This window comes from Podarcis bocagei, assembly GCF_964188305.1.
Source record: "Podarcis bocagei genome assembly, chromosome: 8".
Taxonomy (NCBI): Eukaryota; Metazoa; Chordata; class Lepidosauria; order Squamata; family Lacertidae; genus Podarcis; species Podarcis bocagei.
The window spans coordinates 1,945,083-2,016,374 of record NC_138133.1 but is presented as its reverse complement, the minus strand read 5'-3'; the positions used below and the strand labels follow the sequence as shown (position 1 = coordinate 2,016,374).

The 71,292-nt window shown below is 46.6% G+C and overlaps 1 protein-coding gene and 4 long non-coding RNA genes across 5 annotated transcripts; 2 read left to right on the top strand and 3 right to left on the bottom strand.

Moving 5' to 3' along the window:
* Nucleotides 1-10,850: 10,850 nt before the first annotated feature.
* LOC308593560 lies at nt 10,851-50,820 on the bottom strand. Its single transcript, XR_014011005.1, has 5 exons — nt 50,748-50,820; nt 22,444-22,503; nt 16,092-16,200; nt 15,552-15,656; nt 10,851-12,562 (listed from the first exon to the last, which is right to left on the bottom strand). It is a non-coding gene; the product is annotated as an uncharacterized lncRNA (long non-coding RNA).
* On the bottom strand, nt 44,657-48,219 carry LOC308592604. The gene is made up of 4 exons (XR_014010576.1): nt 48,087-48,219; nt 47,727-47,865; nt 46,796-47,401; nt 44,657-45,035 (listed from the first exon to the last, which is right to left on the bottom strand). It is a non-coding gene; the product is annotated as an uncharacterized lncRNA (long non-coding RNA).
* A 758-nt stretch (nt 50,821-51,578) lies between the features above and the next one.
* On the top strand, nt 51,579-52,853 carry LOC308593566. The gene is made up of 2 exons (XR_014011011.1): nt 51,579-51,683; nt 52,030-52,853. It is a non-coding gene; the product is annotated as an uncharacterized lncRNA (long non-coding RNA).
* A 5,283-nt stretch (nt 52,854-58,136) lies between these two features.
* Nucleotides 58,137-62,394, bottom strand: FOXA2 (forkhead box A2). The gene is made up of 2 exons (XM_081206002.1): nt 62,190-62,394; nt 58,137-60,279 (listed from the first exon to the last, which is right to left on the bottom strand). Exons 1-2 carry the CDS (start codon nt 62,274-62,276, stop codon nt 58,990-58,992), a joined length of 1,377 nt encoding a protein of 458 aa, XP_081062128.1. The 5' UTR covers nt 62,277-62,394; the 3' UTR covers nt 58,137-58,989.
* Nucleotides 62,395-63,872: 1,478 nt separating this feature from the next.
* LOC308592658 lies at nt 63,873-65,373 on the top strand. The gene is made up of 2 exons (XR_014010605.1): nt 63,873-64,598; nt 64,871-65,373. It is a non-coding gene; the product is annotated as an uncharacterized lncRNA (long non-coding RNA).
* Nucleotides 65,374-71,292: the final 5,919 nt, after the last annotated feature.

Sequence of the window (71,292 nt, the reverse complement as noted above, 5' to 3'; positions counted from 1 at the left end):
CAATGAGGATCAGGACCAGCCTTTCTTTACAGTCCATGATCGCAATGGAAATCTCTCTCACACGTCCACACGTCCTTTGGACCACACCAGCGAGGCGGAGAGGTGGGTCTGGTCATCTGCACAGCCCTGGGCATGCCCACACACTGCCCAGGCTTGTGCCCAGGGAGGTCACTTTGGTGCTGCTAACACAGAAGTTTGACTTCTACCCCAGAGGCCCACTCCATTGTCTCTCAAGATAAACGAATGCCAACAACAAGACTTACAAGCTGCTATTGGGCACAGGATGGAAACTGCCAGTCAGATTAGCAATATTTAGGAAAGAATTAATAGTTTGGATGTATACACCCTTCTAAGCAGGAAAATGGCCAGAAAGACATCTCATTCATGCCCGAATGATTAGTCATTATTCAGGCACAGGGATCTTACAGGGTTCCCACTGTCTGGACATGCATCTGTCCAGCCACTATGTCCCCAGTCAAGACAAGACAAGACAAGACACAAATGGGGAAAAGTAATGCCCACAGTAGTCCTAGGTCAGAGGTCCTCTGTCCTAGGTATGTTGCAAGAGGCTGGCTTATATTTGGATGCTATGGGTGCTGTAAATTCTTGCACTGAGCAAGGATCTGGATTAAAAAACAAAAGATCCCTCCCAACTCTAAAACTTTAAAGGTTGGATGCAGACTAAGTGAGCTTAACTTAGGTCATCATGAAATTAATGGGAGTTAAGTTATGACTAACTTCTTCCAGTGATGTAAGTTTAACTCCTTTGGAACAGAGTTTGGAATAGTATGGTGGTATTCAACTAAGTTTTACTCAGAGTCAGAGGCACCAACTTCTCAAGATGACTGAGGGGGCCCAACATGACGTCCTGACGTCACACGTGTGCTGTCACAAGGAGCCAGGGGCAGATCTGGACACCCTCTGAACACTGAGGGGGCCTGGCCCCCTAAAAAAATCATGGGGGTGGGCAAAAGACACATTTAATTTAATGAACATGACTAAGTTTCAGTAATTTCAATGGGTCTGTTCAGAGCTGGCTTAATCACTAGGCAAACTAGGCAACTGCCTACAGTGGCAAATTTTCAGGGGTGCCAAAAAGGGGCAGTAAAATTCAAAATTTGGCAAGCAATGTGAGGGAGGGGGGCCACTGCCAATCCCAGTCTTTTCCATTAACTGAAATGAGGAGCTGCCACCAGGCTGACTCAAAACAGATTTGGGGGAAGTGAAGTCAATACCCCTCTCTCAGTGCCCAATACAGTCTTGGAGGACCCAGTACTGGCACCTTAGACCTAAAATCGATGGGGCAGGGGAGATGAGGTGGAGTCTGGTGTGGCAGCTCAGGGTGGGGATTTGCATCCCCCCCCCCCAAAGCAATGGTCTCTCCTCCATTTCCAAGTTTGAGCAATTCATGCTATTCCCATGTTCTAAGGGTAGTGGGCAAATTGCTCTAGAATAAACAGAAGAACTATTCATAAGAGAAGAGTGGGGTAGAAACTCAGAGATCACCTAAGGCACTTATGGGAGCACTGGGTCTACTCTGAGTAAAACTGCTGAATATGACCTGGGTAAGTTACACTGGCTCTCTGTAGTCAAGATTGCTCTTATTGCCTGGTTCCAGCTTCATGATTCAGTGCTCATCAGTCAATGACTGCAGCATCAGGTGGTAACTTGCACAGGTGAATGAGCCACCGCAGAGCAAACATCATCTCACATCACACCCAGCTTTTCTATGGAGTCAGATCACACTTTCAAGGGAGAGTCAGCAAATAAGCACTCAAGCAATCCCCCGGGGTTAAGGAGTCCCATTTTCATTTTAAAATTATGGTGGTGTAAAGGCTTATTCTATCTATCACAGTTAATCTGTGGTTCTTCAAGAAGACTCTTTTGTTGTTTTCTCAACAATGGGAGTAATAGAAAGACTCCTTGCAAGTTTTATTTGTGGCAGCCAACCCAAAACTAGAAGATAAAAACATCCATGAGGTGCGCTGCATGTGTGAATAAGCCAACACAGATCATACTTCAAGTAAAGAACAAACTCTGAACAATAATTAGTCTGAAATATGAATATATAAGAGGGGTGTGCATTGATGGGGGGGGGCAAATAGTGAGGTGAATCATGGTGATTCAGATGTCTATCCCCTCCTGAGTCAAAGTGCAAAATGCAATGGTGCTTTTCTGTACCAATAGAGCTCTATGTTTCCCAAAGCTCTGAGCACATGCACTTTGCAAGAAGTGAGGTGATCCAAAATACCACTTGTGGACATTGAAAAGATACTTACCATTTGTTGTGTATTGAGTCAAAGGATTTCATATCTGTATTATTATTGTCTGTATTTGCATTAGGGTAAAGTAACTGCCTTTTGGTTCCAGAGGGTACAGCTACTATTGTTTCATTTAAGCTGCTGTATTTGGATCCTCTGTCTTATTGGTTCCCTCCAAAAGGCAGGACTGTGATTGCCTGATATTGTTCCCTCCAAAATGTATCCTTTCTTGCTAGTCCCCTGTCCCTATAAATGTAGCTTTCCCCTCCCCAGACCTTAGTCTTGTTGCTTTAATAAAGAAGTGTTACTAGAGAACTGTCTCCAGCATGTTATATCAAGAGAGCTGAAATCACAAACCCCACGTCACAACAACTGGCGACGAGGATGGGATTCGGAATGCTGAGGAGCGGTTAAACGCGGCCCTGCCTCAGAGTCCGGATTGCAGCTAAGAACAAGACTCACTGGCCAGCTGAGAAGACGACCCTGCCCACAGGACAATGGAGAGTCCAAGGGTATTGGAGCCCTTCCAGCCATCAGAGCCCCACACGTGGGAAGACTACGTCGAACGCTTCGAGTTCTTCGCAGAGGCTCAAGGGATCACCGATGCCAGCAAAAGAAGGGCCACATTCCTGAGCTACTGTGGGCCTGAGACCTTCAAGCTGGCCAAGGCATTGCTTGCTCCAGCGAAGCTAAGTGAGACATCTCTCAAAGATATTCTCGCCTGTCTAACAAGCCACTTGGCGCCTACTGAGACCAAGATGGCCAGGCGGATGGAGTTTCATAAGAGGCAGCAGCGTACTGGGGAGTCTGTATCTGCATTTCTAGCTGAACTGCGGAAGCTTGCTCAGCACTGCGACTTCCAAAATCTGGAAGAGACTCTCCTGGATCGGTTTGTCGGTGGTCTGAGCAGCAAGAAAGCCAGAAGATGCATCGTGGCTAAAGAAGAGGTTACCCTTGCTTCAGCCTTGAAGGAGGCCACCGCCACGGAGAATTATGAAAGAGAGGAGCTTGATGCCAGTCGCAAGGCCCCTAAGCCACAGATAGAAGTTGTGCATGCCATGGACGAGCTAGAGGCTACTCTGAGCCAGAGCCCAGTCCGTGGGGTCGAGTCAGTGCGTCAGGCCTGCACAGTGCACAAAGATCACCGAGGCAGGTGCCCAGGTTGTGGCGGAAACCATGAGCAGAAGAGTTGTCGTTTCCAGGATGCTATGTGCCGGACGTGCGGGAAGACAGGTCACATCACCAGGGTCTGTAGATCGGTGGTGTTGGGAGCAACAGGAGCACCTAGACTGGAGCATCGCAGACCGCCCACAGCAACCCATTTTCTAAAGGACTGCCACTACGTAACGGAGATCAATGGGAGGGTCGTGCAGTTCCCAGCGCAAGGCAAGGCATACGTCAAGGTGAAGATTGAGGGTCAGCAGTGCGAGGTGGACTCCGGATCTGGATTCACTATCATGTCGGACCAGACCGCGAGGACATTCTTCCCCAGGGGTAAGTTGCCCCCTCTGGAGCCCTTCCCGGCAACCTTGCAGTCATACTCAGCGGGCCGCATCCATGTTATGGGAATGTGTGCCGTGAGAGTACAGTTCCGGGACAAACAGGCTGTACTCAAACTGGTGATTGCGAAGGGCAGTCGCCCCAGTCTCCTGGGCACTGACTGGTTCCCCGCCCTGGGACTGAGTATATCAGGGCTTAATTCAATCCAAACCTGCCCTGAGATGAGCGAGGCATTATGCAAAGAATTTGCTGGTCTCTTTAATGGAAAACTGGGTTGTTATAAAGGGCCCCCAGTTGACTTCGAGTTGGACCCTGGGGTGGCCCCAATCCGACTCAAACCAAGGCGAGTGCCATTTGCACTGCAATCCAAGATCGAAGCAGAGCTGGATAAATTGGTCAAGCAGGGAGTTCTCTCACCCGTGGACTCTGCTAAGTGGGAGACTCCAATCGTCACGCCCCTTAAAGCAAAGTCAGGATCTGTGCAGATTACAAATGCACTATCAATAAGGCACTCAGGGGAAACTCATACCCCATGCCAGTCGTATCACATCTGTTGGCTAAACTGGCTGGGGGCAAGGTGTTCGCCAAAATTGACCTGGCACAAGCTTACCAACAGCTGCCAGTAACCCCACAATCAGCGGAAGCACAGACTATTGTCACACATAAAGGGGCGTTCAGAGTTAACAGATTACAATTTGGAGTTTGTGTGGCCCCAGGGATTTTTCAAGGGCTCATGGAACGCCTGTTAAGAGGTCTGCCGGGGGTCTTGCCATTTTTTGATGACATTTTGATTGCTGGAAAAGACCCACAGGAACTGGTTGCGCGTGTTCGTGCAGTGTTGCTCAAGTTCAAGGAGGTGGGGTTGCAACTGAAAAAGGAAAAATGCAGTTTTGGGGTGCCAACTGTGGATTTCTTGGGGTTTAAAATTGATGCATCAGGCATCCACCCCACAGATGCTAAGATTAAGGCCATCATAGAGGCACCACGACCACAGAACAAGACGGAGTTGCAGTCATTCCTGGGACTTATTAACTTTTATCATTCGTTCTTACCCCAGAAAGCTTCGGTAGCTGAACCATTACATAGACTGTTGCAGAAAAAGAATGTGTGGCGATGGGGGCAGGGGCAGCAGAAGGCTTTTGACTCCTTGCGAGGAATGCTGAGTAGCAGGAGCGTCCTTGCTCATTATGATGAGTCAAAGCCGCTGGTCCTGGCATGTGATGCCTCTCAATACGGCCTGGGGGCTGTGCTGAGTCATAGGGAACCGGATGGGTCGGAAAAGCCCATCTCTTTCTATTCTCATACGTTGTCGCCCACGGAGCGCAACTATGCTCAAATTGACAAAGAGGCGCTTGCAATTGTGGCAGGAACCAAAAAGTTCCATGATTATGTGTACGGTCGCCATTTCTACACTGAAACGGACCACAAGCCACTGTTAGGGTTGTTCAACCCGAACAAACAAACGCCACAAATTCTCTCCCCCAGAATGTTACATTGGTCTATATTCCTGAACGGGTTCCAGTACACCTTGACCCATGTGCCGGGGAAACGGTTGTGCCACGCTGATGCGCTGAGTCGATTGCCCCTTCCTGGCGGGAGCACTGAGGATCCTGCTCCAGCGGAGCACATAATGATGCTGGAAACACTTCCGGGGGCTCCTGTAACAGCTACTGATATAGCTGAGAAAACGAGGAAAGATGCTGTTCTCTCCCGTGTGCTCACTTGGGTGGGGAGGGGGTGGCCAGGTGGTCCGCATGAAGACAAATTCAGGCCTTATGCGACTAGGCAGCACGAGTTGTCCATGCATAAGGGTTGTCTCCTGTGGGGAGATAGGATGATCATCCCAGCACCACTGAGAAACAGGGTTCTTGAGACGCTTCACATGGGACACCCGGGAATGGTCAGGATGAAGTCGCTAGCCCGATGTTATGTGTGGTGGCCTGGAATGGACCAGAACATACAGCAATGGGTACGAACATGCAAGGCATGCCAAGAGGTGCGGCCAGAAGTGGCCAGAGCACCAATCCACTGGTGGGAGCAGTCCAGATCTCCCTGGAGCCGGCTGCACTTAGATTTTGCTGGGCCATTCCAAGGAAAGGTCTTTTTGGTTATCGTTGATGCATATTCCAAATGGTTAGAAGTGGCGATGGTCCCTAGCATGGCATCAGCTGCCGTAATCAAGGTGTTGAGGCAGCTGTTTGCAACCCACGGGTTACCTGAGACCATTGTATCAGATAATGGGGCAGCTTTTGTATCCCAAGAATTCAGGGCATTCTTGGCTGATAACTTCATAAGAGGGGTCACATCCGCGTCCTTTCACCCATCCTCCAATGGGCAGGCTGAGCACATGGTAAGAACAGCCAAAGAATCCATTGCGCGCTTAATGGAGGGTAACTGGTCAGCTCGCATCGCGCGAATGTTATTTTTGCAGCATGCGACGCCGTGTACCGCGACGGGCAAGTCGCCAGCTGAGCTGCTCTTGGGTAGGAGACTGGTAACGGTGCTGGATTATGTCCACCCGGATAAAATGCCAAACCGTAATTCAAGAGCAACCCCCCAGGCTGAGACTGACACAACAAGGTATCTCGCCCCTGAAGATCTGGTCTGGGTGAGGAACTATTCACGAGGTTCGCGGTGGGTGGCTGGTGTGGTCACCCGGGCTAGTGGACCTGTGTCCTATTATGTGACCTTGGAAAATGGGCAAGTGTGGAAGAGACATATAGATCAGCTGAGGCGCCGGGCGCTCAGCAGGGAGGAGCCAGATAATTCATCCCTGGCTAACGACGCAGAGCTGCAAGACCAGAGTGAAAATGGCCCAGAGGTGCAGTCACCAGGGGCTTTAACAAATGAACCAGGGTCTGCTAGTCCTCACGATGACGAGGTACAGATAGGGGACCCTGAGATGTCTGGGACTCCATCTGTTCCTGACGAAACCCCTAGAGCAGCCCCTCTACCACAGGTAACACCCAATCCAGAACCTGCAACACCTGTTGTCAGGAGATCAAGTAGAAGTTGTAGGACCCCACAGTACCTGAGAGATTACGTCTGCTGTGCTCACTAGGGGGGGAGGGGTGTTGTGTATTGAGTCACAGGATTTTATATCTGTATTATTATTGTCTGTATTTGCATTAGGGTAAAGTAACTGCCTTTTGGTTCCAGAGGGTACAGCTATTATTGGTTCATTTAAGCTGCTGTATTTGGATCCTCTGTCTTATTGGTTCCCCCCAAAAGGCAGGACTGTGATTGCCTGATATTGTTCCCTCCAAAATGTATCCTTTCTTGCTAGTCCCCTGTCCCTATAAATGTAGCTTTCCTCTCCCCAGACCTTAGTCTTGTTGCTTTAATAAAGAAGTGTTACTAGAGAACTGTCTCCAGCATGTTATATCAAGAGAGCTGAAATCACAAACCCCACGTCACAACACCATTTCTGCTGAAAATTCATGAGCTGCTATTACAAACCATCTGCCCGCAGGGCACCCAAGAATGAATCCCATCTTTTGAGCTGTGTTACAGCAGGTTCCTGTCTTTGAGTGAAAGCACCATTGAACCCAATGAAACTTACTTCAGACTAAACATGCATAAGAGATTGGGTTTTGAGCCTTTGATTTGGTCTATGATTCTTTGAGGCACCTTCTGTTTTTGCTTTCTCCAGTGTTCCCACCATTTCTTAAAAGAACAGCCTCCTATTCAATATCTCCTCCCCACTTGTTCCTGGTGTAGATCTTCACTCAACCCTTCTTCCCTGGGGGGTGGGGGGTGCTATTGTGTAGTTTGCCACAGGTGCCAGCACTACAAACAATGCTGTATTGTGTTGCTGTTCTAACAAAAGCAGATTTGTCTTTCCATGATCAACAGTAAAATGAACAGAAATCAATTTATAATATTAGCAAATGTTTTTCTTTATTTTAAGCAAAGAAGCTGTGTCTCCTAAAGGGGGGGAGACACTTAATATTGTATTGAAGCCATAGCTATTCATATCGTGTGTGTGTGTGTGTGTGTGTGTGTGTATCTCAAATGCTTCCACCAGCATACAAAGTCATTGTGGACTATTTGAACAGTGATCAAAACATTGTTCAGACCCAATGTGTAAGGTAAAGATTTTCACCAGGAACTCCCAACCTTGCAGCCTGGGCTCAAATCAAACTTGGACACAAGCAAAGACCCTCCCCCAAGGAAGAGGTTGTTATTAAACTGCTGAAACAACCTTGGGGCATGAAATTTTGCACTTTGGGGCTCTGCTTGTTCTGGTCATGAGCACAAAGCAGGTCACCTTTCATGGGCATTCCCATTTAGTTTCTGAAACATCATTCAGTTGCCAGGTCTGTGGTTCAAGTAGCAACTAAGAACAGCAACAAAACCACACTGGGAAATGGAAGGTGAAGGAGCCGCCTTGCAAGTCATGGTTCATGCCTATTGTTGCTTTGGAGGCACCTTGATTCTGCTTTGAAGTCCTTCAGGCAGACGCCTTGCCTACTTTCTACAAAGCCTGAAGGTCATGATTTAGGCACGGAACAAATTGTTCAAAAGCAGTAGAAAGGGTTTGGCAAGTGGGAAGGGAAATTAAATTGCAGAATTTATTGCAAATTGTTTTACAATGGACATTTTCAGTTGTCTTTTATTAACGTATTTGAATTGAAGAAACAATTAGAGCAAAATGGTTGCTGCCTTTGATATCAATGTGGGCTGTTCAACATAAGGTACAGTGTTTCCCAAACATCTGCTAAGTGGGGCACACTTTTTTCTGAGTTAAAATTGGAGGCATGTTTTAGTTGTACTCCTTGAGAGCATTTAAAATATGAGCTCAAATGAGCCCATTTCCACTTGGCTTCCCTATGTGCTGCAAACTGGGCAACCAATGAATCAGAGATGACTGACTGATCCAATATACGCACACCCAGAGCAGTGGCTCATACTTTCTTTGCTTTCCCCTGCTCTTCCACGTGTACTATTTTGTTATTCTGTAAATGACGTTTCTGTAACATAAGTTTCCTACACACCTCAGTATGCAGAGGTATTTGCAATCCCATAAATTAGCAGGTGAAATATGCAGATAAAAGGAACCATCAGCTGCAATCCATGACGCATGTTCCAGGAAGAAACGCCCAATGAACATAACGCAACTTACTTCCAAGTAGACATGACTAGGGTTGCACAGTGAGTTTCTTTCCTTGATGTAACTCTTTATGCCCTGGGAAGTTGAACTGACAGAGAGGCGTGGCATGGCAAAAAAATGAAATGTGAATTTAATCATGGAAAAGAGTACCTCCAGAGAAACAGGCATCATCTATAGCTCCACAAACAGTGAAGCCAGTCTGGACTTTGCATAGCACAGCATTTTGTTATGGATGTACTGTGCCTCTAGGTCTTTTAGTCCCCTTTAATCCCAAAATGTTAATTGACCAGACATTCTCTCCAACCCATCAAAGGCTGGGATAAACCAAGCTTTCTCTTTATATGACAGACATCCCTAGCAGTTCAATTATAGAAGGTAACCTACAGGAGAAAAAATACTGCCAGCATAATTTCCTTGAAAAATGAGGGAGGGCTGGTTATTCATTTTAGATATAAAAACAATGACTTTGAGCTACTTGAAAAGAGGTCACGTGGGGCAGATGCTTCAACAAGCACTCTAATCAGAAATGCCAGATTATCTGACATTTTGGAAGGTAACTATTGCCATTTTTAGACTAGGAATTAAGTCAGACTTATTCTTGGCTGCATATTAGTGGGGTGCGGTTGTTCTGCACCACTGCATTTTTAATGAAGATGCAGAACGGAAGGGAACTGCAGAGTGGTAAGCACAAGAAGAAGATATATTAAAGAGGGTTTGGTGGGGTGGGGAACTGGAAGCGGGGAGGGGAGGAGAGATCAGGAGACATATGCTGGACGCAGAAAAATAAGCGGGGTAGTTGAGAAATGGTGACACAGACAGACCTGTGGAGAATTGGTGGGGTAGAGACTTGGTCCAGAGAGACACAAAGGAAAGAGGGCAAAGGCTGTGAAGCACAGAGAAGAGACCAGGCATTATGGGATGGGAAGAGAAGGAGGGATGACTAAGCAGAAAAGGGGGGCAGGCAAACATTTTGTGAAGTAGTGCAGAGAAGGAATCAAGTGCATGCTTTAGGGTGCAGAAAGATAAAGAGGGGTAGCAGAATGGTTTAAAAGAAAACACAGAGGAAACACTGCATTTTTAAAAAGGCTTTCCAGCACTTAAAATATTTTATTTGTTTCATTCACAAATGTATACCCTGCTTTCTCTCTCCACAAAGGGGTTGCTTCAACCAGTGTACAAATAAAAAGCAGGCATATAAGCTCCAATGATCCAACCAGCCCTCTCAAGTTAGCTCAGGGGTCTGCAACCTTTAAGACAAAAAGAGCCACTTGGGCCCGTTTCCGAAGGGAAAAAAACTGGGAGCCGCAAAACCGGGAAGGTGACGTCGGGACGGTGCGTGACTAATGCACGCACCACCCCCATGCGACGTCACAACCAGTACAGCGCCCGCCACAGTGGGGAGTGCCGGGGTGCACAATGCTCCTCCTCCCCTCGCTAGTATCCGCCCCGGAGCCGCGGCAAAGGTGTAAAAGAGCCACATGCGGCTCCGGAGTCGCGGGTTGCAGACCCCTGAGTTAGCTAAAGTGTGGATGTGACTCTCTGGGTGATCTGAGCTGGGTGCTACTGCAAGTGCAATAAGCCATTCTTATGGCTCCAGAATAGGGGACGCGGGTGGCGCTGTGGGTAAAACCTCAGCGCCTAGGGCTTGCCGATCACATGGTCGGCGGTTTGAATCCCCGCGGCGGGGTGAGCTCCCATCTTTCGGTCCCAGCTCCTGCCCACCTAGCAGTTCGAAAGCACCCCTAAGTGCAAGCAGATAAATAGGTACCGCTTTATAGCGGGAAGGTAAACGGCATTTCCGTGCGCTGCGCTGGCGCTGGCTTGCCAGAGCAGCTTCGTCACGCTGGCCACGTGACCCAGAAGTGTCTCTGGACAGCGCTGGCCCCCGGCCTCTTAAGTGAGATGGGCACACAACCCTAGAGTCGGACACGACTGGCCCGTACGGGCAGGGGTACCTTTACCTTTACCTTTTATGGCTCCAGAATATGCTTGACTATTATTCCTTCCAAGGAGGAGAGCAGGAAGCTGTCACAGAGCAATAATCTGATGATGAAATAGTAGTAGCATGATTCCTTGTGGATCACAAGGACCTTGCGGAAAATCAGCCTTTACCACTCATGAGCCTTGCAGTCTCGCCCACAGTGGAAAAGCCCAGATCTGGCATTATATGGTCAACTGGCAGAAGCCAGAAGAGACTGTCATACACACTCCTAACACATTATCCCTTTGTGTTGAATTATAATTGCAGGGTGGTGCTTTGGGAGCTAATCTGGGCTGAACAGTGCGATTGTAATTTAGGACTACAGCAAACACTTCACAGCTGCCTGAAGATGGCAAATTCAGGGAGCAGCCAGCTTGTTGCCTTGTCCTGGGGTATTAGGAACCCCAAACCAGTTCATGTGATGCAGAGGTGATTTCCTTAGCAGTGAGCTGCAGAAACATCTGCTTTTCTGTTTATTTAACATTTTAATGTGTGGTGGCAGGCTGCTCCTATCTTCACTCCAACACTTTGAAATGAAACCGTGGCCATGTTTCTCCACTCCCCGTTATTTCTGCTTTCCCAGAGGATGTCGTCTGCTGCTAAGGTCATGCATCTCCCTTGCTCTACCTGAACCAGAAAATCAGTTGAGGCCAGCAGCACTTGCAATGGCCACCTACCCCTGTTTTGGAGGAGGGGGAAGTAGAGTCAAAGTTCTGCAGCAAATGCCAGCGCTTTTTAAAGTGCCCCCAACCTAAGTGTTCTCTGTAGAGAAAGTATTTTCAAACTTCCCTTCTTCAGAGAACCCTTTCCATACTGACTTGCCTACTGAAGAACCCCCAACGCACCTGTCCTGTGCTGCCCAGGATTTGGGCTAACATTCTTAAGCATGATTCTTGTGAGATATTGGCCAGGCCTGTTATCCATGATGACTGAAACCTAGAACACACCCCAATCTCCTCCAAAGCTGCAGTTTGTGAGGGCAGATTAGTAGGGGTGGGCAAGCAGTTATTAAGGGAAGATTGTCGTTACAGGTCTTTTGATTTAACAGACCTCTAAAAGCTTACACACTTGATCACAAGATGCAGTGCGCAGGTGCTGGCCCACTCAAATATTTTAATGGGGCACTTGGCCCCAAGGAGTTGGCTCCAATGCCCCTCAAAGACATAGTTTGGAAACCACTGCTTTATTCCACATGCTTTATTCACAAGGCTCTGTACCCCAAAGAGGCAGAAGGATACATGAAGGTATGTCATTTTGCTTACAGTATAAAACAGAATGTCAGCCTCTGTTAAGGAAACCTTTCATGGCTCTAAATGCACAGCCTCATCCACTGGCTCTCTACCATTCTCTTCAAGGCTCACAGTTGAGTTCCTGACCCAGAAAGGGCCACCTTGCCCAACCGTTAAGGCAGGGCAGCCTTCTGCCTGTCAGAGGTAGAAGAGAGTTGCAATGGAGGCTATAAATAACTTGCCTAAGGGTCATGTAAAGGCTTGTGCGCTGGAATTGCACTTGCATCCTCAAAGACAATGGGGCCGTTGCGGTTGATTCCATTGTGCTGGATCAAACCCAAAAGCCTGTGATCACAGACAAGCTTTGAACCTTTTATTTTCTCTGAAGTCCCAGGTGCTTCATCTGGAAGTCACGTGTCTTTTAAGAGATCTGAATGCATTTATTCCATCAACTGTGTTTGTGAATGAGCACCTAGAGCTGGCAAGAAACAGTACAGGTTTGTTTTCATGAAAGCACCAACATTTTCAATTACTTTATTCATTTTCTTCAGTATCATTGCCACCCAGTGTAAGAGGGCAATAAAGTCCACAACACTTTTTTGTTCCTGAGGCTTCAGTAGTGGAGATGGTGTTAATTCTTTTCTTTGCATTCTCATTACAAAGCTTGTCAACAAGCCAACTACCAAAACCACAATTGTGACTGTTTGTTTGTCCCCCAGGTTAATAGAAATGGGTTAAAATGGAGCAAGAAGAATTTTAATCATATTTCAGATCCACAGACTGAAGGATTCTAATGGGACAATAGTGTTGTGTCAGTAGGGGTTGCTTCACTCTCAATTAGCTTAATTCACATTTAAAAAATGAGTGGGGCATAAGAAATGTTTTGAAGGAAGTGTCATTTCCACCTGCTGGATCCAGTTGATCTTTTCCCTCTCACTCTCTGCCCTCCCTCTTGATCCGGCCCTCTCATCCCATTCCCTCCGACCTTTGTCCTTTCAGCCATTCCCTCTCCTGCAGCCCATCTCCCCTTGAGTTTGCCATTCTCTCTCGTTTGGATCCCCATTCCAGCCTTCTCCTTGTTTTGCAGTTTGTGTGGGAAACTCTTTTAGACTGGCCCCAAAACCAGAACATCCAGCTTGTCTTTCTAGGAGCTGCACAAACTTGTTCTATGTTGCACCATCCGAGAGAAACCAAAGATCTTTCCTTCCTGAAGAAGGGGAAGGGATGTAATATGGAAGTGGTATTTGGTGCAGTGGAAAAGAAAAGGAAGATGGCAGGTCTTTCTGGTGATTCCTCTTCCCAGGCTGCACATAAATCTGTGCATTGACTAGGTAAAAGGTAAAGGTAAAGGACTCCTGGATAGTTAAGTCCGTCAAACTTGACTATGGGGCTGCAGCGCTCATCTCACTTCAGGCCAAGGAAGCCGGCGTTTGTCCACAGACAGATCCGGGTCATGTGGCCAGCAGGACTAAACCACTTCTGGTAGAATGGAACACCATGATGGAAGCCATGGAAATGCTGTTTACCTTCCCATTACAGCAGCACCTATTTATCTACTCGCACTGATATGCTTTCGAACTGCTACGTTGGCAGGAACTGGAACAGAACAACGGGAGCTCACCCCGTCACGGGGATTCGAACCCTTCTAAAACATACATAAGAGATTTGGGCTGTTCAGTGTCACAGGAGGTTTTAAGAAGGAATCACACCACTAGACATTTTGAGCATGAATTTGATGTAAAGATAGAGTAGAATTTAAAAAATAATAATATAAATAAGAAGCTTACTCTCCTCATGCCTCAGTAAATAAGCAAGTTTTGCCTTGTCATCAACTAGCTCTTTAGAATGATACGGCTGACATACCGGTCACATGATTCATGGCTTTATTTTCTACCTAACCCTCTATCAAAAATATAAATGTGCTGATACAGGTATCCTTCCTTATATTCAGGGCTTATAAATAAGCATGATCTTGTCATGACAGGATTAGAAGGCACACAGACTTCTCATAACTTTTTACATAAGTATCTATAAGGGCTGAGGCAGAGGGGACAAGTTCTATATTCCATCACAGGGTTGAAAGGCAGCTCTCCTTTCAGTGATTTCTTGACGTTTACTGTGAAAGGGCAGATAAGTATTCACTTATTCCAATGATATCAGCATGGAGCAAAATATGATTGGTTATGTTGCTCTGTTTCATCATCATCTTCACCATGTGATCTCTCCTTTTCTAGAATGGTGACCTGAGAAATGTCAGGTGAGAATTCAACCTATGTGTTACCACCAAACTCTGACTACAGAAATGAAGAAACTGCAAGAAGACTAGCCATATCAGCCAAGGAAAATCTCCTGCATAAACAGGCCTCAGCTGGTCAGGTGATACTTCCTAACTATTAAAAAACAGCTTCCAAATCAGATTGCCCCTCCAGCCTGAGCGGAGGTGCCAACTCTAAGAGGCCCCCAATGTTGAGAGCAATCCGTTGCAGAGGAGGCCTATCGCAGAGCCAAGTACAAGAGGGAGAGCCTGGAAGGGAAGGAGGGGAGAAGCAGCCCTGGGCTGGTGGTGGTGGCAGGAGGAGGAGGAGGAAACTGAGCACCAGAGAAGACAAGCTGCCAACCACTGAAGCCATACTGCCCCCTGGCTTCTCCAGCACCTCTGCGTCCCTGCACCATGTGTGTGTCATTGCGCACACGCATGCCCCCCATCTTTTTCTCAAGTTGGCATTTGTGAATTTGAGACACTAGACAAAGGGAGCCCCTTTTCAGTTTGCAACATGGAAAACAAGGGAGCCGGCCATGGAGGAAGATCACTCTTTTCTTCCATGGGAAATTTGCTGTGCTTCTGTGCTATGCGCTGAGAAAGGGGTACCTCTATAATCAGGCAGCATTAAAGTCAAATATGTGTATGCATGAGAGAGAATGTGATGTGTCTATGTATATGTTAACAGGGGGTGTAAATTGAACATTTAATAGTCATAGCAATGAGCCATTGTATGAATTCACCAAGCCTCATGGGGAATGTGCACTTAGTCTGCCCATGAACAGGGAATCGTGCACATTTCCTGGTCAATATACATAAAGTGTTGTGGAATGTGCATAGCTTGACTGAATTTTGTACATGCTCTGGGTAATGTAGAGTGTCCATTCAGTATGTATGGTCTCAAAGAAACATGACTTTTTTCTAGCTATAGTTCAGAATTGTGCTTTCTAGAGCAATGTGGGTTCCATCTTCAAGTTAGATATACATTTTCTCACAACCACTGTGACATTTCTCATGTGTAAGGAATGCAGGTAAAGCCCTCTACGGCACATGGTGCATCATCTAAAACCAAAGTCTTGCTTCAGGACTATTGTTTTTACTCATATGCAATGGTGGAAATATAACTGAGCATTCCATCAGCAAAGCCGCATTTGATTACAGTGTGCTGCAAACGTTCTCTCTCAGAAATCACATTGACGTTGCATACCTTTGCTAAGTTCAAAAGTCAGGTGTGCTAAGAATGGTACTCAAGACTTGGCCTCTTGCTGCAGTCCTTGACTGTGGAGCCAGCAATGCCACTTCAGCTTACTTCCTAAAACAGAAAAGGCACATTATATCATAAGAAAGTACAGGGGAACCCTTTTTTGGCAGTACATTTGAAGAAATTGAAAGTATAAATGCCCCATTAAAAAAGCAAAGAGACCCCCCCACACACACACACACCCCAATCAGGAGTTTAATCTGCTAGCTGATGGAGGCGTGGTATTGGTAATGAAGCCTCTGGCAGTAGCTGATTGGCTGAACTTCTCCAATCCTTAGATGATCAGAGTAGAGAGAAAGCTCTAAGGGAAAAGAGGTACAGGAGTGCCAACCTGGCCCCACAACTGTGGGTGCCTGGGGCCATGGGTGCCCAGCCTCTTCATGGGGAACTTTGTGGGTGCTCAGGCACACAGGCCCTCAGGGAGCTGGCACCTATGAAGGGGTAGAAGAAGTCAGTACCTTATTTCAGATGTAACACTTCACTCACCCCTTCTTTCCTGGCCAGGGAAGGGGGCACCATTTTGTGGTTTGCCCCAGGTGCCAAAACGTCTTCAGCCAGCCCTGGGCAACAGTATCATGAGCTGCGGCAGGAACATCTTATGGAGTGAAGAAAGGAGACAGAAGAACATTTGCTTCTCTAAGCTTCTAATACCCCTTAACCATTAAGGGAAGGGAGCTAGGAGCGTTGCAGTTGATACAGCCTGAGTATGGGTTTTCTCATTAGCAGCACCTGGTAATCTGAAGAAGGTTGTTAAAGAGGCTGCTCATCTCCCTGGCTGCAAGAATCCTCCCGTGTCAGGATATGTTTCATGGGATTTGTCAATCTATGTCGTTACCCACATTTAACTCTGATCTTATTATTGAATGATATAGATTGTGTGGTATACAGATATTGTAAAATTAAATGCATATAAAACATCCACACCATAGTTTAAAGCCCATGGCTTCCCCCCAAGAATCCTGTGAACTGTTGCTTGCTCCCCTCCACAGTGCTGCAGCACCCTTGACAAACTACAGTTCCCATTATCCTTTGGGCGAAACTACATACTTCAAAGGTGCGGTGTGGATAGCCATGGATTCTGTGCCCAGTCCTGCCTATGCTAGCATGGAGCTGAAGCCAGCATTCCAGAGGCCAGTCTGGCATGTTGACTATGCAGGGTGAGGCTGCTTTATATCTTCAGGAAGTGAGGGGGGCGAGGCGAGTTTCCTGCCTAACCTGTTGATGTCCTTTCTATTAGGAGGGTTTCTTCCAGCCCCGCGCTCCAATCCTTTTAGAGCTTATATGGGTTTTATCTAGTTTAACCCAAGTGGAAATCCGGATTAAAACTTTATCCTGATCATGTTTATTAAACATACACTTGGAGTAAGTGTCACCCCTAATTTAAACGCTGCATAACTGTATTTGCTCCTTTAATTCAATCATTAGGGACTCAGCAGTCTCTCATTGCCTCCTGTTTTGGAAATTAGCATCATAAGTAACTACCTATAAAGATCATCCAGCAATCATTATGTCTGGTTAATTAAATGCCAGAAGATAGTTCTGCTTATTCTTCCTGAGAAAGTTCAGCAGCCTTTCTGAAGCTGATTTGCTTCTGAGGAGGAAAGAGTCGGTTTTTTAAAAAACTGCAAAAATTAATATTAGATGCTGCCATTGGTTCATCACTACGGTTAGTATTTTAACTTGCAAAATACTATCGCAATACACACCACAGAATCATAGCATTGTAGAGTTGGGAAATACGCCCAAGGGTCATGGTACCAAGCATCCATGGTAGATGGCCATCCGACCTCATTTTGTTAGTTTTGGCCCAGTTCTCCAATCTGTTAATAACATCTTGAATCCTGATTCTGCCTCTTTGGCATTGTTACTTCTCCCCCCAGTTTGGTGTCATCTGCAAATTTGATGCGCATCCCCTCAATTCCTTCATCCAAGTCATTTATAAAGACGTTGAACAGCAACACCCAGGAAAAGAATCCTACATCACCCCACTTGCCACTTTTCCCCAGGATAACGAGGAACCTTAGTGAGTCCTCTTTGGGGGTCAGTCAGTCAACCAGCTACAAACCCACCTGACAGTGACCTGGTCCAACCCACATTTTACCAGCTTCTCTTCAAGGTTATCATGGGGGACTTTGTCAAAAGCCTTAGTGAAATCAAGATATACTACATCCACAGCCTTCCCCTGATCCACCAAGCTTGTAACTCTAGTTTTCAAAAAGAAATAAGATTTGTCCGGCATGACCATCATGGCAGGTAACCTCTATGCTGCAGGGATGTGGGAGCATACATGTGGGGCAGTATATATTGCACTCCATGGAGTGTCTCTCAATGAATGCTGGACCTTGCATTATCAGCTATCCATATCCCTAGAGAGCATGACCTCAGACTGATTGAGGGATTGCATATTGTTATGAATTGGGGGGGGGGGGTTAAGGCTATATGCTTGAGTTCTCTTCTTGGATTCAGCACAGATTCAGTTCCAGAATAGCCAGGCTACTTTCCTGGTGAGGTAACATCCCTCTAAGTATGGGCCATTAAGGTAACAAAGGAAGTGGCTCTGTGCCAAACAACACATGAGTGGGCCTCCCTCAACTCGCTGGTAGTTAGCAAGAAAAAGGCCAGAGTTGAGTTACAGTATTTGTGCTAGAAGTTAGGAGCTGGCAGGCTGCAGGCTGGGCAGCTGGAGACAGAACCATGCCTGATTTCTGATGGAATCCAAGGCTGCAGCTATGAGAGAAGCAAGACCCACTTCAGGTGTTGATGTTGTGAGCTCCTCCATCGCAGGTTGCACTATTGTGTAAATAAACTATATATCATAAAGACACCGCAGTCTCTGCTGTCCCTCATTCTCAAGAAAACCAAACATTTATAGTACAATTCAAAATTGCAAACATAATTTGGACATAATGCCACCAAATCAGACCATTAGTCTATCTAGCCTGGTGCTGTCTACGCGGGCTGAGGCCCCTCCACACGTCCGTTTGTCCTGTGATTTCAAGTGATTTCAAGTCATGGGGCTGAGGGGGTTTGCTTTTTGTTAAAACATGTATATGCAACCCTTCATCCTATTTGGATTTCAGAGTGGTGTACAGTGTAGATAAATACAATAAAACAGAATTCTTGGAAGCAAATGAAGATTTGCACAGATAAAAATGCCTAGTCAAATAAAAATGCCTTTGGCTGGCACCAAAGAGATTATTGTGATGCTGGTGCTGAATAAGCACACACTCTCTACTGGGAGAAGGTATAATTATTCAAAATAATATATAAAGAGAGACACAGCAAGATAATGGATATGCAATATATGCCGCTGTTTGTTGGTGTTTTTTGCTGGTAAAATCAATTTAATCTTCTTGTTTTTGGAAATAATGCCCAATCCCATGTACTTCCACTACACTTGATTAAATAAAATTAAAATAAAATAAAAAATTCCTTCCAGTAGCACCTTAGAGACCAACTAAGTTTGTCATTGGCATGAGCTTTCGTGTGCATGCACACTTCTTCAGCTGAATTTTGTTTGTTTGTTTGTTTCGACTATGGCAGACCAACACGGCTACCTAGAATCATAGAATCATAGAATCATAGAGTTGGAAGAGACCACAAGGGCCATCGAGTCCAACCCCCTGCCAAGCAGGAAACAGCATCAGAGCACTCCTGACATATGGTTGTCAAGCCTCTGCTTAAAGACCTCCAAAGTAGGAGACTCCACCACACTCCTTGGCAGCAAATTCCACTGTCAAACAGCTCTTACTGTCAGGAAGTTCTTCCTAATGTTTAGGTGGAATCTAAAGGTTGTTTTCTGCTGCTCCAGAGAAGCGGACACGGAGCAATGGATCCAAACTACAAGAAAGAAGATTCCACCTAAACATTAAGCTCTCCTCCTTTCCCAGATAAGCGGCACATGTTAAGGTTTTGTTATTATTTCAGATATCCCCGGTCCCCACCAGCAGCAGTTATGATGTGGAGGGGGAGGGGGAAACGGTACCTTGCAGTGACATCACATGAATGATCTGCTATATTGGAGGGAGAGAAATCACATTGAAATCCCCCCCGCCATAGCAGCCTCATGTTTTGCATAATGTGAAATTCTGTCCTTTAGTGAGAGAAGCAAAGGAACTGACTAACAAGTTTCTACATGTGGATCCCCTTGATGAATGAAACCCCCTGCTCAGACTGGAGGTGTCTTCAGGACTACTCAGGATGTGGTGACAGAGACAGAGTGGGCAAAGATTTCCAGCCACATTGGAAGTGAGCATCCTGAAACAATGTCTTGATCAGTGTATGACTATATCTGGGTCAGGGCTGATGTGGGGGTTTTCAAAGCACTTTTAGAGATACTCTCCCCGCCCCCTGCCAGCCAAGGACCCTATCTCTGTGGGGGTAGCTTGGTGCTCATAGAAGCAGGGGATAATTGGAGATAAACAGGTGCTTTCTTCTTTTTAGAGGCACGTGAGGTCAGCTGTTAAGACACAGCAGAGGACAATAGGAGTTCTTTTGCCTTTCAGCCTTGCCTCCTGACCACCCAGTAGAGGAAAAATCCCTGCAGTTTCAGAGGTTTCGCACTGGAAAAAGTGGTGCGCAAACATTGTGTTTCCTGTGAGGTTACACATTGACTGAGAATGTTCAATTTGTTCACAGTAAATCACTCTCTCGTGTTGCTTTTAAAAAATGACTTTCTACCTCATTCTACACTCATTCAAGTTTAATTAATCTTCTAACAAGCTATCTGGGATTTACATTTGGAGGAAGAAGAGTCCTATGTTTTTCACTGATGTTATGCTGTAAAGCACTGTACATTGGCGATACTATAGAAGTACAGCTTTAAGGTCAAGACATGGAAACCTATACAAAAATCAGCACAAATGCTTCTTATGTTGGTTTACATGAAAGGCAATTTCCCTGTTTTTCATTCCACATAACAGATCATTAGTAGCTTTAGTATTTAAGCACTCCATGCAGATCTGACCAGAAATCAGATACTCAGTGAACTGGAAGATCTGGACCAAATATAAAAAGCTAACACAGAAGTCAGACCACTTGCACAAGTCCACTAGTGCAAACAGTTCACATGTTACATTTTAAACTGTGATTAAGAAAATACCAGAAAGAAAATAGCAAAATATGGTAACAACTATCATAATACTCACATGTAACCATTTACATAAATGTAAATGGTTGGGTTTCCCCAATTGTGGGTGGTGTACAGATACTTTCATTACTGTTGGTTCTTCATTATTGTGGAAGAATGTGCCCATATCACACTGCAGTGGCATTTTTCATGAAAAACAGCATATAAATCTTTTAACGTAGGAAAAATATGTAAATGCACACATACCATTCATTCACAAACAGGTGGCACTGTATGTGTACTTGGGACATTTACATTTTTAATACCCCAAAATCAATTCAGTTTTCTATATGTGAACCCTGTGTTTTTTATATAACCCTGTGTCCTCATGTATATGTATCTGTGATAAGTTATTTTGCATATGTGGAAGCATTATATGTGAGGGATCTATAAAAGTCTGTGTGCATATATAAGCTATCGTGTGGGTGTCTTTTATGTGCTGGCAATTACTGAGCAGGAGGGGGGTCCATTTGACACCCTACACTGCATGTTTCACACCACATATGATTATTATTCCTCAGGAGAATTTTATAACCACCTCCGAAATCTCTTCACTTTTTCAATGAAGCACGAAATAGGGCACTGCTGAAAACCCATTACATTCCTATTCAGTATGGTAGACTGGCATTGAAAGTGTTTTCCATCCTACAGACATTTTTTTAGCACTAAACAAAGAAAAATTAACCGGAATCTTGAGGACTTAAACCTGCCGTCTTATGCACATTTCATGAAATGTTCTGCAGAATGGGCCTCATCCAGCCCCAGGTAAACACTGTAAATGGCGGAGACTGTGTACTACTCACTCAAAATCAACAAAATTGATATTGCTTAATTTTGGCTGGAACACTAACTTAGCAATTTTAGTGGGGGATCTGGTTAAAACCTCTCTGTGACTCTTTCCATCTCTCTAAGAAAGCAAAGGAAATGGGAAGTAGCACAAATACGACAAGAAGCTGCAACTTTATTTATTTATTTTTCTTTTACAGAATATAGTTCTCATTTCAGAGTGGGAAAATGAAACCTACATTTCAAAAAAAATAGGACAGGAACTTATGCAGCAAATATATACAGTAAACATGAATGGAGACTTCTGTGAATAAAGCCAGGCCCAAAGTTAGCTGGACTCTCTGCAGCTGTGTTCTTATCTGGCCGAAGGAAGTAGAAGAAGAACAAAGAGGCTAAGAAGCCCTGGCTGATGCAGGGGAAAGCCATTGGCCGGCAATTGTGGCTGCCCTTCTGCTGAGCAAATAGTTCAAACTGTTCACTCCCATCTCCCATTCTCTCCCTGGGACATTGTTTGTGTCCTTGCATTTCATTCTGCAAGGAAGATTGCTCTCTGGGCCTATAAGCAAACAGTCCAGAAAAAGAGCCAGCTAGCCGCCTCTTTTCCCTGGAGAACTAGCATTTTTGGTCCCAGCTCCAAGCTGTCAATGAGCTAGAGAGTTAATGTCAGTATCCTGAATTAATTGCTTTAAGCTGCAGCAGCCAAAATGTGTGCCACCAAATGTCCAGAAAATGTTTTTTAATAATGTTTCCTTTCATTTCTGTTTGGGGTTTCTATTGTTGTTTTTGCTCCAAGCATACAGGCCCTCCCTCTCCACTGGAATTGCCTCCCCAACTATAGGTTACGCTGGCTAAAAGCAAAGCACTTATGGTGAATTACAGTGAACGGCTCGCAAGGTATCATCAAATGGAGAGAGCAACACTTACGTGTTCTGGGCTTGCAGCTGCCGTTGTCATCCTATCAGATATTTCACATTAGAGCCTTGACTATAGAAAGAAGGTGATGGATGAGAGAGTTAGGAATAAACAAGAGCATGTTTACATGTAAATATCTTTTAAAATTAACTTCCCAAAATGGTGTGGAAATTACAAAGGGAAAAAGGCGTATGAATGGTAAATCAATTTATGTTTAAACATGCTATATTTTAAAGTGCTCCCCTGTGCGAATGGCCCTCTTTAAGAGAATGAAATAATAAACCAATTTATATACCAATAGAGAGCTGAGATCCTGAGTGCCGTTGTGTAAATTTTCCCCCTTGACTTTTCATTATCTACCTGTGCAAAATCAATCTATATGTATGGGATCAACATACAATTGGAGAGATAAAAGGCGAAATAAAATGTGCTTTGCATATCCCCAAGATAACAGGCACGGTTCCTCATTCTCCTTTGGTTTCCAGGCAGATGCTCCCCCCCACACACACACACACTTTTTTTTAAAAAAAAAAATCAGGTTGTAAAGGTAAAGGAAAATGAGGGGGCTGTGTGGTAAGTGTTTACTTCTTCCCCAGAAATATTGATTCTGTTAAATGAACTATGATTAATAAGTAACCAAGGAAATACCAGGTTAATTTTGCACATAATTTATTGTACTTCAGGAGAGTGAAAGGTATCTCGTATTTTAATTTTACAGGGTATGCTGCATGTGTTTTAAAGGAAATTTCGATAAAACACAAAGCAAGGGAATAAATCACTACTACAAGAGCCCCACCTACTGCAACAAGAGAAGTTCGGCACATGCTTAAGTCGCTACGCCTGAAATAGATTTGACATAAATCTGCACAAATATAAGATGGAGAACACCTGGCTTGCCCATAGTACATGTAAAAAGGATCTAGGGGTCTTGATGGACCACAAGCTTAACATGTGTGATACAGCAGCAAAAAAAGCTAATACTATTCTAGGCTGCATCAACAGAAGTCTAGTGTCTTGATCAATGGAAGTAATAGTACCACTCTAGTCTGCCTTGATCAAACCACACCTAAAATACTGTGTCCAGTTCTGGGTGCATAATTTAAGAAGGACATTAACAAGCTGGAGCGTGTGCAGAGGAGGACAACTAAGACGATCAAGGGTCTGGAAACCAAGCCTTATGAGGAACAGTTGAGTGAGTTGGGTATGTTCCAACTAAACAACAGGAATAACTTTATGACAGTAAGAGCTGTTCGACAGCAGAATGACTTTTAAACAGAAATTGGATGGCCATCTGTCATGGATGCTTCAGTTGAGATTCCTGCACTGCAGGGGGTTGGACTAGATGACCCTCCAGGGTCCCTTCCAGCTCTACAATTCTGTGATTCTATTCTGCTAGATTCTGTCCTCTGTTACCTACGCACTCACAGCAATGCTGTGTTCTCAGAGGATGGGGAAACACCATAGGTCCATTGTGTTCAGGCTCCTAAATTTCTTGGCCACTTTTGAAGGTCCATTGGGCATTGGGAACAGGAAACACTTATAATCAGTTCTCACGTATATGTTCATGTTTGGTAGTACTGTAGTTGTTGTGTAAAAGAGCATTCACAGATCGAGCACCAGAAAGGAGTGAGTTAAGCTGCAAGGCAGCAAGCATGCAGTGGCTAAAAGAAACATCAAGAGGTATATAAGCATTTGTGAACTATATCATTATTTGCCCCTTAGAGTGTGTATGAAAATAATTGATCATGAATTAATTACCTAGTTAACACTCTAGAGTGTGTTTTTAACACGCCCATTCTTACAGATCACTGCTGGGAGAAAGCGGGATCCTCTCTTTCACAATTCCACAGCACTGAGGTCTGCATCTAGATATGAAGCCTTAAAGTGGAGTCAGTCATCTTGGTCCTTCCCACTCAAACACCATCTTCCCTCTCAGCAGGACAGCATTTCAGAAAGACATGTGCAGCTGGTGGCTCCAGTATTGCAATGTACTCTGGCAATACTATATCACAATACTACATCACTGCTGGGATGTATGAATCAGGCGTAGTACAATCAGAGTGGTTAAAGCATGTTAAAAAGAGAGAGAGAGACCTTTCAGTTAAGAGGTAGGAATTGTTACATTTGTGTTAAGATGCAAAGGTGAGACCTCATGCATGTAGCCAAAGCTCCACACTCGTGCACCTAAAAATATTAGGAGACACAAACTCACACAGGAAATTATAAATATTTCAATAAAATAAATAATATAAAATAGAGTTGTGCCATTTATGAAGCTCCACGAGCCAGAAGCTGCCCCTACATACCGGTAGTTTGAAGTCTGCAAATCTTTCCATTTAATTCTAATGGGCCTGAGATCTTTCTTTTCAGTGGTTTCAGATTCCTCCTACACTGGGCTTTAAAACTAGAACACTACACGCATCACCCAGTAATTGAGCATTTCTGAAACTCCTTCCATCTTTCTTATTTGCTTCTTTAGTCTGCAAACCCGCTTTGTGTCAGTCTGGGGTGTGTGGACTGGCTCCCTGCAAACTTCCATCAGCCATCATCACTTCTTGGGCTTGGAGTTTCTCATTCCACCTGCTGAATGTGTGGGTGCAACTACAAAAATCTCTGAAGTGGGACATGGTGGGGAATGACTGAGCCAGCCTCGCTGTCATCACTTGGCAACATCAGTCTTCATTTGGGTCCTATTGATGTGCCAACTCCAGGATGGGCCAGCTATTTGCCTGCCCACTTACCTTCTGCCCTGGCCGACATGAGTGATGGGGCTGCAGGCGTAGTAATTTCTCCACCGGTCTGCCATGCCCCACCACTGCAAGGCCACGGCTTGGAGTGTCCGGTTTCCTACTGAGGGTGGAATCCAACATAGTGCTAAGGCAATCATTCTATCAGGTGTATTAAGGAATAAGCTTTCATGGGCTACAGCTCAGCATCTGGTGAGGTGGGCTCTAGTCCGCAAAAGCTTCTGCCAAAATAAATCCAGATGAAGTTGTGCTGGCCCAATTGTGTGTGCCCTCCACAGCCTGGGATGCACACATGTATTTAATGCATTTATTCATTCATGAAATTCATCTCCCACCCTTCCTCCCAAGGGAGCCCAGGGCAACATGGAGCCTTGTCAGACAATTGGCAATTGTGCTGATCAGCTGGCTGGTGGAGAAGTGGGGCAAGTGGGGCAAAATCCACAGCTAGGCAAATGACTGCTGGTTGGGGAAATATGAGTGCAGCCGGAGCATCTGTGTTGTTTTTTTTAATAAAATTTTTTATTGGTTTTTCACAATTTATATAAACACAAACAATACACAATACAAACAAACAAACACATAAACAAACATGTATAATTTCAAATCCTTTTTTCTTAAACCTTACTTCACCAACTTCCCCGTACCTCCCCTTTCTGCATCCCAATTTTCAAATTTGTTTCAGCAAATCCTCCCCCTTAAGTTTATCTAATTCTCCCTTGTTATTTTCTTTTACTTAATCTTTTACAGCAGTAGTCCCCTTTCTTCTATAACCTCAACATTTTAACACTCATTAATTTTACAATATTTCTTAAGATAAATTTTAAATTTCTTCCAATCTTCTTCCACCGTCTCTTTCCCCTGGTCTCGGACTCTGCCAGTCATTTCAGTCAGTCCCATATAGTGTATCACCTTCATCTGCCATTCTCCCAGAGTGGGTAGCAGCCGGAGCATCTGGGTGGGGATTTGGGGTGAACTACGCAGGCAAAACCAGTTTGCATATAAAGTTCCTTTTCCAACAAGGGATAAGCATGTCAAAAGCCTGCCTCACATGATCTGAAACTCAGGCAACCACTTTTACTTTCTTTCTTTTTTTACTGAGAGACTTACATGGGGGATGTGCTTCTCAGCTCTGCCCCTCAGGTGAATTTAAAAGTGTCAGACTTTGCTCATTGTTCTATTCATGTCTATTTAGAAAGCAGACCTGTTTATAAATTTAATGATGAGAAGCTGAGGCTGTAGAATTTTGAACCACACCATCTCAGTCTGCAAGTGAAGGTCACATTTCTGAATGCTTCTTCCCTCTGTAAAATGCCTCTTGCCTTGACTAGCACACCAAGGAGACACCTAGACGAAGCCCTGCCTCCTAATTTTCTACATGCAGCGAGGTTTCATTTTTAAAAGTTCAGTTCTGTATCTGTGGTCTGAAGTGGAATACTCCAGAATTCAACTACCTTATTCTGTATAAACAGTGGATATGGCTCTATGAGTAAATGGGCATAGAACCGCAGCTTCAAAGGTCAAACCCTGCACTTTTAGATTCTCTACATAAAATAAAGGTTACCTAGATACTCACCTTCAATACCTGCCCCCCAAGCAGCCACCTGCCACATTATGGATCGGATGAAATTTTTAAACCCGTTTTCAAGAGCTGGCCCATTTTAGATGTTTCTTAAAATCTTATGCATCCTCCCTAAATGACAGTGACTGAAAATCACCATGCCTTTATTGTAGTGCAGACCTGATTAAATTCATTCCTTTATTTATTTGATCTATTTATAGAATTCATTTAAGGGTTCAAACCTGTCTTTAAATTGTTGTATTGAAAGGTTACATAAATTGGGGCAAGGGAGGGAAAGATAATTAGTTCTGGAATGGAAGGAGTTTTGCAGCTTCACAAATCAGACTGACGGGTTTGTACCATTTGAGAAATATTCCCATTCCAATCCAAAGCCTCAAAGGCAATAAACACAATATTCTCCTTCCATTCGACATCCTCTTTTGTGGTTATTTCTCCACATGATCATGTGTATTACTGTGCAATTATGATCCTATTATGATCAAGCCTTCAGTTTTGTGATTTCAGAGTTGACACCCTAAAAATAAAAAGCCTAATCCAGCGCTGCAATTTAACTTTTGGAAATGTGGCATTATCACCTGTCCAAAGTGCTATAACAAGGGTTTGGGTTTTTTGGTTTAGGTTCTTTTTTGGCAGTAATTCAAAGCTGAGAAGCTTTCAGTGTGAAATATTATTCCAAAAAAAATCAAACAGAAATGCTTTAGACTTGATTGCATCCCTTTGTTTGTTTGATTTTGGCTGCTCCCAGTTAAGTCCTGACAAACCCCAAATGCTTGCATGTCAGATTTCAAATGCTGCCAGTTACATACAACTAGTGTATATTAACTATCAGATCTGGTCAAAATACTACATGTCATATCAGGTATGGAATGTAGTTAGATGCTTGGTGCTATTGCACGTCAGCTATCAAACACGGGCAAGTGCTAAATAGGTAGTTAATGACGAGGCTGGAGATTTTTGAACTGCACCATCTCTAGGGTCATGGTGGTTTAATGGCCTGACTCTGCAGAATGTCAATCAATGAGTTGTAGTTTCTTTTACCATTTACTTGCAACAGAGAAGATTACACTCTCATGGTTTTGCTTGTTTGCCCAATTCAGCTGAGTGGATGTGATCCTCTTCCTCTGTCAACCCAGCTACTAAAGCAGAATCAAATGCATCTTATCTGCTGTTAACTCAGGCTGTGTTTGCAATATCTGGAGCCACACATCCAAGACATGGGAGGGAGAATCAAGATACAGCAGGTGGGATTGCAGCCCAGAGACACAGCTAAATCCTACCCTGTAAGTTGCAGGAGGGCAAGTTGTTCTCTAGCCAACAGTGGGAAAGCCCTGGCTGTACAGTTGCATGAGTGCAGCCTATAATGCCTTCTTCACGCAGGGCTCGGCCACACTTCTCCTGTGATTTCTTCGGTTTATTCCATAATTTCTAGGCACAGGTTCAAGAAGTTTTCTTTTGTCCCACCACTTTCCCCAGGAAAGCCCACTCCTTACTGCTGAAACAGAACATACGTCAATCCTCAAAAACCTGATTGTCATTTGTTCCAATTCAGCAGTAAACAGCAGGCTTTTCCTGGGGAAAGTGGCAGGACAAAAGGAATACCTGTGCCTGGAAATCATGAAACAAACAAACAAACAAATTATTATTATTATTATTATTATTATTATTATTATTATTATTATTATTATTATAATATAGAAGTGTGGGTGAGCCCTCAGTATACATTTTTTAACACTTTCCCAGTTTATTTAATTGTATTGTGATCCCAGTCTGGAACTCTTGTGATTCAGTAATGGGGTGTGGGATCTGTAACAATCAAAACCTTGGACTGCCTGAGCCCTTACCTCCCTGCCCGATCTCGTAAGATTTTTAGGGGAATCTCTGTTGGTGGTCTGCCATGCGTCAGAGGCATGCCATGCGGGGGGCCTGAGATTAGACAGGCCCCCTCTTTGCTGAACTTCAGGCACATGGCAAATATTTCAGCAGGCATTTTCAGACAGTATTCAGGTTTCTCTTTAGTTTTATGAAAAAAAAACCGTTGTTTTATTCTCTGTACGGCTTATTTTTATGTACTCCACTTAGAAATGCTAAGTGGTCTATAAATGCCTTAGCTAAATTAAAATAAACTGTTTTTCACAAAATTGCAGTTCCTAGGGCTTAGGTGGGAGCCAGCTGGTCTCAGACCAAAATCTGTGTCATAAGAGCTTGAATTTCTACCAAGAATTTTCAGCACCTTCAGAAAAACCACAATTTTCACTCTTCTTGAAAAGGCGTCTGTGACAGTTACACTGGTTTCAAATGAGTTTTACAATGTAAGCTCTTACTCTTAAATGAGAAGAGGACAATTTGTTAGTGAAGCTATAACAAATGCTAACCCTGCTTGTTGGTTTTCCAGTATTTGCATCCCACCTTCAAAACAAACAAGCAAAGAAGTAAATAAATACCATGGCTGATTACGAGGCATCATAAGCACACAGCACACAGATGAGCTGAGCCATTGAGCAGGATTTATGCCTCCGCAAGCACAGCCCAAGTCTGCAAGGGCACTTGCTGACAAGAAGGTCAGGCGAAAATGGGACACTTTTGATTAAGCAGCAGGTTCCAAAGTCAAATGGCTGATACCCCCTCCTCAAAGAGATGAAATAACAGCAGCTTGCTGGGCATATAATTCAAATCAGAAAGAAACCCCGGTCAGCACCTTGTTTTAAAATGGGGGAGGAATGTGCTGATACAAATGTAGGGCTATGCACTGTGGCATCACCTCAGTAGTGTAACAGGGTGGCAAATATGTGGTGAACTGCCCTGTGATCATCAGATGAAGGGCAGAAATATATATGTAATTGATTAATTAATTAATTAATTAATTAATAACTTGCCAGGGCTGCAGGCCTTGAAGTTTCCTTCCTTCTTTAACCACAAGCATTGAACGCCACTCTTTCCCCCTCTCTGGCCATGCGTCTTGAGGAAACGTGTCATCATAATATTATATAATATAGGGTAGTACCTTGGAGCAAGTACAGAGTGCCTATCCTTCACACTCGTAACAGAGGAGCAAAGCTTCCTTTCAGAGGTAGCAAGGCTCCCAAGAGGTCCTGTAACATCTCTCTTATTTAAAATGGAAAACTCCACTTGGTAGCCTTCTGCAAACACTGCCCAGATATTGCAACTTTGGCTGCTGCTCTCATAGCACTGCTAAACATCATGTTGTTGCTCCATACCACAAGACTTGCCAGGGAAGGCATGGACCGCAGGCAACTCACCTCTGTGGAACAGCCCCTCTCTGACATGACTAAAAGCAATTTATTTATTTAAAAATATAAAAACACAATACATGCCATAAAGGTAAAGGAACCCCTGACCATTAGGTCCAGTCGTGACCGACTCTGGGGTTGCGGTGCTCATCTCGCTTTACTGGCTGAGGGAGCCGGCGTACAACTTCCGGGTCATGTGGCCAGCATGACTAAGCCATGAGCCAGAGCAGCGCACAGAAACGCTGTTTACCTTCCCGCCACAGCGGTACCTGTTTATCTACTTGCACTTTGATGTGCTTTCGAACTGCTAGGTTGGCAGGAGCAGGGACAGAGCAACGGGAGCTCACCCCGTCACGGGATTCAAACTGCCGACCTTCTGATCGTCAAGTCCTAGGCTCTGTGGTTTAACCCACAACACCACCCGTGTCCCTCAATACACACCATAGTAACAAACAAAAACAATAAGGGGGGGAGCAGAGTTAAAATGGCTCAGGACGACAATACCTCAAAGATCACTTCTTCCATGAAAGGCCCAAAGGGTGGCAACATGAGATTAGGGCCTTTTCTGCATTGGCTCCCTGTTTGTGGAACGCTCTCCCCAGGGAGGCTTGCCTGGCAACCTCGGAGCAACATGCTGCAGCCCCCAGAGCAGAGAACAGGCATAGGCGTGGCTGGCGCGCATCCCAGGGGCATGGTGTGTCGCCTGCGGGGGCAGTCATGGTGGCACCCTTTCCCCAAATGGTTCCCAGTGCAGGTTGCTGCCCCGCCCCCTTCGTATGCCAGTGTTGCCTGGCACCTTTGTTACACAACTTTTGGCTAATTAAATAAGCTATGACCTTTATCGTTGTTGTTGTTAAAATTTGTATCCAGCCCTTCATCCATAGATCTCAGGGCAGTTCACGGCATAAAAATACAAGATAAAAATATAAAATATATAGTAAGAACAAGAACAAAACAATAACACCCCCCCCAAAAAAAAAAACATCCTACAAACACATTTAAAGGGTATAAGATGTTAATCAGCCCAAGGCCTGGCTGAAGTGGAACATTTTTACCTGGTACCTAAAGGTATACAATGAAGGCATCAGCTGAACCTCTCTGGGGATTGTAGAATGAAGTGAGAATTTGCATGCTTTAAAGCTTTTGGGTGGGGACCACCATGGGAGGGGAAAGAGGAAATACAAGGTCTGGCTTACCTGGTAAACCCATGCCTAGGGTGTAACTACTTTCCCATTTCTGGGAATCTACTTCAGGCTACACACACACACACACACACACACACACACACATATATATATATATATATATATACACCTGCACATAAAAATTAGCTTTGGCTTACTTGCTAGTTCTCTAAACAGAGCTGGGGGTTTTATGGAGGAGTATTTATTTGTGTGAGACCTACCTGTAGTAAAAAAAAAGTAAAGGTAAAGGACCCCTGGGTGGTTAAGTCCAGTCAAAGGCAACTATGGAGTTGTGGCGCTCATCTCGCTTTCAGGCTGAGGGAGCCACCGTTTGTCCACAGACAGCTTTCTGGGTCACGTGGCCAGCAGGACTAAACTGCTTCTGGTGCAACGGGACACCATGACGGAAACCAGAGCGCATGGAAACACCGTTTACCTTCCTGTCACAGCAGTACCTATTTATCTACTTGTACTGGTGTGCTTTTGAACTGCTAGGTTGGCAGAAGCTGGGACAGAGCAACGGGAGCTCGCTCCATTGTTGGGATTTGAACTGCTGACCTTCTGATCGGCAAGCCCTAGGCTCTGTGGTTTAGACCATAGCGCCACCCACATCCCCTTCTACCTGTAGTATGAAGTGATGACCCAGGCAAAACCACAGTAAGAACTAGGCCTAAGCTGAACCTTTCTCCCCAGCCTGCATTCCACAAAACCTCTCTGGAGAAGCACTATAACCATGTGATGCTGCCTGAAAAGGGATTTCGCTGCTTGAATTCAACCACGCAGCCTGATTCTTTTGACCATGTGTAGCCCCCCCTGTCCCCTGGTCTCTGGGCAAATCAAGTCTCACACTAAAAAGAGATGCAAAGGGACTGCATAGAAAGGGAGGGGCATGAAGGCAGTGCTGATCCTGGTGGCCTATTTGAAAATGATTGGGGTGCTGTAGCTCACTTGATAATGGAAAGCACTTTTATATTCCATTTTTATTTTTTAAACTCTGGTGGTTAGCCATAGTGAAACTCCTGAAGCAGCTATCCTAGGCGTAGCTTATTTCAAAATAAAGGACTTAAGCAGTTTCCTGCTAGCCTTAAGGGGAATTCAGAGACTGTATTTTACCATAACAAACTTCAGACATGGACAAACGGCACAGAAGGGTAGGGACCATCTCCAGCAGACCATCTACAACCAGGTAAGATTTATTGCCAAGAGCACTGTCCTCTCAGGTCTTCCTACACCTTAAGCAAGAAAACACACTAAGGAACACTTTAGCACAGATTAGCGAGGCCTTAATTGCTTTTGCTTTGTAAAATTTAAGCACCTGGGTAGACAAGGAGGTTTCCAGTTTAAAATAAAATAAAGTAAACCTGGCAAGACTGAAATCACACCACCCCTAGAGTAGACCATAAACCTGCTACACTGAAGGCACACCCCTAGGCATATTTACTAGGATGCACGTCCCCTTGGATTCAGTGGGGCTCCCCCCCCCCCAAAGAAGTCTGCATAGGATTGCAGCTTTAAACAGGTATTGTCTTTCTTTTCTTTTTCTAAAAAACAACAACAGGGATCGAAGGGTCTGCGTGAAAACTATTTAAGCCCGTGCTTAAGTTTTCGCTCGTGTCATCCTTGGTGGAGCACGTTCGCGGATGTCAAGTCAGTTACTAATGAGCTAAACAATTGTGCCCAGCAATTAGCCTCTCGGTAATTAAATCGCGTTTATGGGATTAACGCCCCGCGGTTCGAAACAAAGCCGAGACATGATAGGGAAATGCGTGCGTCCCGAAGCCTCGGCTGGATCCGAATCGCCTCTTGTTTGCTTTGAAATCAGACAAAGGATGCGGACAAGAATGTCAATTTCCCGAGACGCTTCTCCTTTAAATGCCGCGCCGTTTCCAGCGAGGCCAAGCGCCGCTTTCGCCTCCTTCTCCTGCGACCAGATACCGGAGGCGACGGGGGGCAATAAACCGGGAGATCTCTGTTTTGCAGGCTACTTATTACTTCTTCTGGCTGATAAAAACTTCTACTTTCCACTAATTTCACGGCGGGGACCGCGAGGGAGGCTGCGGGGGGAGGAGGCAAGAAATGTCAACACAGAACTTCCCGGGAAGACGCGAAAGTTGATTCAAACGGAAAACGAGGAAGTTGGGATTGCGAGAAAGAAAACGGTTCCGCTGTAGGAGGAAGAGCGATAAGGAAAGGAGAATTAATAGCGGCTGCTTCTCCGGGGAGACAGAGCTTCTTTCCGATGGACTTCTTGCCCAGTATCTCCAACGATCTCCGCGAGGGTGGAAGCAATCATTTAAAGCAAACGACTCTTCTGGCTGAGAAATGAAGGGTACGATCCAGCCATGGCTGGGCATTTTCAATTGCCGAGGCGTTCAGTGGTAGAGAGAAACAAGCGTCTCCGTGCCTCCCACCGAAATCCGCTGAGACGCGCAACCCGATCCTATGCGTGTCTCTTCAAGCAAATCTCGCCGGATTCCACGCAGGTCGCTCCCAAGTTAGGGTGACAGGACGTGGAAAGTGTTGACTTGCGCCCCAAAAGGCATTGCGATTAAAACACCATAGAACTCTGATAACAAAATGGTGCGGAAATCTAGACGTCATTAAACCGTTTTCAATTCAGCCGAGATGTTAGGTTTGGTAGTGAACTTTGAGCGCTGTGGAGGCCCGTGTCAAAGGAGAGCACAAGCTTCCATAAGAGATGCATGGATCGGGAAACAGCAGGCCGGAAGGAGGGCTTTGGCACTTCCTCGCCCTTTCCCGGCGCAGGTCACGAAGACAGATGGAGCCAAAGCGTGGTTACTCGGTTGCGCGAGCGCGAGCGCTGCAGAATGCGGATTCATTGACCTCTGCACACCTGGGCCTTTACCCGCGCGGCCTTGGCTCGTCTCTGAGTTGCGGGGCTGGTTTTCAAAAAGGGAATTTGGAGGATAGGTTTATGGTCAGTTACAAGTCACAGTGGTGAGTAAAGGGACCCTGCCACAGGCAGAGGCAGAGCCATCCTGAGGCAAATGGCAGGCTTGCCCGCTCTTGGGGGGCAGCTGATGAGCCCCCGTTGGAAGAGCCAGCAAAGCCGCCCCTCTTCTGCTCCCAGGGTTAAAGGAGGAATAAAGGACGGCCTTCCCCCCCCCCCGCGTTCCAACACCTTCGTCTGAGTGCATTCTAATCCGCGTGGAAGACTGATTCACACAACTCGGGGTGGGCATAAAACCGATTAATTACATCGCAGGAAGAGAGAAATCACCTCCTAAATGCCTCTTCCTGGGGCGACATTATGCGTGTAAAGCAGTCTTCCTTTAAAACTATATTAAGGCAATACCTTCATGGCTATGTCAGCTATGTCAGCTCTCTTTGATAGTGCTCTCCAAGGCTTAGCAGCTGGAGACGTGTGTGGAATAAAGGGCAGGTCTGTAACAGTTTGCCAGTCCTGATAGAACCTCCCTGTACCCCTGAGCAGGGGACCCTGGGGACACAGAAAGGGTGGGCTTTTACCTCCATGCAACCCTTGTAGGCTTCCTAGAGACATCTGTCCTCCTTTGAAAACAGAATCGCTGCTTGGGTGGCCCTTGGCTCTGACTCAAGTGCTTCCGTTCATATGTAAACTGCCAGAGATCCACTGACAGTCAACTGATGTCCTTCAGCCATGTGGTCCCCACTGCCAACACAGAGCTTAAGGTCCACAGGATTATGAAAAGCCTCATCCTGCAAAGCAACTACAGATGAGGCAGTCGACCTCTACTTCGAACCTTACAGGATGGAATGTCTCCTTCCTTGGCAGATGCAGAACTAGTATATCTGGTCAGAAGTCTCCCTGACATGCTTATTTTCTACCTACAGGGAGTGGCTTTCCAACACAAGTGCCTCACCTGCAGTCTGAAGTGGTATAGCCCTGGCAGGGGTTGCCAACACTCCCCACCCCCAATCTCCTAGTTGTGAGAACAGGGAGATAAAATCCAACCTGTAGAAGTAAATCTAAAAGATTAACACTGTCGCTCAATCTAATTTGACAAGCAAATTGAATTAAAGTGGACTGTGATTCACTGTCGCCAGTTAACAGGCTTGGGATGGCAAGAGAATTGTTGCTCTCCGGAGGGCAGTGAAGGAAAATCAGGAAGAACCTAATGAGGAGAAAGACACCATAGAAGAACTTCTTCATCTAGGCGATTCCCCACCCCCTTTTCCCTGCGTATATTACTATTTCCAGAATATTCATACCCTACGAGATACTTAAAATTCCTTATTCATTTAAACATGAAAGGGATCTTCTTATTCCAGATGCCAGAATATCTCCCATTTGTTGTAATTTCATCAGGAGATCCTAAAACAGTTGTATATCATCCTTCATTGTTTGGGGGATTATATCAAGGTGGTATACAATCAATAATCATAATAAAAATCAATAATAAAACAATTAACTACAGCCTCCTTGATATCTGTAAATCAATAATAAAACAATAACCACAGCCAATCAAAACCAGCCTAGAACAAAAGAAGGTGCCTGCATCAAGGAAAACTGGTGCTGGAGGGATTAAGTGGCCCTTATTGGACTAATACCCCCACTTTCTTCTGTGGAGCTTAAGGTGACATACATGGTTTTCTCTCCACCAGTTTATCCTCACCACAACCCTGTGAAGTAGGTTAAGCTGAGAGTCAGTGGCTGGTCTGTGTAACCCAGCAGACTTTTTTATGGCTGGATGAGGACTTGGACCCCATCTTGCGATTACATGGCAGCTCTTGAAGGGGTGGTCCTAAACTGGGGTGCCACGCCTGAGAAAGCATCCTCTTTTGTTGTGGGGCACTGTTTCCTTTCCGATAAAGGAGGTACCCAAAGCAAAGCTGCAACAGAAGATCTCAAAAGCGTGTCAGACAAACCAGAAGAAACATGCAGCTCCAAGCTATGCAAGGCCCTTTTTGTTCAATGCAGCTTATTTCAAAGTGTGGGTAGGATTGCAGCTGTAGGGAAAGGAGCTGTTTGATTACTCCTTTCCATCAATGGTACTCATTGAGCATTGGGCTACCTTGGAGACAGCATGAGACTCTTAATCTCAGGATTGTGGGTTCAAGCCCCATGTTGGACAGCCCTGCGTTACAGGGAGTTGGACTAGATGACTTTCACAGTCCTTTTCAACTCTACAATTCTGTGAAAGGCTCCTCCCACCCCGTTACTGATTAGAGAAAATGATTTCAGAACATCTTCTAGCCATTTCCCAGCCTTATATTACAGATTAGAGTGAAAAAACAATAGTAATGAGCTGCTAACTTCTCCTGGGTGAACATGGCTTTCAACTATGAGATTTGAATTGTGGTTGATCCTCTTTTTGAACAGAAAGTGGGGAAGAACCATTTGTTTTATTAATCATTACATTTATATCCCATCCTTTTCTCTATGGAGCTCAAGATGGCATACATGATTCTCAAGACGATTTTCCCTATGGGCTTGCTTCGCAAGACGGAAACGTCTTGCAAGTTTGTTTCCTTTTTCTTAACACCGTTAATACAGTTGCGACTTGACTTCGAGGAGCAACTCATAGAACGCGGTGTGGTAGCCTTTTTTGAGGTTTTTAAAGACTTTGGTGATTTTTGAAGCTTTTCCAAAACTTTCCCGACACCGTGCTTCACAAGACAAAAAAAATCGCAAGACGACAAAACTCGCGGAACGAATTAATTTCGTCTTGCAAGCTACCACTGTACACAGTAAGTCCAATTGGGAATGAAGTCGAAGCAGACTTAGGGTTCCATTGTTAGTTGCTCTCTTTTCTCCCACGTGCTTAATGGAAGATGTACATTCATGAGAAACTTTAACACACAGGTGCAAAAATAATGTTGGAGGGCATGTCAAGTGTTAATTCACCCTAAGGTTGAGGAGCTGTCTCTGTGGTCCATCAGAGGTGCTTGGACTGCAGCTCCCAAGATCCTGAACCCTGGCCACTGGAGCTAAGGGATCCTGGAGTCTGACAATCTCTGGAGGACCATGTTAGCTATTCCTCACTAAGGGCAGGGCTGGCCCACCCATGAGGCAAGGTGAGGCAACCACCTCAGGCAGCAGGATCCACAGGGACAATAGTTCCCACTGAATATCATAGAATCATAGAATTGTAAAGTTGGAAGGGACTCTGAGGATCTTCTAGTCTAACACCTGGCAATGCAGTTGTCCCATAAGGGGACTGAACCTGCAACCTTGGCATTATCGCCACCATGCTCTAACCAACTGAGCTATCTTCATTCTCCCTTTGTTTGATGTGATCTGCATTCCGTCTTTCTTCCCTGGAGGGGAGGCACCATTTGGTGGTTCACCACAGCTGCCAAAATGTCTTGAGTAGGCCCTGCCGAAGGGATTGGCCTGGAGGCTTTCGGGAGCAAATGCCCTGGAGATATTGGTAGCCTGTAAGTGAGCTAACATTTTCAGAAACATCACTCAAGCCCCCAACCCAACCCTTGCTGGTCGCTCTCCCAAGGGAGACTATAAAGGAGGCAGCTCCGCTTTTTAAGAAACTGAGATCCTGTGCACAGGATCCTGTGTTTCTTTTGCAAACCATGGAAGTTAACTGGTTATTTGCAAGTAACTTCCTTATGACTGTTGATCTCAACTACCTGTTTCTCGATAGACTTCCAGAACCTGGCTTATGGTCACAATGAGCAAGAGGTTAAAAGTCTGTCCAAGGGAGTTAAATTAGCTTCGTTTGGCCTGGATCATCCCATGCTTAGTTTTAAATAGACTTTTCAGTGCTACCATTTAACATTTAACTTACTCTTGGGGTCGGCGCTTCTCAAACCTCATGAGCAAAATGTCAACGTTATGTTTCCTTTCTCGCGAGAGCTCCGCTAGGTTGCTACACCTCTAACTGGGTCCTCCCTCTGCGGCTTCAATTGGATTTGCATTTGTTAAATGAAATGGTTAACATTCAATTTCATGCTTGATTTCTACTGTAAATACTGAGCCCCATCTTCGCTCCCCCTCCGTGCTCACTGGGCCTGAACAAGCCGAAAAATGCTTTTCGGAAAATCACGTTTCGGAGTCTGCAAACGCTGCTATCAGCAGACTCCACCTGAAAAATAGTTTTGCAAGACGGAGCACATCCCCAAAGACATAGTCCTCCTCTCGAGCGTGGCTGCGCGCGGCACTTCTGCGCAAAGCACTTGGCCGGCGGGGGCCGGGGGGGGGGTGTCGGGATCGCTCTTTTTAACCCTTCGGTAGTCTACGGCTGGGATGAGTCCGGCCCAACCAGTGGCTGCAAATAAACCTGGATCGCTCCCTCTTGCCAGCTCTTGTCTACGAAAAACCGAGATTTTAAGGTTGAGTTTGCTTGGAAGGAAGGCCCGGGCGGGGACACCACGAGAACCTTACCTCCAAGAAAGCTTAGGAGCGCCCACGTGAAGCTGGTGAGACTTCATTGGCAGCAGGGGTGCCAACTTGAATAAATTAGCGGGGGCAGGTAAGCTCCATCCCGCATAATTGATCACATAATTATGCACACGCACACCATTTGAATGGCAATGCCAATCAACTGGGGGGAGCGGACCCCTCAAATATTTTATTGGGGGGGCTGGGTCTTCATGGGAATTGGCTCCTATTCTGCGCAGTAAACAGCACTGCCCGCTCGTCGAACCTTTCCACCTGGCACAGGCGAGGCCTTCGCCACGGTCAGCGCCAGCCTTTGCCCGGGGCACTTCCGTCAGCTCTAACTGAACGAGCCAGCTAACCATGCACGGTGGCAGGATCCCCGCTGCAAACCATGCGGAGAGGAACATTCTGGAAAGGAAGGAGAGGACCTGCAGTGGGCAAGCGTCGAAACTGACGAGACTGTGCCTGCGCTTTAGGGGGGGGGACCCGCCTTTGGAGAAGAGTAATAGGACGTGGATAGGATGGCAATTTCTGTGCCTGCCATTAGTAGTTTTGGAGGAGAGGGCGTTTGGGCAGGGACGACCTATCTGCTCCTCAGCAAGTTGCGGTGGTGGTTGGTGTTATTTATGCCCTTTCTAGACAGACCGTCGATCCTCAGATTCCTCTGGGAGGGGCTCCAGAAGTCGATAAACCACACAGATCGAATCGATGAAACAGTGTGGAAATGTGAATGTTCAAAGCGAAAAGAGCCCTCAAGTCCAGACGAACCTTTTTCTACTGACTACGAAATGCGTTTCGAAGCCTGAGCGCCGCAATTCATCCCTTGAATGGAAGGGGTTTCAGAGCTGGCCCTTTCCACCCACCAGCGAGAGCTCCTGTAGTAACAGGCCACGGAGTACCCCGCCCTCCAGAAAGGACTCTGCAGCAAGTTCTCTCTGAAGGGGTTGGAGAGCTAGCGGGGACCAGTGATGCAGCTGGAGCTACGCTGGGCATTCCAGGCCGCCCTCAGGCAAATGACCTCCCAGCACTTGAGCTGGCCATGCCGGGCTGACATGATTCCTGCAGCACCTTTTCTTCTTCCTTTTTAAAAACGCTTCCTTTTTCAGTGGGCAGCAGACAGGGCAAGTCCACATAGGTAGAGATGTCCCTCTTATTATGTTTGCTTTAAATATACATTTCCTCCTGCTTTTCTCCAGCAAAATGGTGATTCTTCCCAATAACGAAAACCACCAGTATGGCCCTTCAGCCCTTGTGGCAACCCCCGCCAGCACCGCCTTCTGTGGGTGTTGCTTCAGTAGAACCGAACAACTCCTTTTTCAGTCCGTTGAAGACTGGCGGAGAACGAAATGAGCCCCCGAGAGCGAAGAAGCAGCTCGGCCTGAGAACGCAGATGTTAAGTCCCACCGACTTCCATGCAGGGTCTTCGCCTCCCATAACGCCCACCGTCAAGACTGGATTCTAAACCATTGTTCATTTATTAAATTTGTATACCGCTCTTCATCTGGAGGTCTTAGGGCGGTTCGCAGCACAAAAGTACAATATAAAAAGACAAAATACATAATACAGTAAAAACAAAACCATCACCCCCCCCCCACGGATGCTTTGGTTAGTTGTCATCGGTCTGTCTCGGGAGACAATGGAAGAAAAGCGCGCCTTCCGGGGTGAAGTCAAACTGTTGGTTAGGGCACTTTAATGGGTCGATTAATCAGCTAAATGTCCTGATTAATCGGAGGAAGCCAACCGGCCAGGACGAATTTTAATCCCTGGCTCTCGGAATGAAGCGCATACCTCTGATGATCCCTAGATTCTGTTGTGTTACTTGTGAAAGGGAGTGAAAAAGAAGACACTAAAATGATTTTTAAGCTTTTCCCTGATAAACAACAAGCTCACCCACGCGTGGCTTAATATGCCTAAGGCACCTATATTTTATTTAAAATGTTTGCATACCTTTTCTATTTGAACCTTTTAAAGCTGTATTGATTAATGGGATTTGGGCAATATGCTGATATAAAAAAGAAAGAAAAAAACAAGCAATTATTATATTGCTTTAACAAACCGTAAAGTATTTAGTTGTTAAGAGCCCTGGACACTTTGACGCCTTCACAACCCAGATAACCTCCCCACACAAAAAGTTCCACATAAGTGAGTACCCAAAATGCTTCAACTATTTGTTATCATCCTCATCCTCATCCTCATCACCCTGCTACAGTGGGTTTGGTTCATCCTGACTATTACAGCTCCCTCCCTGGCTTAGCAAGACCCGTTGGGATTCAACATACGTAACAGGGCTGCAGAATTCTCCGCTTCTCTGGCATCAGCACGCGCGCGTAAAACACGCGGAGGACCCCTCATTTTTGCTTTTTTTCTTGGCTGCAAACGCTCCTTTTGCAAACCTGCGGCCCCCCCCCCCAGCCTTTGGAAGTAAGCTGGAGACCCCATGAACGTAACACCTGCCAGTCAGGTGTCAGAGCACCCGCAGCAGCTCTAAATGCCCACCTGCTGGATCTCTCTCACACACACGCACATCCATGCACCCCTCTTTGTCCTTAGGAATTCGTCGCGAGACGTTTTAAGAGGCAGCGACCTCTCGGATGAGGGGAGATGTCGCTCGCTGCAAGTGGCTCGGTTGGGGGGGGGGGGACGAGGCCAGCTCCTTGGCGATGTTTACCCAGAGAGGGTGGAATCTAAAGGACGCTCTCGACAATCAATGGAGCCTTGTCTCAGGTTACCGAGCTGAGCTCCCCTAAATGAGTCCAGCAGGCTGATAACCGCAGGTTAAAGGCACCTGAGATAAACGGCTTCCAGTGGCTTGATGTCAGAGAAGATAAGCAGGGGCGGGGGGATGTGCTTTTTATCTGCTGGAACTAGAGCAGGTTTCATTCACCGAGTCGCGATTAGAGAAGGATGAGAGTCTTTTGTAAGGTTGCATAGGACGGAGTCCAAGGAAGGATAGCATCGCAATTCTCCCTTCTTCTTGGGGCTCCATGGAAGTGAGGTGCTGGAAAGAGTGGGGCTTTCCTCCTGAACTACCCCCCCCCACTCCCTGCCTACTCCTAGGGGCCGAGGTCCCTTGCTCCCCCAATAGGCGACAGTCCCATGGGAAGACCCTGGAAAGCGCCTGCCGGTGGTGCGAATAAGTGAACTCGATCAACCCTTGGTATAAGACAGGTTCATACGTTCATGATCTTTCCGAAAACCATGCTATGGAGCGCTTGGAAGGAAGGAGATGAATCTCTTGAATCACTCCCATGAAGTGTTCAGACCTGCTCCAACTAGCCTAAGGGTGTCACACTTTTAGATCTCGCAACGACCTGCTTCAGCGTTCAGCAAACAGTACCTGCGTGCAATCCTATGCATGTTTACTCAGTGATTAATCTCATTGGCTTTGATTGGGTAACCCTTACCCAATCAAAGCCAATGAGATTAAGAACCCTTACCCCAAAAAGTTGTGGGGTTTTTTGCCTTCTGCTCAGGGTTGCAGATGGCTGGCTACTGAACCGGCTAGCGCCTGCCATTTACTCCGAAGCAGACGAATTGACTTTGGATCAGACGTCACTTTGAAATGAATAACTTTGCGCGTCGGCGCTTAGCAGACCCTCTATTAAAGTTACGCAGACTTACATTACTTTAAAAGATTAAATCAAAACATTTATTTCCTCAATAAATATCTGAACTACAATAACGGTAGTAATTATAATAGCCCACCAAATATAAGAATTGTTAAGGCTATAATACTATGCACGCTTACTTGAGAGTACATCCCAATTGATCTCACTGGAGTTTACCTTCCAGTAACCATGCGTGTCCAGTTTATTATAACCTTGTTGTGTCCAACTCTTATATAATTGTATCAAGTAGACTTAAGATGCTTGTTTTGGGGTGGGATGTGGCCTTCAGCATCTAAACTGCAATCCTGTGCACACAAACCTGAGGTTAAACGTCATGGGACTCTGTGATGCTTACTTCCGAGTAGACTGTTGGTCATAATCTGGTTTGTCCTGCGAGGCAAACTCACTTGGCTTCAGGAATTTGTGTCAGATCCACATTGGTGGATTATCTTCTCCCCACCACCCGAATTTCGAATTCTAGTGAAAGTCTAGGGACGCGGGTGGCGCTGTGGGTAAAACCTCAGCGCCTAGGACTTGCAGATCGCATGGTCGGCGGCGGTTCGAATCCCCGCGGCGGGGTGAGCTCCCGTCTTTCGGTCCCAGCTCCTGCCCACCTAGCAGTTCGAAAGCACGTCAATGTGCAAGTAGATAAATAGGTACCGCTTTATAGCGGGAAGGTAAACGGCGTTTCCGTGTGCTGCGTTGGCTCGCCAGATGCAGCTTGTCACGCTGGCCACGTGACCCGGAAGTGTCCTCAGACAGCGCTGGCCCCCGGCCTCTTAAGCGAGATGGGCGTGCAACCCTAGAGTCTGTCAAGACTGGCCCGTCCGGGCAGGAGTACCTTTACCTTAGTGAAAGTCAGCCAGATAGGGGCTGATGTTTTTTTCGGAAACAAATCCCGCTGAGATCCATAAAATTCACCTACAAGTCTATAGGATTGCTGCCGGTATTGTTTGCATATACCAAATATGGTATGAAACCTACAGAAAGATGGAATGGGTTTCACACACCTAGGAGCTAAAGCATAACTTCGAAGCGATCCATTGATTTCCACGAAACATGCTTCCCTATTAACTTGCTTAAAGTCTCCCAGAAAGGCGAAGGCCCCGCGCGGGTGGAAGAGAAAGTGAGGGACCGCAGAGCCGAAGCTGGATCTAGAACGCAAATGAATGAGTGGATTATTCATTCTGAACGGCATTGTTAATTAAGGCTTCCAACTTAAACATACTTTACCAGAAATTAAGTCCCACTGAACGGCTCCTGCATGCGGCTCAGTCCACAAATCTGGACTGATGCTGCGGCCACAGACTACATAATATTACATCGTAATCGTGTGTGAGGATGCCAACTCTTCAGCGGGCATCTGTACCTGCACTTTTAACAGCAGTTCCGTCTGCAGCAAATTGAGATGCATTCCTCTCACCTCCACGAAAGAGGGTTGCAGATCAAGCCGCTGTTAGAGGCACAGCAACCAGATCTGATTGCAAAGTTGGCTGCCATTTATATATGAGATTAATTTTGCTCTAAATAATTCTTGTTCTTTGGGTGCTTGTTTGGCAAGGCCTCTTCCCTGCTGGTAGGAGAATTGCTTCCCTTCTGAATTTTAACTTTTCAAAGATTTGGGGAAAGCAGTTAGAATGAAAAAGTCAGGACAGACAATCATGGCTTTGAGTGCAAATTAACCCAGCGCCTCCACCTTTAAAAATGGTATCAAATTGCACATGGCCCTTGATTTATTGTCTCTAGCATGGGGTTTTTAATGCATAGCTTACTATGGTTTAATTTTGCACCTGTTTGTTTGGGGGTCTGGAAGACTTAATGCTGGAATGCAAACTTTTTCTTTTCTTTTCTTTTCGTCTTCTATCATACCAAACTGACAAAGCGAACTGGCTAGAAGTATCAGTGAAATGAAATTGCTTTTTTGGTATTGATAAGGATTAAGCAATTGGAGGGAGCGAATAGGTATTTTAATTATTTACTTTCTAAAATATATGAATTTTTATGTTTTTATTGCCAATTTTGCTAAAAATAGTAAAAAAAAATCCTTTTTAAAAAATCCTCGTAGCGAGTTCAGTATCATGTAGGCATGTAAAGTATAACTGCTGAAACCAGTTGGCCTTACTTCCGAGTAAGAGTAGGAAGGAGCAGACTTCAAAGCTAGCTGACCACTTGCTTCAGTGGGATATGAAGGATTCCTAAACCTGGACTGGATAGCAGGGTGCGAACCTACATACACTTTCCAAACAGTAAGTCAATGCGGCTTACTTGCAAGTAGACGTCGGTAGGATCGCACTATTGCAATACACTCGTATTCATATCTACTGAGAAGTAAAGGAGAATTAAGTTCAATTAGACTTACTCTCAGGTATATGCGTATAAAACCAACTTTACAACGCAGCTCTATTTATCTGTTCAAAAGAAGGGCCGATTTAGCCGGCCAAATAAGTCTGCTTACACCAATTGCCATGTACACTAACTCAGGAGTCAGTCTCACTTTGTTCAAGGGCGCGTATCCATTTATTTTACTAATTAGATACATCCAAATGAATTATTATATTTTCACTACACACACGCGCGCGCACACACACACATTAGTAGCAAACTGCTCAAACCCTTCTCAAATTGACAGAACAAGAATAAGGCTATCAAAAGAAAAATTCTCGCTTCGTTCATATAATAAAATAACAGAGCAAGGGACCATAAATCACCGAACGACATATCTCCCCGTTTAATTTTTACTTTTTCGAAGGTTAGACGTTGCCGAGGTAGTTAAACTGGTTTTCTTTCCGCCCACCCAACCCACAATTATCCGGCTTCCTTCTATGAAGTTTCTAGATTAATATCGGTGGAGCGAAAGGCGAGAGAATTCCCCGCTTGAACGGCAGGATTAGGAATATTTCTAGAAGAAAGAAGAGGGTGTGAATTGACTTTAGCCTGCAATCGTCTAAAGCGGAATTACAGCTTGTAAAATAGGTCTCCATCAGTCTCCCGGGAGACGGGCTCAGTTCGACTTGGGTGTTCCAGCTCCTTCTTACCCCTCGCAATAATTAGCTCCATCTCGGTCCCAAGCGTGTGTCTTCCCCACCCCCACACCAGTGTTTCCTTATCCCCAATAAATGTTGTTGCTGTTTTGCTCGGCCCCCAAGTCCAACAAACTTCTGGGGCACCCAAGGGACTTGCCCTGTTTACGAAAGGGTGGCGGCAAAAGATGCAAGATGCGAAAAAGAAGAAGGTTTTGGGTGCCCAACTCAGAGCTTGCGGCCGCCCTTGGGGGCTGGTGGGTTTGCCTTTAAGAAAGGAGAGAAGGGAGGGGGCGAAAGTGAGGAGTGTGACTTTCTTATCAAAGTGCGGGAAATGTCATTTTCTTTGTGCTTTGATGTCTGGTTGTCTTTCAGCCCATCCTTGCATGTCATTACCAGACTCCCAACAGAGAAAGAGGTGTGGGGCTTTTTTTGGTTTGGTTTTGTTTTGATGGGAAGTAAAGAAAAGAGTTGGTGGGGGGAGGAGAAGACGAGGATAAAATAGGGATGCACAATTAGATGATTTCTGCCCTTCTATTACAGCGGTGAATGGCAGAATTCTTGACAGAGTAGCGAACCGGCGGGTCTATTCTTAACTGGTTGAGTTAACATATACGGGTGTAAAGCGCCAGGGGCGGGCGGGCGGGTGAGGTTTCTTGTTATTCCCCCCCCCCCTCAGGTCTTTTTCCTTTAGAAAAAGTCGACTTCTGAAGCAATTTCATCCGTTAAAAAAAGGAAAGGAAAGGGGAAATAGTCTGTTAGTTCAATATTGAAGCAATGTTGCATGAAACCAAGTCAGGATTAGTCCAGGGAGCCACGTTGTTTCTGTGGGTCCAATTCAGCCACCCCCAAATCCCAAAATATTGCTAGTCTCGCAGATTTCCAAAGAACTAAATCCCCTCCAGTTGGGTGCAAGTTTACCCGATCAAAACCGTGATGAATTTCAGTTCAGATCAGTGGAGCTGACTCCTCAGTTAGGACACTTGCTTGGGAGTAAACTCGGTTGAGCATATGGAGCCTACGTCTGCGCAAGCATGCATAGTTTGGAGCTGCAAAGCTGCAGTCCTTCTTCACCCACTAACCTGCGACTACTGAACTCAAGAGGCATTGCATTTTTGAGTCCATATGCTTACCTGGGGCTAAGCCCAGTTCCACGGGGTTTCCTCCTGAGTAAACACGCATCAGTGGAGGCTGCGTGTCAGTTCGACTTCTCTTTCCAGAAAAGGTTTTAAATGTTCGAGACTGCAAAGCTGCCTGGCTAATCCCCTGACAGCCGAGCTTTCTGTATACATGGCATTAAAACACATTGGCGCGGCGCAGCCGCAACGCTCTTTTCTCCTTCAGGATTAATAGGTGTTCTGGACACTTGGACTTAGGGTGAGATGTGTTGAAAAGGAAATAACTCATAAACCTCTATGAAAGTTTGAATCGCTGGATAATGAAGAGAACAGGACTCCTGCACCTTCCGTTGCTCCACAGAAAAGGGAAATTTACTAACTATAGGTTGCATGATAAACCATAGCAGCTGAAATGTCCTCTCTCATGCAGCAACTAAAGGGGCACCAGCGCTGTCTTCTTGGTTCACCTGACCATTCTTATTACTAGGGAAGTGCATCCCATTGAAATCCATCTAACTTGCCTCGAAAAAACTGCGTTTCCCATCTGGGGTGCGTCTTTTGTGATTCAGGGAACTCCTTCTTTGCCAAAGTCTTCCGCCACCTTACGGTGCCGCGCCGGGTCCCCAAAAGGAGATTCCTGGGTGTGGGTGTGTGCTGTGGGGGGTTGGGGTTACTCTGAACGGTTCATCGAGGAAAGTCTCCAGGCAGTTAAAGAGGGTCAAACGCTGCTTACACTTGTGCCACCTAAACAGAGAAGAGCAGGAGGCCGAGGGGCATCGGCCGGGAGATGGACAAGGAGGGGAGTTCTGAGGACGGAATGGACTAAACTGCCCTAAGGAGGGAGGCGGTGGCTTTCCGCTGTATAGACAATGCTAGACACGGTTGCCATAGCGGCGAGGACGCCTCAGCGTATGTATGCTTCTTAACGCAGCAACGAGGGCGCAGGGGGGCACCGAGGAGGAGCGGGGCCGGGGACGCAGAGGGGAGTCGGGGGGCCTCGTCCTCCTATCCCATCTACGGTTAGCTAGACGAAAAAAAGGCGCAGCGCGCTTTCTGGGTCTTGGTTGATCCACGTCGCCTTTGCAACTAAGCGCCCTCCGCCTCTGGAATGCAGCGCCGGATTGTTCCTTTGGTGGATGGAATGGAAATGTTTCTTTACAATCAGCCTAGACGTTCCCACCCCCTTCCTCGTTCTGCCCCCCTTGCAAAATGCTGCCTTGCGAGCTCTTAACCCTCATTGTATGTCTCCTGTGCCTGCCTTGCGCCTCTCGCCTCTAAATTTAGGACAGGGTTCAACTAAAGATAGGCTCCCGGATCCATCTTCTACCACAGCAGGAGATATTTGGGAGATCTGGTTCTCTTTGGCTTGAATGGGGCAGAGGCGCAGCATCCGGTACTTGTAGGCCCCCTGACTATCTCTGCCGCCCCCCACCAAAAATGCTCTAAACTGACCTCTTGGAAGCCTCCGGGCTTACAAGTGCTTAACTTTGGCTTGGAAGTAAAATTGGAGGGAGGGGAATTAAATTTAGATGGTAAACTCCTTGGGGCGGGGACCTAATCCCTTTTACTTATGTGACTCTCCGCTATGTGACTCTTGGTCGCCATCACATTATGACGTAAGGGTTAAAAGGACGTGGGGGGGGGGTCGAACCACAGTTTGCTTTAGTTCCCTCCAGAACTAGAGGGGATTTCTAAAATGAATAGCTCTGTGGTGTCTTCTGCCTTGACAGCTCTGCCTACTCCACCTCACGCCCCAATCCTCGGTATGCTAGATGCTGGTTGTGATTATTCAGTTCCTAGAAAAAACAGCACTCTGAACATACTCAGAAGTGATGTGAGCATGTTCCAGAGCGCAGCCGTCAGACTGGGCCCAAATTCAATAATTCGCTGAATTGTCCGAATTCCATTTTATTAATCATCATTAAAAAGGCCGGCGGGGGGGGGGTGTTGCCAGCCCTGCTGCTGTGCTTTTAAACTGTAGCCTGGCGCAGTGAATTTTAGCGAAGTTTCTTGGTCTGGCTGCACAGGAGCAGTAAAAGAAAATGTTGGCAATTTGCTTCGAAGGGGAGATTGGTTTCTGCCTAGACGAAGTGTGTTTACTATTTATGCACTCATTTTCCTTTTTAAAAAAACCTTGCCAAAAGAAGGATAAGGATCGGAAACACAAAATTGCCCATTTGGCAGATTAAATCTATTTCCAAGCGTCGGCTCCTGGCGCTTTCTGCAAGCCTCTCGCCCGACTCTGAAGAAGCTGCACCTTGCCTGCCTGACCGCCTATCACAAACACTGAGCGCCTCTCCCAGCTGAGATCAGGCTGCCTGAGCTTCTTGGAGACGAGGCTGGAGGTGATTTTCTTCCCTCAGCCCTCTATCGAAAGACCCGAAGGGAAGGACGTGGATAGACACTCATTTAATGACAAGTAATTGACAAATCCGAGAGGCCGCATTACGAGTGGTCTAGGGGAGTATTAATTATTGAAAAACCATTAGCCTCTGTGTGTGTCCTGCAGAGATCCCATCTTGTTCGGGAAATATAAGCTGTCACGTCAGTTTAGATGGAGGGGAAATCAGATGAGGAACTCCTCCCCCCTCCCTCTCTCCGCTGCAAGCCCCAGCCGGAGGGAATCGGAGGCCGCGCCGCCAGCACACAGGCTTCCTACCGAGAAGAAGACCTCTCGCTTTCTTTCCCGAAGTAACTCCTCTGGATGTGCTCGCCTTTCCCCCGACACTGCTCCCCAACAGTTGTCGTGGCCTGGGATGGCGTTAAAGAGGGAGGGGGAAAGGCCTTGCAAGTCAAGGTCACCGAGGCAAGGAGAGTCAAATCCACTGAGGAGATATGGCGTGTCCCTCCACTTTTTCCTAAAATGACGCCCCCCCAATAGAGATTACGATACAGAAAACAGCTTATCCCCTCTACATCTGATGTTCTGAGGGGCAGAGATTGGTCGACCAATTTAAAAGCTACTGAAAGACGTGGGTCCTAGCTGAGGTTTTTGGGGAGATTACGACTTCACTTCAGTTTTGTATCTGTAAAATGGGGGGGAGGGGTCTTTAATAAAGATATATGATAAATGGGCAAAGGGAGCAAAAGACGAAGTTAATCTCCTTCAAGTCAAGGTTGCCTGAATATGCTTGGCTGGGCTGGACTGAATCTCGCCCTTGTTGTCCGAGCTTTCCCTCCGTGCTCAAAGCTCTTTACCACTCATCTCTCCGTTACTACACAACGTGCGACCTTCCGGTGGTGTTGTGGGGCAGAAATAATTCCAAAGCACTTTTCACACACGCACACAAATTGAAAAATACGCATTTAACTCTCTTTTTTAACCAGAGCTACTTCGCAAAGTGGTGTAGAAAATTTGGAAATGCAACCGCCCTGCCCAGGGATCGTGGCGGCTTCGCGCCAAAGCTTCGCTTCTCTGTACTGTATAAGAAAGAGCACGATCCAGCGGGAAGTTCTGAGCAAACCGAATCGGAAGGAATGAGAAATGGGCAAAGGTAGCGCAGACAGGAGGACTTCTCGGTGCGCAGCTGAGAGTCACAGTGCATTGCAGACTACGCATTGCCCCAAAGGCCCACGTGTCCTGGGGTTGCGACCTCAGGCTTCCGCGGCCACACAACTGTCCCATGAGCCGCCTCCATCCCGTTCAAGTCCTTTGCAGTCTTGGGAATTTCGGTTTAAAAAACCCAATTTTTAAGAAGTGTTATAACTCTTTTCAAGCCATTTCCCTGCCGTGTGATCCTATGCCGGCTTACTTGGAAGAATGTCCTCATCTGGGCTCACTCCCAGGTAAGCCTGCACAGCGTGGCGTCCTGCTGCTTCTGAAGCCTCAAGGAAGGAAGGAAGGAGTCGGCCGAGGGCGGGTGGCTGGCGCAGAAGCCGAGAAGAAGAGCACAGCTGTTAAGACCCGCCAGCTGCTCCGAAAAAGGGAGAGGCGAGGCGGGTAAAAAAGCTCGCCTCTCCCAAGCAAAAGAAAAACCTGCTGGATCAGGCCCAACGGCCCGCCAGAAAGCCCACTGAGCTCAGTGGCACTTGCTTCCGAGTAAGCCTGCATACTCATGCTGCATGATAAGCCAGCACCTCTCTCTCATCCACTTTTTCTGTTCCGCACCCACTCCTTCCCACAACTCCAGCCAGTAAAACTTAAACAGCCCAGGAGGCCGCTTGAGAATCAGGTCGCCAGGACCTTTAGGGGACGATCCCGGCTTCCTGATGACTATGGGGCAGCCCCCAGCTCACATTCCTCCGCTGGGGAGGAAGGTTTCTCGTAGCCACGGGGAACCTAACGCACATTTTAAACCTGCGGTTCTGGGGTCGGGGGAGATGACCGCTCCCCCCCTCCTCTAGGCCTGATTCTGACCGGCGATCGGCAGCAGGTAGGAATCAGGCAAGACTCTCAGCTACCTCTCCCGCCCGCTGCCAGCAGCGCAAACCACAACGACGCCCACCAGCACCACCAAGCTTAAAAGTCCCTACCTGATGCCCTGGAGCTGCCGGTGGCAGAAGCGACGGTGACGAGCCCAGGCGCCCCGCTGACTGCAGCTCGGCGGCAAGGCATCGCGGCATTTATTGGAGCGACTGTTGACTTTAGCACAAAGCAAAGATTTCACTGCCCGCTAGTTTAAAAATGAATATTTTACCAAGATATCGATCAGCGTTATAAAATTCAGTTAAGCACAATGGCTCGAAAGGAGCAGAGAAAACACACGCACACGCATGCACGCACACGTACACACAGGCAGAAGCATTCCTAATATCTGTGTAAATTTGCTGAAGAATGACGTGCTGCGTGAAGTTTCCCTCCTGGAATTTGGCGTTAAATATTTAGTTATTTATTTTGTTGTTGTTGTTGTTGTTGTTAGTTTACTGGTTTTGCCTATTCGCAGATGGCGGGGACTTAAATCACCAGCGGTTGTTCAAAAAAAATAACGGGAGGTGGGGTTGAATGAGGAAGGCAGACCGTGTGGTCCTTTGCAAAGCGACCCCGATCTAACGCGTGAAGAGGATGTGAAAGGAGGCCGAAGAGGAAAGAAGAGACCTCGACTCTAAACGACATCTACACGCGCGCACACATTCCTCCCTCTCTTTTTTCCTTTTTAAAAAGGTCTTTTGGCAGAGGTATATATCTTATCGCTCGGGATCAACGGATTGGGAGACAGCTAAGTAGTTTAAAACGACCGCAGGCGCGATGGGACCGGCCAGGTTAGAGCATCACATTCGCGTCCCATTGTCCGCGCAATCGCTGCCATTCCATTCCTCCATTCTTCTGCGCGACGGGAGCCTTTTATGTGGTAATGAACACACATTTTCCGCTTTGCTTCACAACGTGTGTGTCCTCGCGGGACACAGGCGGGCGGCGGGGAAGCGCGGCCGAATGGGGTCCTCTCCACGCACAGGCCTGTTTTTTAAAAGGTGCCTTTTGGGGGCCCCCAGTCTTCCCGAAAAAACAATGAGGGGGATTTGAGAGGGATTCGCAAGTTTAGATCACTTCTTAAATCTATAAACGTTGTGCGGGGGGGGGGGGCGAGGAGCGGACAGACTGTTGTCCGGAGCGAAAGCAGCTGATATTTTATTTAAATAAATACATATTTATTCATTTAAATAAATAAATAAATATCCAAATAAAGCTGCTTCGACGATGCAGCCTGAATTAATAAAATTAGAATGTGGGAATAAGGTTGGCCGACGGGCCAGCTTTCTATGCCCTAGAGAAAAATACTGGCGATCACATTTTAATTTATTTTTGGATTTCATAAAGCAATCGCGTCGCCTCCTGCAGATTGAATCTGAGGCCTGTAGAGGGAAGAGTCGAGAGAGGTGTGATCACTAAGGTGCAGATGACCAAAGTTTTGATATGATATGAGGGATAGACAGGCAAATATTAGGGCAGAAGAGAAATTTACTAGTAGTCTTCAGTCTGAATGTTCCCTTCATTCCTTTCATGGTAAAAGAGCATTAACCAGATTGTTGGAGTAAATGTAAAAAAAAAAAGTATATTTCTCACATTTCAGGCTAGGCCTTCTACAGTCCTAAGACATTCTGCTGAACATCAGGATTAACCATATTTCTAACAGTTACCTTAAATGTACCCACATCTATAGATCAATATCTATAAATTTGGGCAAACTACTACACAGGTGGAAATACAAAACTTCCCCAACTAGCATCCAGGTAAGAGTGGCACTTTCCTGACAAGGTGTGGCTTGTTGCAGCCATCCAGATAGGCCTGGGAAGGCTACATTTATGAGGGCCGGGTGTGGTTTTATGGGCCGGTTTTTGTTTTGTTTAAATGCAGCTGTGTTACAGTATTTCTCAAGTTTGGGTTCATGGTGTCAAGTCATTTACACCTGCTTTGCATTTAGTCAAAAATTCCAGCAGTAAAACTGAAGTACTCAAATGTCAAATCTTCCCCAAAACAGGGAACCTGTGCACCAACTGGGTTAAGCCACTGAAAGTCTGCCAAATTCTCCTTTACAGTCAGCTTTCCTGCAGAGTTACTTAGAAGAAGTTGGTCATCACCTCACTGGAAATAATCTGTTCAACCAGGCCTTGGGCTGATCAACACTCTATGGTTTTTTAAAATGTGTTTGTGGGAGGGGGCGCTTATTTGTTCTTGTTTGTTTTATTGTGTATTGTGTATTTTCATGTTGTGAACTGCCCTGTGATCTTTGGAAGCAGAGGAGTATACAAATTTGATTAATGATGAGGATGATGTCAATTAAAACAAGTAGGGGCATACTCCCCAGAAAGTTTACTGGCAGATATATGTATATTGTTCTGTCTGCATTGGAAGGTGAAAACAAACAACTATTACAGGTTATTATTTGTCTATTTATGCCAGGGTGGCTCATAATAATTTAGGGGGGTTAGAGCAAATGAAAATTTGACTCCACACAAGTTAAAAAGTGATGGCGGTGGAAATCTGTAAATTACTTGATTCTGTATGTTGGAGATGTACACTAGAACAACCTGGATCCATGTGGTGCTGTCACATTTGGTGGTACTGCAAAAGTGTGAGCAGTCTTTGGATTGGAGTAAGAGTTACTCCCAATGGCATTTTCTAGAAGAGGGTCATAATCCTCCACAGGCTAAGAGCAGACTTTATGCATAGTCGACTTGAAGACTATGGAAGACTACTGGAACACCAGCCACTGGCGAGTCTCGACTGGCACCATAGAGGTACATTTCCAGGGGTTAGGAAAGTTAAACCTGTGGTGTTTGATTTGCAGAGGTTCGCAAATATGAAGCTGTCCTCCCCACTTTCTGACGAAGAAGACGATTATTTCCAAAAGGCGATCTTATTAAATTCCGTGAGAATTACTTCCAAGTAGAGATGTAGCTTCCAAGTCCTGGGAAAGAGATGCTTTTTCTGAAATAGTTCTATGCACCAAGTCTACTACTGTTCGTTCTCTCGTGTGCGCCACACATCACTGTCTCGTCCCAAAGTCGAGCTATGATTGGCATGGGGAAATCCGACGCCCACATATTTGTCAGGGAAGGATTTCACCTGCAAGTGAGTGTTGTATATGAAACAACCTTTAGCGAGAACGCAATCGGATACTGATCTTTCAGAATGCACTCCGGAGGAAGCTGGAAGGCTGCTATAGAGCTCTCATTTGCTTCCCATCCATTTATTCGTGCAGCAAATGACCCCCTGCGAAACGAGTTTCCGGATCCTAAACATATCCAGTTTAAAAGCCACATGTTCTGTTTATACATCCCACTTTAACCAACCACATTTAGACTCCCAGCCCTATAATTACCGGTACCTACCTGGAAGACCCATTGAACTCAGTGGGATTTGACATATGTAGGATTGGAATGCAAACGTTCAGCAGAACTGCATTGTGCGAAGCGCTCTCTTTAATGAATTTACGCGGCGCCCTAAGCCTAAATACTCGGAGGACGACTCATTTCCTTTAAAAACTGAAATTCTATGCATGTTTCTTCTGATGGCGTTCAGACTAACTTCTGAACAAACATGCAAAGGGCAGGATGGGCTGCAATCCTAGCAAGACTTTCTGGTAAGTACCAATGAACTCCACGAATGGGGTCGGGCTGTTCTGTGGGAAGGGGATAAACGTTGCCAATTTTGTATTAAAATAGCACCTTGTCCTAAATCGTATTTATTCACGTGAAGAACGTTTCACCAAATTCAGGAGAGGGGTTCTTCTTTCTCTCTCTCTTAAAATAAGTTTGCAACTCTAAAGACTGCAGGGACCAAGGCTTCAAAAACTCACCTACTGATCTGGGAGCAAGTCCCACTGATTTAAAGGACACTTATTTGTAGACGATTATATTTAGTGGTGCTCTCTTTGAGTAACTGTGCTTAGAACCTTTGTTCATCTGAGCTCCAGTCAGGGAGCATTGGAAGAAGATCTCAACTGGGTTCACGCAAGCGCTTGCCTGAATACATGTAATGGAATCCTTGAGGTGGTAAGAAAGAGTTGCTGTGGTCCGAGTGGAGGCCACAGTCCGCACATGCAAGTCGTCACATGATGAACGGAATCAAAGCCAATCCTTCACTTCTAAGTAGACGTCTGAGTAAAGGTTTCCGTACGCTCTGTGCATCCATCCATTAGGCTGCCCGATTTTGCATTTTCCTCCTTTTGTTCGCGCTCCAAGTGAAATGTCTCAGAACATCAGTCTCGCGCCCTACAGATGTGGCAGAGGCAGAGCACAGTGGCTAGCAAAAAAGAAAAAGAAACAAAAAAACCCCTCAACCAATACGTGTTTATTCGGTAGCGAATTGCCTGGCATTCAGTGGACCTTACTCCCCGGTAAGTGCTCATATCCGAGCAACCTGAGGTAGGGATGAGGACCTCCCCTCTTATTTCTGCCCTGAATTCCTTAAGTGGCAACTTGTGATGTTAGGATAATACTGAGCTACCTTGCCAAGCTGGTGTGAGGATTACAAGACAGAGTATTATGTGAACTGCTTTAGAAACACTAAAGTTCTGCTAGAGGGCTGGGGTTAAACTATTGAGTTATGCGCCACCGGCGGTTTCTGCCGTTTGGGGTCCGGAGTGTGAGTGCCTTGGACGAAGCCTGGGAGACCAGGGCCGGAGTCCTCGCTGGGTGACCTTGGGCCAGCCACTCCCACTCAGCCTAACCTGCCTCACAGGGTTGTTGTGTGGCTAAGGGGGGGGGGGAGCCTTGCTCACCACCTTGAGCTCCTTGGAGGACGAGGTGGCATATGAATGTAGTAAATAATAATAAATAAGAAACGAAGTTTTGTTTGACTTCCGCTGGCCAGGTAATCTTCTCTACCTGAGTCTAGTTGGAAACCTTGGGATTCAACCGAGGTTAGTTCCCATGAACTGACCATGAACCCTACACCTGCTTCGTGGGAAGGATGCCCCGTTTATTCCAAGTGGATCGATTCCCCATCCAGTGAGCCTTCGCTGGAAGCCGCCTTCCTCCTAACCAGGCTCAGTGCTGCGTCTTTGAGATCCTGCTAAGCTATGCTCTCGAAAGGCCAACACAAAAACCCCCTTCCTAGGGGGGAACTAGCATCAAATGTCTTCCTTCCGGATGAGCCTTCTGAGCAATGGCCCTGCAGCCCGGCTAGAGGTTCGGCACAACGCGTAGCGCGCGTACTCAGAAGTAAGTCCTCCGCAATTCAATAGGTCTTACTTCCAAGTAAGTATCATAAGATATTCAAAAGCCATTGAAGACCTTACTCCTGAGTAAAATATGCATAAGGTGACGCGCATCAGTTTCACTGAAAATCAATTAAATTCTTACAATACTCCGAAGTTAAACTTACCGTTTTCAACTGTTTTCAGGATCGGTGTGAAAGGGAAGACTATAGTTGGCTGCCTTTGAAGAACTGGTTCGAGATCCACCACGGGACTGGGCGAGAGGGCTTGGAGTCAGTCGACTGAGTTTCATTTGGACTCGGCAAGCGAAAGGAAGCTCGTAACTCCCCTTCGCCTTCTGACCAGCTCCTGCCACAGGCAAGGCCTCTCGTGTGTATGTGCTGTCACTGTTGCGCGTGTGTTGTGCGCAGATTTCTGCATGAGCAAGATGGGGACTGACTGGAATGCCATTTACTCATCCCGTCGCTAAGAGTCTCCAAAGAGGAGCCCCGAAGTTTATCCAAAGACGACTTAGAGGAAGAATACGGCTCTGGAGGGCGGACAGAAGAGGAGGAATATAGGAGCACCGAGCTTTCAAACAACTTCCGAATTGCCCAGCATTAGGTTAAAACCGTCCTTCTTGCTAACTGCATTTCAAGTAAGCTAGAACCCAAATCTTTAAAGAAAAAGAAGCTAGAATTCGAGTCCATCTAACCAATTTGTTTTAAAAGTCCCGAAACTCTTAACCCAACCAGGCGTGTTTTGGTTTCCACTAGGCACTTGAGGCTTCACGCGCTTTCTCTGATGCAGAGAAAGGTGCTAGCAAGCCACACTCAGTTCATTCTGAAAGGCAAGAGTAGTCTCGGTGGGTGATAGTCAACGTTCCTCGTACTCAAGAGTAGACCCACTGAAACCAATGATTTATGCTTTTCAAGCCGCCACCTCCCGCGTGGAGTATGATAATGTGGCTTTAATAGTAGTTGTACTTCAGGATTGCTATATTGGCTGCGATTGTGTGGAACGCGAGGCTGAATATCAGGTACAGTCAAAGATGAAGCACTTTTAAGGCCGGAGATTGAATGAGATATGCGGTTAACATTATAAGTGAAATCAATGAGTCATAAAAATACTTTGGCTGAATACTGTGCTATTATGTAAATCATTCCACTATTATCATGATGCCCAGATGTCGAGAATACCCTTTTTAACAGAGGTTGCAATCCTAGTCGTGGACGGGAATCAGCAGGGATGTCTAGGCAAGTATAACTCGTGGGAGCCTTCCCGATTGCAAATGTGTAAGGTAACCGATGGGTTTTCCTATCAAGTAATGTTCACAGGATCAAATAAACAAAGCAATATTTAAAGTCAAGTAGGCAAAGCAATAATATACATAATAGAATAGGCAGCATTGTTAGGCTCTCGACTGAGTCACAGAATCATAGCATTGTAGAGTTGGAAGGGACCACGTGGGTCATCTACAAGGCTGGAGTATTTTTTTTGTCCAACCTCTGCCGACAAGAAAGCCCCTATTTTCAGTCCGACTTGCCCTAGGACTTCCATGGGCTGCAACTCAGGGAGCTGGCAGATTTTAGGCTTTTCTGATCTATTTTGCTTTTTACTAGAATCGCAAGATCTACCAACCAGATTCTAGTGCCTCTGAGCCCATTCTGGGCCTAGGAGTTGGTCTGCAGTATCAGAACTGAGCTGAGCTCCCAGTCCTTTCGCACAACCCCAAAACAACCCCCTTCATTTCAGCAGTTTACTTTGGACGAAGCAGGAAGTAATTTTGCTAAACAGTTGGGAGTCTGAAACCAAACTGCTTGTGAATCTAGTGCATATCAGGCAAAGATTTACCATAGATTCAGCTCTGTCTTTACTTGAGAATAAAGTGTATATTTGAGAGTAAGGTTGCAGTCCTATTCACAGTTTAGACGTGGAATGGTAAGCGTGCCAACAAGATTTGATGATGTATGAAACATGATACTCCAGCTTCATATGTGCATTTTAAATACGCATGTTATTCATACAGGCCATCTTTGAGGGGGCCTACTCTGAGCACAGTAAGCCCACTGGCAAGCAATATCAAGAGCTAAAATTAGTTCGTTATCTTTCCCGCATCTCTTTGCATTATACTAGAAAATAACAGACAGGTATTATTGTTTAAGTTAAGAAAGGGGGAAAAAAATCTCCAACAGCAATTTAATATATGGTTTGTGAGAATTTGGTCGGTCCTTACCAGAATACACATCTATAAACCATAAATAAAGCGTACAAAAACGATAAATTAATTCGATCGGAGTCGTTTACTCTCCCGGTAACATCAAAACTTCCTGTGTCAAATTACAATCTAAAGTCCATTTTTGGGTACCCCCCTCCCCCGAGTTCACAACGCTACAGTCTTTTTGATCCTCAGTTTTGAAATCTAACACCGGTTCACACACACACTTATTTCTGTGTCACTTTCACACCCAAAAATAGATATATTTATAACTCCCCGCAACAAACAAAATAAAGAAACAGACAAGGAGACTCCTAAAAGGAAACCTCCAACTCATATAAAATTTAAATCGGTGTCTGAAGAAAAGTGACGGTGGTCAAGAGCCCGCGGAACTGGATGTTTTCCACGCCCCACGGTTGTTGGAGATCAATCCTGTTTTCCCGACGCCGGCGAGAAAAGAGTAGAAGAAAAAGGAGCTTTAAATTACACAACAGCAAACGTCGATTAAATATTACGGGAGCCTTTTCTAAACTAGGAGCGGGGCGCGAAGTCCAGGATTCTTTGCCAAAAGTGGTGCGCGGGAGAGGTGGGGTCAGTGCGCTCCTCATAGAAAGTTGTCTTTTTCATTTAAAAAATAGGGCTAGAGAATCTTTAGTTGATACAAAGGCGCCGGAGCTCCCAGGTAGTGGGTGGAGGCCATCGGATTGTTTGAGTCCGATGGGCTTTGGATATGGATTGGGATCGGGAGGCGACGCCGTGGAATAAACTGACCTGGCTTTGGGCACCGTTTGGATTCTTTCCAAAGTCTACATCATATCTCAAATCTCCTCCTGCCCAGAGAAGTCTCGGGTTTGTCCTGGGGAGAGAAAGAGGGCATTGGCCCTTCGGGGGTGGGCAGAGCCGAAGGGTGGGGTGCCCTTTAGGAAGAGTTCATGATGGGCCTGGAGTAGACCCCTTGGTAATAGGAGGCGTCTCCGGCCAAGGGCGAGGTCTCCAGGGCGCTTTTGTTCGTGACGGAGCCCATGGCCAGGCTGCCGGGCACCGGCGAGCCGTAGCTGCTGTAGTGCATCACCTGCTCGTAGGCTTTGAGGTCCATTTTGTGGTGCGGGTGGTGCGGGTGGTGCGGGTGGGGGTGGTGCTGGTGCGGATGGTGCGGATGGTGGGGGTGCTGCTGCTGCTGCTCTGTGGAGGACATCAGGTTGGTGATGGAGAAGGGGTGGTTGAAGGCGTAATGGTGCTCCGCCTTGAGGTGCGCCTCGTGGGAGAGCCCCGCGTGGGCGTGATGCTGCGCCAGCAGGTGCTGCTGCTGCTGCTGCTGCTGCGCCGGCGACGGGGCGGGCTCCGGGTGGCCCTTCAGGTCGGCCAGGGCGCGCTTGTGCTCTTGGCAAGGGGAGGCGCTGGAGTGCGGCGATTCCGGAGCCCCGTTGGGCAGGTCGCGCTCCTGCGGCGCCTGCGAGGCCGCCTTCTTCCCTTGCGACGGGGCTCCCGCGGACGAGGCAGGCGAGGCGCCCTGATGCTGCTGCTGCTGCTGCTGTTTGGAGCCCGGCGGCTTGTCGCACTTGAAGCGCTTCTGGCGCCGCAGGTAGCAGCCGTTCTCGAACATGTTGCCCGAGTCCGGGTGCAGAGTCCAGAAGGAGCCTTTGCCCGGCTTGTCCGGCGAGCGCGGCACCTTGAGGAAGCAGTCGTTGAAGGAGAGCGAGTGGCGTATGGAGTTCTGCCAGCGCTGCTGGTTCTGCCGGTAGAAAGGGAAGAGGTCCATGATCCACTGGTAGATCTCGCTCAGCGTCAGCATCTTGTTGGGCGACTGCTGGATGGCCATGGTGATGAGGGAGATGTACGAGTAAGGCGGCTTGGCGTGCGTGTAGCTCCGGCGATAGCTCTTAGCGTCGCGGGAGCGGCCCAGGCCCGCCGCTTGCCCGTACGCGCCGCTGCCGCCGGCCCCGACGGGACTCAGCGCCGAGTAGGCGCCCAGCGCGCCCCCCATCGAGCCGGCCTGCGCGCCCAGCGGGCTCAGGCTGGGGCTCAGGTGCGCCGCCATGCTGGCCATGGCCCCCGCGCCCGGAGAGAGGTTCATGCCCGCCGGGCCGGCCGCGTAAGACATGCCCATGGAGCCGCCGGACGCCACCGTCGTCATGTTGCCCGCCGTGCCCATGGGGGGCATGCTCATGTAGCTGTTCATGCCCAGCCCCGCGTTCATGGTGGAGTAACCCTGCAAAGGCGACAAGAGCGGGGAGCCCAGCGGTTAGTGGAGGTGGCCCACGGGTCGTCCCACCCGAGACCCCCAACTCCCTGGCCACGGGATCGTGGGCAACCCAGCCCTCAGCCCCCACCACCGCGCATTTCGAGGGAGCTTTCTTTGGTGTAAGAGTCTCCTTCGGAGTCTGTGTGATACAATGCTGGGAGGTGAAAGTACCCGGCGCCCCAGGGAACGTGGTCCCGGCACTCTTGGGCCCCTTGAATTTAAATGGAAGGCTACAGCAGGTGCTTGAATGTGGGGGGCAGTTAAATTGAAACCGGTCAGATTTACATCCGAGTAAACACGGCCCGGAAGCTGTACGCCGGCTCCCTGGCCAATAAAGCGAGATGAGCGCCGCAACCCCAGAGTCGGTCACGACTGGACCTAGTAGTCAGGGGTCCCTTTATCTTTACCTTAAACACGGGAGAGGATCGGCTTGTAAATCTCGCCAAATACAATTTAAAAAGGGGCAGGGGGAGCGCCTAACTTAGACTCGATCATGTCTATGGTTAGGAGAGGGGTCCAAGCATTGCACACTTGGATCCCAAATGCGCTAACAGGTCCCAGTGAAATCGATGACATACAAAACAACAACAACAACAACACCTGTTAGGATCTGGACCTTAATGCCACAGGAGAAAGTCGACCAGTCTGGTCATAACAGTATTCCTGCACCCTCATTTTAAAAATTCCTGTTGTCTTTAATGAGCCTTTGCCCAAGTAACGTGCTTCTTATTGCGATGGAAGAAAAGGAGGACCCAGGTGGGTGTTTAAAATATTTCCTTGTTCGTTGGCTGGGGAATTGTTCCTGTTAAAACCCAAATGCTAATGCAAATCTACCAGAAAGCAAGCCCGCTCTCTACCGCACACACTTTCCCGGTCTAACCGTGCAATCCTATGCTTGCTTACTCAGAAGTAAACCCCACTGTGTTTCGCGGGACTCACCCCCTGCTAAGCCCGCAGAGGATTAGAGCCTCAGACCCCCATATCTGACTCCCCCGAAGCTTTTCGGTTTCCAATCCTAAGCGATTCTCTTGGGTTTCAATGCAATTTACTTCCCAAGTCACTTGTGTTATAGTTTCTTAACCCAACAGAAGCCGGGTCCATCAAAACGACTCGATAGAATTTGTGTTTCGTTTCGGTAGGATTCGATTTCAACCCGAATTTCTCATACACTGACTAGGGAATATCCGTCGTGATCTTCCGACAACTTTGTTTCTTTACTGCGGGGGAGGATTGCATCGAAATCACTCGGGGGTCAAGACCTCAGCCCTAGGCAGAATTAAACGAGATGGAAATCGGCGTGGGGGCTCTGTTCAAAATCCAAGGGTAAAAATGGGGCTGACGGCTCCAGGAGGGAACCTGAAATGTGATTTGACTCAAGGAGGGAAAAGATCCCAAGGAGGCGCGCGACCTGGAGAGCGGCAGGAGCTTGTGCGTAAAGCTTTGCTCCTCTCATTCCAGAAAGAATTCTTGTCCGGCTTTGGGTTTCATTTGCCCCCAGACTCCGAGCCCTCCCAGGGCGAGATTTCGAGCAATAAATGCGCCCCCTCTTCCCCTGGTTCCTTATAGCTCCCCCCTCAAACGCCCTTCCTCTCCCCCCCCCCCCACCTCTCTCTGCCAAACACAACTTTGTTAGGATAGCGCGGCTAGGCATGGCAAAGGATTTGGAGGCTTCGCAAGTCAATATTTGATCACAAAGTTAATATTATCTCAAGGCTAACACAGTGTTGTATAAAAAGAGGGCGAGAGGGAGAGAGAGAGAGAGAGTCCTGTTTTTTAGCGGAAGGAGGAGGCTTGGGGATTGGGTGGGGGACCCACACACAAACAGAGAGAGCGAGAGAGACACCCACCCACGCAAACAGACAGAAGTTGCCATTTACCTCCGGCTCGCCGTAGTAGTTGCTCCACTCCGTGTGCTCGTGTCCTTCCATTTTCACGACTCCTAGCATACTGGAAGCGGAGTGCATGGCAGTTTAAAATTTAACAGCCACAACAAGCGACGACAGAGGGAGAGAGAGCAATCCAAAAAAAAGGGGGGGGAAGAAAAGGAAAACACCCTCCTCGATAGCCCTCCCTCCTTCTCCTTGCCTCGTTCCCTCTCTCCCTCTCCCTCCCTCCCTTCTCCCTCCCTCTTTCCTTCCTTCCCTCCCTCCCTCCTTCTTCCCCCTCCCTCTATGTGTGTGTTGGGGGAGGGGGAGGGTGGGCTCGCTTTGCGTGGGGTTTCTCCCTGCCCGCTATTGCTGCCGCCGCTGCCGCTGCTACTACTACTGCTTGGGTGGGTTTCGCTGAGAAGAGTTGCCCGGAGGCGAAGGCAAGGAGGAGGAGGAGGAGGAGGAGGGTGGAAGGAGGAGGAGGAAACGAAGTGGTGCAGTGACGTGGGTGCCGGAGTGATATAGCAGCCAGAGGCCAGGCTAGCCTCCAATCCCCAAGTCCTAGGCAGGCGATTTGAATAATCAGCTCCCACCTAGGGCTCTCCTCGCCAAGACGCCGGCTGCTGCCCTTGACCACCCGTGGGCGCAACCTGGGGGGAGGCTTTTTGCCCCCATGTTCTGGGACTAAAATCACCTTCTTATGCTATACCCTGGTCATGAATCTGGAAGGACTACCTCCCGGTTTCCTACTGACTTGGATAGTTTCAGTGCTCTAGTTGGCCCATCCGCCCGCCTCCAGGCCGTGCTGCTGAAGAAGAAGTGTGCATGCACACGAAAGCTTATACCAAGAACTAACTTAGTTGGTCTTTAAGGTGCTACAGGAAGGAATTTTTTTTATTTGAACATTTCTACGGTTGCTTTCATGTTTTGCGGTGGATTGCTCAGAGGGGGCTGACCCTATATATCTAGGGATTTTATGTTACGATCGTCATCAACAATCACAACAAACATCTTCCTCCAAGGAACTTGCGAGGTTGAATAGAAATGCTTTAAATGTATGTATGCATACATACAATATAGTCAAGCCAGGCATATAGTTCGTTGATTACTATGGGGATTTAGACGCTTGCGCAGTCCTATGCACACTTAGTAGGTGGTCCTATTGGAATGTATAGAATGTATAGGATTGAAATCAATAGGACTGAAAAGTCCATGCCTTAGACTGGATCGCACCATAGGCAGAGAAAAGAAATAAAGTTGATGCTTTAACCATGGTCTGTTTCTTCAGAAGGTAACTAAGGAAAACTCCAGCAGCCACAGTCCATACTTTCGACTTCGGTTGAAATACTTGGATTTCAAAACTTCCAGAGGAACTAGGCTGATAGTAATCACATTGGCCTAGCCATAATAATTCCCATCCACTTCCCAAACTATTCGCTTGGCATAAAGGGCGGGCGGGCGGGGGTCGTAAGGAAGGCATTTCATTTCCCCAGTTCTAACTCTGCTAAAGATTTCAATAGAAGATTGATTGGTGCAGTGACAGCTAAAATGGAACCTCTGCGCTCAGGAGCAGTATATCTTTGAGTACCTACTGCTCTGGACAACCAACAGGAAATGGCGTCAGAAACAGAACGCGGCCCTTTGGTGAAGCAGCAAAGCAGTTCTCCCGCGGCCCCCTTGCGTCCTGGCCTCGCGCCCTGGGCATCCACCGCCGCCCCCGACCTGCCTTCAGAGCAGGCGGCCAGCAGGAGCTCGCCAGGTGTACCCGGCACCCTAAGGGTGACCCATCGCCAACATTTCGTAACTAAAACAAAGCGCCTCGAAGTCACCCAGCTGGGCTAGTGCGAAATGTTCTAGGCGAACCGCTGAAGAAAGACTGGCAGGGACTCGGTCGGCCAACCTCATAGATGCGCCTTGGCAGCGAGCGCAAGCGAAGGAGCGGGCGCACGAAGAAAGGAACGGGCAGGCGACCCCAGAGCAAAGGGCTTCAGCGGATTGAGGGAACCAGCTTTGAGCCTCACGGAGACCTTAGCCCGGCGACGTTCAAGGGGCCCGAGGCTCCAGGATCGCCACAGTCAACTCTGTTGGCTTCTGCGAACGCAGGAAGCGTCTACAGAGCGTGACTCCCCCGGCAATTTCTGTTGAAATTGTCGGGACGGGAATGCGCTTTGGAGCTGCGCCATCGTCCCGCACGTTTCAGCGGGAGACTTGGGCGTCTCTCTGCGTGCAAAGGCTCCGTGGGACTTGAAAGTGCTCAGCGTGGAGTTGCACCCTGTGGTGGGCCGGCAGGCAGCGCCCTCTCTTCCGCCAGAAGCAGCTGAAATGCCCTCTTGTTTCAGCAGGAGAGAAACGTTCCATCCCTTTCAAATCCGAGGCCTTCAAAGTACCTCGTTCTGGCTGGATCCCGCACTAAAGCATGTAAGCTCTCAAGGAGAGTTGGGGAAACGGATGACCTCCAGGTGTCGCTGGACTCCAGTTCCCACCATCCCTGACCATTTGCCGGGCGGACAGGTGCTGATGGGAGATGGAGTTCAGTGTCACCTGTAGCGCCACAAGGCCCGCTCCTTTGGTCTAAGATGAAGGCCTGCTGTTCAGGCAGGTCTGGTAGTCTATTCCAGAATTATGATCAAGAGCTGCTGTCGCCGAGCAGGAAATGTATTGCTCAAAGGCGCTTTTTTTCTTATTCCTAGGGAAGTACTACCAGAATCAAGGCTGCGCATGGAAAAGATGCTGGAGCTTTCTCGGATGAAAGGAGCAAGCGATCCAGGGTTTGCTTTAATGGGGAAATGTCTGCTCTCTTGTTTAAAAGATGGCATTCGTGTGAGCAAGGATGCCACTGGAAAGCGATCTCTCCTCGAATGTGGCATTAGCGCTTTCTTCCCTTCAAAGCGCTTCGCAGGCGCGCGATCTCAGTCAGAAGTCACCCTATTATAGCAATGCTTTCCCGGCGGTTTTCGAGGGCAGGAGGCTGGGTCTTGGCGCGGACCTTTCCCGAGCGCCACCAATCGAGAACTTCCTGGCTCGCTCCTTGATCTCCCATGCATTCAGGTGGACTTAACTTCCAAAATCAACCTACAGTATTTGAGTTCGTGGGCGAGGAAGGGGCCACTTCGGACGGGGGAGGGATTCAGAAACTCACCAAGCCCTCATCAAAGTGAACGAGCTTTGTTCAAAAACAAAGCAACAATAAGTATTTGTTGCCTTTCTGTTACTTTTAAAAAAATATTTATATATCACAGCAAAGAATAGACTAAAGAATTGACTAAAATGTTGGGAGGACGGGACGGCAGGTAAGTCCCGCCCTGCCTAACCGATCACAAGACTTGACGCACGTACACCATTTGAATGGCACTGCCCATCAACTTGGGGGAGGACGGCCACCTCAAATATTTAAGGGGGGGGGGCTGAAGGGACTTCGGCCCCTAGGAATTGTCTCCACTGTGCAGTTCTCTTGCGCGAACCCTAATGATGCGTCAAAGAGGCGCATCTCTGATCACTTTAAGTGTGGTTTGAAAAGAACAACTGCACGTGCGCCGACGGTATCAACCACCTATTGGGGGATCTTTCCTTTCCTTTAATAATAGGGATCAGTATGTGTAGGACATGTGAGCAGCTCCGAGATTTTGATGCTCCTGAAGTGGAATAATTATAAATTGTCTGAAACACTCTGAAAAGCGGATCTCCCCACCACCGCCGCCGCGCGCGAAGCAGAGCCACTGGATTGGCTGGCTTGTTGGCAGGGCAATTCAGCGGATGCATCAATGGGCAGGTGCTGCTTCTGCACCCGGAGCACCTGGAGCTGCAAGGAAAAGGGTGATTCTTCAGAGAGGAATCCCATTTGTCTCCTTCCATTGTTCAGACACGGCAGGGCAAAAGGCGGACAGGCAAGCAAGCAGCGCTCACTACAGTTTGCCAGGTGCCGTCCACTGAAAAGAAGGGAGCCCTGCCTTTTTTCCCTTACCTGAAAAGCCAGGTCAGTGCCAGCTAGGAAAGGAACGGGGCCCCCCTCTGGTTTTTCTGAAAGGGCCCCTCCACCTCATCACTCCCTTGCACATCAATGAGCACCGGAGGAACCTATAGCTTGTAGCATGGCCCTGCCAAAGCAAGCCTCTGAAACTCAGGGGTCATCTCCACATTTATTTATTTATTTATTTATTTCATAAAATTGATACACCCCTTGATTTCTTTTTTTTAAAAAAAACACTCTTCAAAAATTGCCTCAGTTTTCTGAGCAGCTGGGTAGGTGCCAATCCCATAAACATTTTTTTTTTTTTGTTTTTTAGGCCAAGAAGTGTTTCCTTTTGTCTGGCCTAAACTGAATCCCAATTCGCTTCCCTGGTGACCCAGAGCTCTCCTCTCCCAAATAGCCACTGTTGCCTTCATGTCCATACCACCCATGTGGATTCCTGCTGGTTTTTATTTATAAAGCCACAAGTTGTCTAGTACAGGTGTGGGCAGAGTTCAAGTTTGTTGGAACTACGGTCCCGTCCCCCCCCCCCAGAACCCTAGGATCTACCAACCAGAGCCAAGTGTAAAATAACAGGTGCCTCTGGACACATTCTGAACCTGAACCTGATCAGTCTTTCCCAACAGAAATCAACTCCTGGTTAGCTTTCCTCATTTCAGCAGCCTGATTTAGATGGGAGAAGTTATTCAAAAAATTAGTAGCAAGAAACTATTGCAGATCTAGTGCCAATCACTCAGAGATCTACCATTAGACTCAGATCTACCTCCTGCCCAACCCTGGTCCAGAACCATGAGGGTACCTGGGGGATCCTTACTCTCTTATGAACCAACCCAGGAGCTAAATTCTTCAATGACCGTCTTCTCCAGATGCCACCGCCTGTCTGGCCACCAGGGACATGGCCTGTTCTGGTTGTGAAAGTCCAGTGGCTCACAGCGACCCACTTGAGAACTTTATTGTTATATTTTAGGTGCCAAGTAAAGGCTCTCTTGTTTCTTTGGGTGACCTATTTGATTGCTGGGTTTTACCGCATCAGATGGTTGCATTTTGCCTCTTTGTGACCTGTTGCTTTTATGGTTTCTTCTGTACTATAGTGTGGTTGCAGTTATGCAATGTGTACTTTTGTGACATTGATTTTCTGAAAGTGCTATTTACAGCAGGGTACAAGTGTTTTCAAACAAATAAACCTGTATCAGCTTCAATGAAAATTTGGAACATTTGTAGCTGAGGCTGGTCTGGGAATCCAATTCCTTTTGTAGATCCAGTGAAGGTTGGATCCATTTGTATTCATGACACCACTCATATCCTTTTCTTTAAATGCATGTGAAAGTTTAAGAAGAAAAGAAAAGAAAACGCCCTGAATTTTCTCAATCAAGAAAATGGATCTCTGGCAGGTGTGAGAAACAAAGCAATTGCAGCAGGAAATTTCAAGCCAAGCCCCCTTTTTTGGTTGAGGAAGTGCAATCTTTCAGAGTCCCCAGGGATCCTCAGAGGTGTTAATCTCTGTTTTCTTTCCAGCAGCTCCATATAGTGAATCTGAGATCCACATCTACAGTGTAGTGTGACTGTTCCAGGGAGTCTCTTTTGCAAAGTGTAAGAATCCATAATGGCTTTCCTGTAAATGGTACCTAGGGACTGATTAATCCTGTTATAGCTTTACATTGCTGTTAGGTCCCAATAAACACTTGTGGGGGGAGGTTTAGCTCTCTCTTTCAAAAAGCTAGAACATCACAGAGTAGGTGGAAATTACATGCTGATAGGCAAACGTGAGCTTGTCCTGAACTTTGGAAGAAGAAAGGAAAAGGAAACTATGGGGATTAATATACAGAAACCACTGATTACACTGGATTGTGGAGTAGCTTCGATGAGCAAATTGAGGTTGTATCTATTAGCATTCATCTCCTAATGTCTTGCCAGGAAGCTTTCTTTTCCCCTAAAGAAAGGCTACCAAAGGCTAGTGGAGCCCATGAATATCTTTACAAATGCTTCAAAGCTCTTGGGCCTGACCACAACAGAGTCTCAGCTGCTTTAACATCAAGCTCAGTAAATAGATTATTAAAAGTTTGAGATTTAAGAAAAGTTTTTTTAAAACGATGCTTTTAATTTTAATATTCTTTATTTAAAAGAAAGAGAAAAGGCAGATAAAATTCTAGCATGATATTAAAATAGCATACAAGGAGAAATGTAACCTCAATAGAATTGCCTTGTACCTTCTGTCTGATACCTCCAAAGGTTTGCTCCAAAACACTGCTGTTGAGCAGTTCCAGTAATTTATATCTGAGAATTTAAGGGGTCATTCCTGAGCTGACACAACCCCTTCAAAATACAGGGACATGTGTGGTGTTTTTAAATCCCTATAGTTTAAACCAACAAGGGGCCGGGCTGCCTTTGCGTTGTCATCACGGACCCCTCGGCTCCCCAAACATTTGCCTGATCAAACTGATCAGCTCACACATATCAGTGTTGGCCCACTCAGCATAGAGTTCACCATTATAACTCCATCTTTGTTTTTTGTAACTCGGAAACATTTCTCATTTTCTGACAGGTGGAACAGAAGGGGAGTGTGACAGGTTTGCCTCAGGGGTGTCGCAGAGGGCGCTGCAACTATGATGTAGAATGCAAGGTGAGAGGCAGGGTGCGCACACGCCGAATTTTGGCATTGCACAGGTTGCCACTGAAATTTGAGACCCCAAGGTCTGCCACTGCATCCAATGAAGCTGAATGTTGGAAGATTTAGGACATATAAAAGAAAGTACCTTTTCACACAATGCATTGTTAGACTATGGACTTTGTTTCCAAGGGAAGCAGTGATGGCTTCAAAATGAGATTCAACAAATTCATGGAGGTAAAGGCTATCAAGGACTACTAGCCAAGATGCTTCTGAATACCAGCTGCTAGAAGCCACAGGAGCGAAGCGTGCTCTTGTGATCAGGCCCTGCTCCTGGGCATCCCACAGGCATCTGACTGGCCACAGTGAGAACAGGATGCTGGGCTAGATGGGCACTGGCCTGATCCAGCCGGGCTCTCCCTCTGTACTTATGCATAAACGGTCAGCTGCTACCATAGTTTTTTGTCCTGGATGTTCAGTACAGAGGAACACAGGAAATTGCTTCATACAGAATCAGACACAGCGTTGCATCTGTCTCAGTATTGTCTACACTGACTGGCAGCAACCCTTTCAGACAGTGAGTATCGCCCAGCCCTACCTGGAGATGCTGGGTATTGAAGACGGGACCTTCTGCACGCAAGGCAGAGGCTCTTCAAATGTGCCCTGGCCCTTCCCTGAAAAGAATGTCATAATGTAGTGAATGTATGGTCAAACAACGTACATTGTTACATTGGCCTACACCTTCACTGCATGTTGAGATGTTCTGTTCTGTCCTGAATCTGTATTCAGACCATTTCCATTGCATTTAGGATGTTCCCTCTATCTTCACCCAGCTCCTCAAGGTTCTGCCCTGAATGGCTGGTTTAGATGCCAGAAGTGGCCAATAGCATTGGGAAGCCACTGATGGCATTGGCTGCAGGAGCAGCAGCTGGGGCAACAGCAGCACTTCCATGAAAATAATTGTAAACAAATATCTGTCATTAATGTAAAACAGTCTCTTGCTCCTCATCCTACCTATGGGACAATAACTAAAATCTGAATGCAAGATTTGTGTTTTATGGGAGGGCAGTGTTTGCATCCTGCTTAGGAGGCCAATTTTTCATGGAGCGTAATTTTTTGTTTTCTAAGACACAAACCCAGTTAAGAAGAAGACAATTAGAAAATACCCATTTCTACACTGAGAGAAAGAAATTTGGTGACCGTCTAATTAAGAGACAGATTTCTGCTAATAGAAATCATAGGTAATTGTCACAATAATACAATAATTATTTCTTAATTATTTGAAGAACTCTACAGCTCAGTCTTTTTTATTAAAAAAAGCAAATTTCACGTTTAATGGGTCATTTATTTTTGGAACATATTTTCGGAAGTTGCAACCATTATGATCAAACCATCATTTTTGCAATTTGCACAGACTGAACACAACGGAACAAAATTTATTCTTGGCTAAGTACCACTGAAAGCAATGGAACTGGAAGCAATGGAACTGGACTTAATTGTGATTAGTCAAGACGACTGTTTTTTTTTTAAAAAATAATTTTTATTAACTGACCAATCAAATCAAATCAAATCAAATCACATCACATAAATTCCGAATTACAAAGCCGAATTTTAAATTTTTGTTGGGGGGACCCATATTTCAAGTTCCGAAGGGGGATTCCGATCATATTCTTGCTGCTGCGTTAATATCCAAATCAGTCCAAATAAAGTTCATAATTCTATCCAGTCTTATCTTGCTGTTTCCACATCTCATCTTGTTCGTATATTTTTCTTTTTTTCTTTATGATCTCTTCTGATAATCTCCTTAAGCAGGTAAACACCAATTATAATCCTGTGTGAATTTTTCTGTTCGTCCAATCATCATACCAAGATGGTTTCCATATATCATCACTTTCATAAATAACAGCACTCTTTCCATCATTAATCTCGCAAATCTGTCGCTCTTTAGTCCCTCTGAGGAGGCTCACCCACAATATGAAAACAGATCTGTTCCTCCTCCCAGACGTAAGTCTTTCGACAGAACTTGCCAAAATGGCGACGCTATTTTTTGCTGCATCATTCCAAAGCTCTTATGCTTTCCACGATCTTCTTGAAACATGCTTTGGTTAAAAAATTATCTCAACACAGTCTTAAATCCACAGCTTAAGTCATTTAAATGGCATTTCTGACATGTGACTTGTGGAGGGGGATTCTTGGTTAATCGCACAGAGAAAAGAAAGGAAAGTTTTCCCCCTCCCCCATCCAGTCCCGTTGCCGGACATACCAAGCCTTGGTGTGTCTTCTCATGATTTATTCTTGTTCCTCCGACCCGTCTTGTTTATCAGAGATCTCTTCAGTTAGCAGGCTTTACTCCCCCTTCTTCCTTGAAATATGTGCATTAGCTTCCTCCTAATTGTTTCTTTTGAAGTTGCTGCAGCTAGAGGCGCGAATCAGAGACAGCGTCCAGGAGCACCGAGATCCGCACAAGGGCTTTCTGCCTAGTGCCCCCACCCCCACAAATTCGGGGGTGGTATAGGGCACAGCAGGCAAGGGCAGCCCCC

What these genes read in the sequence shown, in the direction of transcription:
- FOXA2 (XM_081206002.1), bottom strand. Translation starts at nt 62,276, where the DNA reads ATGCACTCCGCTTCCAGTATGCTAGGAGTCGTGAAAATGGAAGGACAC. An exon ending in ACTACTACGGCGAGCCGGAG is followed by an intron (nt 60,280 to 62,189) that starts GTAAATGGCAAC and finishes TCGCCTTTGCAG; the next exon opens with GGTTACTCCACCATGAACGC.